General features: G+C 39.2%; 1 protein-coding gene across 1 annotated transcript; it reads right to left on the bottom strand.

Annotated features, from left to right (window-relative positions):
- Positions 1-5,774: 5,774 nt before the first annotated feature.
- Positions 5,775-35,755, bottom strand: LOC149022178 (calcium-dependent protein kinase 24-like). The gene is made up of 8 exons (XM_089147251.1): positions 35,118-35,755; positions 13,784-13,907; positions 13,531-13,674; positions 13,202-13,354; positions 7,035-7,150; positions 6,756-6,923; positions 6,226-6,459; positions 5,775-6,109 (listed from the first exon to the last, which is right to left on the bottom strand). Exons 1-8 carry the CDS (start codon positions 35,640-35,642, stop codon positions 5,966-5,968), a joined length of 1,608 nt encoding a protein of 535 aa, XP_089003377.1. The 5' UTR covers positions 35,643-35,755; the 3' UTR covers positions 5,775-5,965.
- Between the last annotated feature and the right edge of the window lie 25,193 nt (positions 35,756-60,948).

The raw sequence follows: 60,948 nt of genomic DNA, 5'->3' as shown, positions 1-60,948 counted from the left end.
TTAACATATTATAAGTCTATTCCAGAGATAGGATGAATTGTCCTTACCTGCATATAAGTAAGATTGTCCGTAAAATGAAATCCGATAATTATTATATGACTTTTCTTTCAAACAATGATTACCTATACACAGGGTTATAGTAACATATAAGTTAAATGAATCAATTTGAATCAGAACCAAAAACCATTTGGTCTTTGTTTACCAGCCGGTCGCTTGGGCCGGTCGCCACTAGTGACCGCCCCAAAAACAGTGAGTTTCAATCCGAAACTCAGGCCTCTGATCACTCGTTTTCAATCCGGATTTTGAGTAATCTTGACCTAAGTCTCGAATCTAATACTCCCTAAGCCAAAAGGGTGAGGGAAAACTAACCATTACCATCAATAGATTACCCAGAACTCTCCCCTTGACTGGATTAACCTTCTCACTAAAACAGGGTTTCGTTTGCGGTTAATTCATCTCAAGTAGATTAAAAAGAGAGTTAAAAGATCCAAGGGGGTAACCAAAAAGACGAGGGGATGGGTTAACACTAATTTAACGGACAAAGAGAGTAAAGAACAAAGGATTAATTCATTACCTCACGCCAGAGAGTCAGAGAAGGAAAGGACTGATCTCCAAGTCATTGCCAGCACTCCAAAGTCTCTTTCGGAACTTCCCCATAGCTGTCTAACCTCCAAATTTAGCAACTACAAATAAAATATTCGTTACTTAGACGAGGGTTGCCTTTTATAGAAGTCAGGGGGCAAAATAGGGTAAAATTCCTGAAAACATACCGGGCGGTCGCTTGGTTTAATCGACCGCCACTAGCAACCGCCCCCATGTAATTTGCCATACAAGGGTGCTTTTGCTAGGGATTGATACCCAAGGCCAACCTAGCCCTAAAGAAGAGATGGGGGAGATCTTACCTTCATTCCGGACGTCTCCGAACAACACTTGACTTCCAAAATTCCAAAATCCAACCAAGGCAGGTTCTTTAGATAAAGGATCCAGATCCATGGGTTCAGGGTATGGATCATGGACTTCAATCTAGACACTCCACAAATTCATCCGACTAGACCTTCGGGTTCTCGGACCTGAAATACGGATCTTGGGTTAGAAATATGGGGGTTGTTACAGGTTGGAGCCATAGGATACGATGAATCTAGGGGGAAAGGTACCAAAACGGATTGCGAGAGGCAAGGAAGGGAAGTATCCGACCCTAATTTTGATATGACTGAGTAGATGACGTGCATTGGGCTAGGTATAATCTTGACACGCGCCAATACTCATACCAATGGTGGAGTGAGAGAGTGGTGACCTAAACCCCAGCCATGGTGATAGTCTAAGATGGATGCCTTGATCCAACTACTACGGAGAACCCAAAAGACGTGCTTAAGAGCCGTGAGGGAGAGTGACTAAGACTGCCCAGAGGTGTATGGTGTTCTATCTTAATGCATATCCACCATTAAAGACTAGCATATGTTAGAGTTAGTTGCATACTTGCATATTGTCTCATATCAGATTGCATCATGCTTTGTTCTTGAATATTGATTGAAATTGTTATCTATATTTGGACTACTCGTTGAGTTCTTTTGAGCTCACCCTTCGGGGACAATGTTTGTTTAGATGACTATGCAGGTAAGGAAGAGATCTCGAGCTCTTGTTCAGAGGACCCTTCCCCTATATTATGAAGTTGAGGAAGCATTGGGAGATGATAGTGACATGTGGTACAACTCGAGTGCCGGTATGGAATACTATCATGTCACTAATCAACAATGATAGACATCGCTTTGCCCGCAGATGGGGGTATGACGAAGAACACAAGCCCATTGAGAAGAAGGCTAGAATTGAAGAAGAAGAAGAAGAAGACCATTAGAGGATATACATTAGTTTAATAGTCTTCTTAATCCTTTCAGATGTAATACTTTAGTTGACTATTCTTTCGCATTTGACTAATAGAGTTTTTTCAACATACTCTTTACTTTGATTATATTGGTATCATTTTTCGCACTCTAATATTGATTTGAGATCCACTTGAGATCCATTCATAATTTATTCTTTTAATTACATTAATCAATGATTATTTCTTGCTCATGATTATACTATGCGGGAGAATGATTGTTGAGATTTGATTTTCAGGGTTGTAGATCACACCTCCGGGTATTGCAATTAGGGTAACAAATGGGGGGATGTGACAATTGTAGCCCTGCTGGGAGTGGAGGTGAAGCATGAAGAAGTGGTGGAACATGCAAAAAGTCGGGACAATGCTTAGATCATGGCAAAAGCCAGCAAACCCTATGATGCTATGCCAACTATTCTAGCTAAGGTTGGCTGGGCAGATGGAAAAATGATTAAGAATGTCCACAAAAGGGGGTGGAGAGGGAGATGTAATCCCCCAATGAAAGCATCGAAATACAAGGTAAAAAACCCCTCGAAGGGACAATTGGCTCTCTCATCCTGGCTTGGGAGCCAAATCTCATACCGCTTGGGAGTATCAAAATAGGTAAGGAACTGACTCAAGTCTATTGAAGTAAGAGTTCACGGGTAGAAAGTCGAGCCCCAAGAACATTGTACATAATCTACATGCTAGGGCATGCGTGACTTGGCCAGAGCCAAACCAGTAGCACTTATTTTTTCCTATCAGGCTTCGGGGGGAAAGGGCCACGAGACCCCCTGGGGCGCTAGAATGGAGGATGAGGAATGGAAGGTTTGCTTTGGGATGAAGAGGAAGCATAGGAGGTAGAAGGAAGGGCAACTTCATCCTCAGGATCAAAGGTAGGTCGGTCAGAAAGATTAGTGTCTGCATCAGCCGGGGCGAATGAGGATCCCAGGTGACTCCTAGATTTAGTAAAGGATTGAACCAACCAGATCACCTCACTAAACTCCTCCAAGTCTTCGTCAGTAGGACTATACCTGGGGGAATGGTCGAATAGATCCTCAAAGGTTTGCTCATGCAAGTCCTTGAAGCGGTCATTTGCGAGGTAGACAACTCTCGTTTGATCACTGTCGCCTTCGCTTGGATAACCCTGCCAAGTAGGACGAGATTTGTTCCTTGGATTTTTGAGGAAGTCAAACTTAAAACTATGGTTGGGAGCTAGACCACACTTCTTAACCATATTGCAAAAGGGAAATAACTTACTAGTCAGGAATATGTGCTAGTAGGAAAAAGCAAAGAAGGATCAGGAGCTGAGTCGAGAGCAATGAAAGCGATGTGCAAGGTACCAACAACAGGGAAATGAGGGGTATTTATACCTTTGAAAGAAGTGGAAACGATCTTAATCTGACGGTTGTGAATTGATGGGATCGACAGTTGGGATTACAAGACGATTGAGTTACTCAAGAAAATCATTATGGCAAACTAGTTTGTCAAGTGACGTGTAATCACATGACTAGGGCTAATGCCTGGGGAACTTGACAGTCGCATAACCATTAAGTGACCTAGGAGATGCAAGTGACTAAGTGGACGAACATCGTCTCAATCTAGATCTCGAAGAAGACCATCCCGCCTAGTATTGATTACCATTGTATAGCTGGGGGTGCTAGTGTTACAGATGGGAATATATTCAGGTAAGAGGTCGGTTAGGCCCCTGGTTGGTGTGACAAAGTTACCCGGTTTACCAATCGGGAAATATCCAGGCTGGACAAGGCCCAAGAAGGAATGCAATGCCAGCGCCAAGGGAAAGGAGCCAACAAAAGGGGGAACTCCCAATCAGGGGTTCATCCTCGAGGACAGCTGAACAAGGGCACAGGATCCTGCTAGCGCTAAGAAACGTAACCTATGTAGTATTTTACAGGAACCTAACTCAAAGGTAAGACACGAAATTTTTCTCAATTTCCTTTGGGCAAGCTTCGCTTGGAACTCTCGTTTGATCTCTGACTGATTTAGCCATCGGAGGCCATTTCTCAGCATTCTAGCCAGCCCGTTGTTGACTATTCTTTTGTAGGGACAATTCTTTTCTAGGTTGAGACATGAGTCAAACGCAACACTAGGATATTTTGTCGAGAATATTAATTAAAATAATTCTTTCCCATGAATACATTCCAATGATCTTAACATGCAACATAAAAGATCGACTTGGATCCCTTTCCATTGATCTATTCAGAAAGGAAAACAATCACAAAGGGGAGATGAGTACCTGATGAGGCTCAAGTGTTGCTTCTCTCTAGATAATGGTCCTTCCTTACTAAATCCCACTTGAAGTTTCTTGTACGTTTCCAACTTCTTGAAGTGAGAAACCTAGATTCATTGAAGGGGATGACAAAGAGGGAAGCAAAATCCTAGGAAGGGGGTGCTTCCAATATCGTGTGTCCCCTCTTAGTCATACCTATGTGTAGGCAACTCCAAGTTGATAGCTGACTTACATGATTGGGTTCTCTCTCTCCAGGCTAGGTTTGATTTCGAAGTGGGAAGTCTTAGTTAATAGTGAAGAAGCAGATCTAAAAGGGGAAACTGACAATTACTAATTAATTTTTACATGTAATTAATTAGCTAATTACCTATATTCAATTTTGACTTAATATGATTATATAGTTATAGATAAGTCCCTTCAATTTTACATAATTACATACAAAATCCTCCACTTTTAATAGTTATGGAAAATATCCTAGGGCATATAATCAATTAGTATCAACCCTTTAAGGTTCATTTTAGGCCTATTAGGATGTCTGAGTGCACATAGCCAATTTTAGAAAGAAAACAACCAGATTAAAATTTAAATAAATCCACCCAAAAAATAATCTAAATAAAAATCAATCTCAATGGAATTACCTTAAATAAAAACCAAATCAAGAAAATACCCCACAACCACGGATCTCAAGTTGTATTAAGGTTAATAATTGATTTCAAGGGCAACCTAATTAATTTTGTTGCTTCTCTTCCATCTCTTTCTTCTTCTTTCTTTTCTATTTTTTTTTTCTTGATTTTCTCTGATTTCTCACTGTCTCAACAGTCTTGGAAATTCATAAAAAAATTAATTTTCTGTATTTGATTATTCAATACCTCCACTGATTTTTCTACCCCTTCTTGCAGTTTTGTGGATACAACAACCTCTAAGGCGCATCTAGGTTTTGGTTCTGGAAGTTCGTCTCTGTACGTATATGAATTCAAGACTACTAGTGAAGTCAAGTGGAGGAAGAACCACTATTTGTAAGAGAAAAAACACTCACAGCTCTTTAGGTATGCATATTTTTATGAAAATAATACGTGTTTGCTATTCTACTTGTTAACGGAAGAGGATTCAAATTGACCTGTTTCTGCTGCGCATTCAAATTATGGGATATGAGTAGGGTGTTTAACTATTATAATTATGATTAAAAACACACACACACACATTGAATATCCCATAGATCCTATGGATGGAGAAATACTATTTTTCTTCCCATGGAGTATGGAGTTAATGAAAATCTTGTTCATAGACCATGAGAATCAAAGCTATCAAATAACAGTTTGGCATTTGAGCTACAAAGCTAAAAGTTAGAAGAACTGTGTTTTGCTATAATTTTAGTTAAATTGATTGAACAAAAATGCAAAACTGATCGGTAGGTTGATCTGCATCTGCTGCCTCAGGTGGCACAGTCCATCCGTAGGCTCGAAACTCATGAACCAGAAATACGTCCACCAAATGAAGAAGATGATGCTCATGAAGCTATTGAGAAAACAGCCATGGGAAAATATATTGAAGCCATGAAAAACAGCCCAGTGTGGATCAAGATAGGGAGTGGCCGAGTGCTCAAATAAACCAGCATGTATGGATATTTGCCAAAATCACCATTTTGTGTAGGGAAGACAAGGTTAATGCTTTTTTTTTTTTTTTTTTCCGGGTGTGAATAATGAACAATGTAAAGTATATCATTTAGTGGCTACAATATTATTGTTTGATGATGAAGAGGGAGTTCTTTGCATAATAACACTCCCAAAACTTTCTCTTCTTTTTTTCTTTTTTCTTTTTTCCTTCCCTTTCTTGGGGGTAGAATTCCACAAAACCTTCCGCTATTTCACATGAAGTGATCCATCTTTGAACAACTTAAGGCTAAGTGTATTTAACATCGCTCTGGAGTACTGTCGAGAAGACATTTTCCAATCCATTCCGGTCTTCATCATTGCCCTGAACTCTTCATAGCTGATTTTCCCATCCTATGGACATAATTAAGATGAAAATAAAGAAAGTTGGAGATGTTTGGTCTGAAATTGACATCAAGGTTAAGAAACATTGTTGACAAGAAACCCAAAACAGTAAGCCAAAGGTTTACCTTGTTTGTGTCAACATCACAGAAGATTTCTCGGATATCCTGATCGTTATTGGGCCCAAGGTAATCCTCTGATAATGCTTCTTGCAATTCATCTAACTCGATAAACCCACTCTGGTTCTTGTCAAATAACTCAAAAGCTGCTTGAAGATGCTCATCACTTCCAATTCTTTTCAGGTGAACAGAGATCGTAACAAACTCATCACAACTCAGAGTGCCATTTCCATCGGTGTCCGCCTAGGGGGATAAGAGCAGAAAATTTGCTTGGTGTGAAAAAACAATGAATGATGAAAATCAGAAACAAGTAATAAAAAGAAAACAAAGGGGGGAGCTGTAAGCATTGAACGAAAAATTCTGCTTTAGGTGGTATCTTTCTCTCATCATTTCTTTTCATTTGGTTTGTGTATTTTATTTGTTCTTATTAGCATTTATCATCTGTGTCACAGAAGCTAGCAACCTTCTGCATCAGAAACATAAATAATGAAAGGATACAAGGAAACGGAAGCACAAGTGGAGTTTTAGTGTTAACTTACAGCCTCCATTAGCATCTGAACATCTGGATCTGGGACAGGATGTCCAATCATATGGAGGCCGTCTTTGAGTTCTTGAAAACTTAAGTTTCCATTCTTGTCAATATCCATCATGTGGAAAATCTTTTTGAGACAATTTAGTTGCTCCATTGGCAAGTTATGTGCTACTGCCTGAGGACATAGAAAAAGTGAAAAACCTTCAAATGGAATGAAAAAAAAAAACCATGATCAGACCATACAAGAAAACTAGGTTGTATGGATTCTCACAAGTTTAGAACCTACTCTTAGAACTCTCTTCTTGAATTTATTCATCAACGAGAACTGTTTAATCCTTGTTTTAACCACTTCTCCAAGAGAAACATTGGGGACCGTCTCAGCATTTTGCAGCCAATGATGTTCTATATATAACACGCAATAAATAACACGATTAGCTGGTATAGCAAAAATTGTACTTTTAACATGCGTAAGGTAATAAAGGATATAGGGATTAAAGTGAAATGAGCCAGTGAACCAGGGTTGTTCCAACAAGAGAAGTCAAGGAATGCAAACTATGAATACAAGGCATGTGAAAGCTTGGTTCACTCAACTTCAAGTAAAACTTAATTTCTACTGTCTTATATGCTTACATGGGTGCAATAATTTTGGTAATGGGTTGCTATGGGCTCACCAGAAGATAACCAACTCAAGTAACATTGTGGTAGTGGTAGTTTCGTACTTCATGGAACTGTTCAGCACCTTACATACAATAAAGAAGCAAAAAGATCTAAAAAGTAATTAGCGTTTGGAAAGAGGATTTTCTAGAAATTAAATTGACGGAATTTTTAGGGGACTACAGAGAACAAACATTATAAGTAGGAGTCTTTCTGTATTCTAATGAAATATGTACCAGGACATACAGCAATTTATGAAAAGAGAGCAGGGACTTGCTGGTTCTTAATTTGATCCAAGCAGCAGTTAAAGAAAAGTGAGATATTATGGGATATAGAAGAAAAACTGGTAGTCAAAGAAAGGAAGAAGATGGGGAAGAAAGGTTCAAATGGAATAGAGAAGAGAATTCCAATGTAGAGCTTGAGGATCTAAGTCAGAAGGATGCAGTAGCACGTCTTTATCACACTGATAGTAACTGGGCTTGTTTTCCTACTCAGGGATATAGATTAAGAGGGAATGCTTTTCTCGGTAGCCTCTTTATCTAGGGGTTCTACCAGAATGCCAAATCTGTAATGTTCTTTAATGGAATAAGTTGACTTATGAAGAAGAAGAAAAAGAAAACCAAAATAAATAAATAAATATTTCCAAACTAGCACAATATTCATGCCACCATACATAAGAGACCAAATCATCCTGATGCAGTATCAATAGTCTGGTTTTGTCGGTTTTGGTCCAACCAAGAAGAAACAGTCCAGTGGGGTTTGGTCCAAAAAGAGTTGGACTTAATTAAATAGATTAGGTCAGTTTTCACTTTGTCTTCTAATTGTTTTATTTATTCTACATAAGAGTGAGTGGGATTTTGGTTTGAACTTTGCCTTTGAGTTTCATATTTCAACTAGGATTTTTGTGTTTTCTCTTTAAATATGTGCTTGTAACATGCAGTGGAGATTAAAATGAATTGAACGATAAGTTATGTGTGAATTGAGAATCAGATTGTGAGATTTCTTCCCCCATCTCTACGCTCCCATTGTTGATGCAGTATCAATTGACTGGTCCAATCAGTCTCAATCCAACCCCAAAAAACTGGTTCAATGGGGACTGTTCCAGCAAGAGTTGGACTTAATTAAATAAATTAGTTCAATTATACTTTTTAGTTTTTAATTGTTTTAGTTTACCTATGCAAGAGTGAGTGACATTTTGGTTTCAAACATTGTTTTTGAGTTTCATATTTCAACTAGCATTTGTGTTTTTTTTCCCCCTTTAAATAAGTTCTCGTCAAGGTTCGACATGTCGGCCCGTGTCGCCGTGTCGGACCCTGGCGACATGGCGACTCGGATGACTTTTGGTTGGGGTTTGATGAAAAATCAAACCTCTGTTTCGAAGGGTATTTTAGGTCATTTTGATCTGAAATTTGACGTGTAGCCTAATTTGAGGCCAATATACACATTGGGAGTGTTATTTTGACTTAAAACATCACCTAAACTAATGTTCTTAATCAACCCATGTCCTACTATACGCGGACAAAAGCCCCGAAACTAAAAATCTAAAAACTCATAAAAACCAAATCATATAAAGTCTACAATTCATTGTACAAATATATAGAGTTATCCAACCATATAAAAATCTAGAACTCTCAGTACCAAGTACTGTGCCTAGGTGGATCGAACTCCTGTGACTTAGACTGTCTCCAGTGATGCCCCCTCCCCAACAAATTCACATACTCATCCCATCTCTTATGATATTGAAATTTGTCTAGATAATCATTAACTGCAGTTCTATAGCGATCATCTTCCGCCGCCATGAGAAATTCAACAAAAATCGAGTGGGAAATTCGAGCGAAATTCGCCCGACTTTCCCTATTTATCGCTAGAAGTTGGCGATATATCGCCGACTTAATATTAATTCGGTGTCGCTAGGGGTATGGTGTCGCCCCCCAGTGACACGTCGATTTTTATATCGCCGACACAAGGAACCATGGTTCTCGTAACACTAGTGGAGATTAAAATGAACTCAGAGATTAATTGAGTATGATTTGAGAATCAGATTGTGAGATTTCTTCCCCCATCTCTACTCTCCCCCCCCCCCCCTCTTCTTCTTCCTATCATCTAGATCTCTTTTTATCATCACACACCCTAGCAGTCCATTCTCGGTGTGCATTATCAAATTAAGATCCTCTACTTGTAACACTATCCCAATGCCCCCCTTCACCACACATTCAGTAAGGGGTCCACCTCTAAACAGTGACACAGTGGACGTCCCCCTGAATGGTGGTGGGGTGTGAGGGTGATGTAACCTCAGGCTTAGGGTTAACTTCCAAGATCTTCTAATAGGTTACAGCAGCTAATTAAGTTTCGGCTAGGGTTTAAGGGGGTCTATAGAGCTGCTAGATGCTGAAACAGGCCTGAAGTTGAGAGAAATTTAAAAGTTAGGTCAATCTAGGGTTTGGCTGGGGTGAGGAAAAGGGTTGGGTAGCTGGGTTTCTAAATCAGGAATGTTTCCTATCTTATTCCCTCAAATAGAATAGGTTCTAGACGAGAGAACTAAATAGACCTTTAATTTTCTGCAAATCTGGAATTTTCTGCAACTTCAATGAAGAGGATGGAGTGCAGGAATTTTAGATCTTAGGTTTAATGAACCATTTAGAAGAAACTAAAGGTAGGGATGGGTTCCTAAGGCCTAGGCAATCCTAATGAAGGTATAATGGGGGGTTTTGGGGCTGGGGTTGAGGGAATCCTTGTGGGGTTAGGACTGAAAACATGGGGAAGAAGAAGAAGAAGGCTTGCGGCTGCTTTGGGAGGGGCTAGGGTGGGGATGAAACTGAGGGGAAGGGCTGAGGATGTTGTGGAAGGGGTTGGGGATGGTTTGGACCTGCAGAAGATGATTGAAGAAGATGCCGAAATCTCAGAATTGAAGAAGACAAGAGCTTCTAACCCAGTCGCAGGTCACCCTTCCAGGGATCTCATGACTGTACCAGCCTATTCTCAAACTCAATTCATTCAAACAATCAAATCTGAAAATTACAATGCAGAAAGAGGCTATTTATAGCCTAAAATTAAAGACTCTGATTCAAACTACGATTTCTTTATAGATGAGATCCAATTATAGCCCAAACTGGACTCTATCAACACTTTAAAAAGAAATCAAATTACTACGAGATTCCAGTCCAGCCCTTAGGTTGGAATCTCTTACAAACACTTATTTGTGACTCAAAAAACACTTAATTAAAATAGAACTACTTAAAGATACGGTTTCCTAAAATTAAGGAACCATGTCCTAACAACTCAACACAAATTTTAATGGACTAACTCTTAACTGACTCATCATAAATAAAAATAAAAATAAAATCCTTGACCCTATAGACAATGGGGAGCAAAATCAGACCTACATTGAGGGTATTGGAAAATGACTAGAATACCCCTGGGGTATTCAGCCAGCCTTAGGTGCACTTCTTGGGTTTGGTTTTGGGCCCAATTTTAGGGAGGTCCAACCCATAATACATCATAGGGTAGTGTGAACCAGACTGCATTATCTGGTACTAGAGCTGACTCCTACTCATGGTGGGAGATCTTGCGAGATATCTCACTATTTTGAGATAGCGAGACGAGAGGAAAGACGAGATCTGAAAGATGGGAGATCTCGAACATCTCGCCATATTTCGCCGAGATCTCGCCGATCTCTCACTACAACCATCAAAACTTGTCAGAAACTTGATTTTTGGCCAGAATTTGTTGGGGATTCAACTTCTAAACATCTTTAAGACATCTAAAACATCAAATTATCATCATTCAAGCATATTTCAACTAGATCTACAACAAAGGTAAGATTTTCCCCCAAATTTGATTTTTTTTTTTAAATAGAATGTTCTACAATGGGTGTGTGAGTCTAGTGTAAATATATATTGATCCACAAGCTTTGATCTACACATTCATGGAAACCAATTTAATGTGAGATTTAAACTGATATGTGACATACTACAGCTGATGAATTGACTTGGGAGTCATATGTGGCCACCGTTCAGAATCAATTGATGCAGAATGCTGAGTGATATTCTTGCTGTCTTGTAGTCTTGTAATCTTATTACTCACATACTCTTGTGATTGTGAACTTATGGATTATGATTTATGATTTACTTGGAGTCTAAAACTTCTTATGGTTGTAAAATTTTGAAGACATTTAAATTCTTTGATAGTTTGATGTGTAATGTATTTGATACTTTATAGTTGATAACACAAATTACTTGATATCTTTACATTACATGTTGTTTAACCTTGCATTTCACAGCATTTCGGTTTACACATAGGGTCGACTTAGAAGACATACTTAGGGTTATTTTTTTTTACAAATCTAAGACCACCAATGTGTTCAAAATGCCTTAAATATGCTAAATACCAAATTTTAGCGCAACCGGGGCCCTAAAACCCACCGAGATTACACCAAAATTTTGGTAGATCTCGACCGAGATCTTGCCAGATCTTGCCATCTTGGTCAATATCTTGCTCGAGAGCGAGATCTCCCACCATGCTCCTACTTCCCTGCCTGCCAAGTTTCTCAGTCCTTTCTTCTTCTCTAACCTTTGCTTTTAGCAGCAATGAGACTAGAAAAAAAGGGTGTTAGCCCAATCTCACCCTTTTTCCATTCCCTAAGCAAAAACCCAACCCATTAGCAATTCAGCAGCCTTCATTCTTGGTTCCACCAGAACTGAAACTATTAGGAGAAAAAAAGAAGAAGGGAGAAACAGAGGCAACAGAAGCAGAGAAAAGAGGCGTAACAAAGTTCAGAAGAAGAGAAGGAAAGGAAAAACTGAGCAAAAGCATAAATTGAGAGTCCAGAACTAAGAGAAAAGGGCAAACCACAGTTACCTCCCCTCTTAGTTGGCTGAATGACACCTAAGACCCCCCCTCTTATTATGCTAATAACACTTACACCCTCTTCTTACCTGAAAAATGTGACCATAACCCCCCCCCCCCCCCTTACGTCAACTTTCCCTCTTAAATGGAACAAAACGTTGGTTTTACCCTTGACATTGTAAAAATGCTAAAATACCGATAAAGACTACCTAAAAGACAAAAGTACCCCTAGAATATGTTAATCTAAGGATCAATCCGTATAGAAGTGAAGGAATTCCCCCTTTACCATCGTCTTCCTTTTTCTAATACATGACTCCTCGGTCTTTATGTTTGGAAGTCAATGACTTCCTTTGATGTTGAAGCAGCTTCTCAAACAAAGAGAACAAGAAAATGGATGATGGGGTTGCAACAAAACAGCTTTTGCGCTCAGTGCTCTCTCCGTTGCTTGTTCTTAAATTGAGCTTTCGTACATTGTGCAAGTTGAACTGATCCATCCCCTTTTCTATAGTCAGTTTTAAGAATGTCTTGATCGAGACCAAACTTCAGTCCCACGGACAAAATTCTTTTAATTTAAACATATTCAGATCTGTAGAAAAAAAATATATAAAAAAGGATATGTTTTATATTATAAAAATTATTCTGTCTCAGACCACAGCTCAATAATGATATGATTGTTAATGTCAAATCGCTAACATAAAACACTATTTGGGAGGTTTAAATTTAAAATATCTACTAAGAACTGCAATACTTTCCGAGTAAAATATCAAATTTTCCTTTTTCAGATAAGCAAGGAGAGCTAGACCCTTTTTTCTTTTTTTCTTTTTCTTCAATTTTCTGGTAAAAGGGAGAGTGAAACGAACTACTTGAATGTGAAATGTTGGCCCTTGGCAACTGAGCTGCCAACCTTGAGGTAAGCAAATTATGCACTAGATATTACAAAATAAGAAGACATACCTAGAACTTCTTCAGCTGTCAATCGGCTGTAGGGGTTTGGATCAAGCATACTCCTTACAAGGTCCTTTGCATCCTCAGAAACCTTTGACCAAGGTTCTCTTTCAAAATCTATAACAGAATTTACAATGGCCTGTGCAATGCCCTCTTCAGTTTCTGTTCTAGTTGTAGGTGAAACCCAAACATTAGAAATCAAGATGGAAAATCACACAACTTTTTCAGAAAGTTGAATTTGTAACTAAACTGTTCATTGACATGAGATAAGATCACACCTTTTAAGTATCAAGCTACTGTTAAACAAGATCAATCAAGAGTGCCAGTAGAGAATTTACCTGCCCAGAAAGGGGGGACTCCACAGAGTAAAATGTAAAGGATAACCCCTGCACTCCATATATCCACCTCTGGTCCATAATTCCGTCTCAGGACCTCTGGGGCCATGTAAAAGGGGCTACCAACAATTTCAGAGAAACGTTGACCTACAGGAAAATTACAGATGGCAGTTGCTCAACTGAGTAAATACAACAGGTAAGCGTAGCAGAGGAAATGCATGAGAGAAAATAGTAGCCAACAGAATTTTTGACCAACCAGGCTCAAAGAATACAGAGAGGCCAAAATCAATTGCCTTAAGTGGTGAATTTTCATTTCTGTTTGCGAACAAGAAATTCTCAGGCTTGAGGTCTCGATGCATTACCCCATGCTTATGGCATACCTGCAACGAATGTGATATTTTAATTAGAAAAGGAAGGACCTTACTATGATGTAAACAGTAGACAATGCTGTTGATGTAATCAAACAGTTGGAATGTGCTGCCATGATACACCTGGAAAGTTGGACTTTTTACTCTGAAGGATAATGAACCATGCAGAGGATTTGCCATGTTGCGGCTATGGGATTCTCCTGTATGCATCTTATGCAATAGAGCATAAATTTTACATGCTGGAATGGTGGGGAGTACAGGTCTAATACAATTATACAAGATAGGAACATAGAACTGCTATCAAGTGCATCTCAAGTGTTAGAGATGAACCAAGAATCACTTCCTGGTCTATGAAACCTATAATCTGTCAGTCATTGGTTACACAAATTCAGATTTTGAAAGGCTTATTTTGATGCGTAAAGGTGAGTTATCCCTACAGTTACAGTTAGACATCTTATGTATGCCATCTTATGCATTTTGGTGGTTCTTGAAGCAGCGACACTAAGGCAAATTGTCTTTAGTGTCATAAGTTGTAGTTTAGGGTTTTTCCTTCTTTTATTTTGCTTTCACGTTTTACTGACAACTGCCTTATTGCAGGATCTTATTCTTCCACATCTTGTGATATTCTACTTCCTCTTTCTCGGGTGTTTTTTTCTTTGTTTCTTTTGCTGATTGCTAGTTATAGACTCCAGAATCGAAACATGGTATTAGAGCTCCTATAGCTAGCTGAATCATCCTCTTCTTCTTCCTTCTGAAACATTTCATTCTTTCTTTCCCTTCTTTGGTGTGCAGCCACCCTTCAGTGCTCTACTAATGACCTAGGTCCCTCTTCTAAAGACAATGAGGTGATCTATCCTTGTTCCAATTGAAGACCCTGAGGAGCTGATGGATTCTGTTAGAATTTCAGGATCCTGTAACTAGCCCAAGAATTAAGAGAGATGAAGAAAAATGACGAAGAGAGAAGAGAGAGCTCAAGACTGTGTTGAGCTCTCCCCTAGTACTTTATTTTTAATATAAAATCAAATTTCAGTTTAGGAGAACTTCCCTAAAATGAGTTTCAATAAAGAGGAAATTACATGTTGCATAGAAATCTCCTAAATATACTAAAAAGGAAAGAGGTTTACTGCTCAACCAAGCAATAAGAAAATTAGAAAGTAAAACAAATTGGAACCTAAGCTAAAAAAGAAAGTGAATTATCAACACTCCCCGTCAAGCTAGTGTACACATATTAGGCTCCAACTTGGAATGACAAGAACATATCTTAAAAGCTTCATTAATCTTGAGCACAAGTAGCAATAGAAAACACCAATAAACGCTGCAAGAACTTCACCCTGAAGATAATCAATAGCAATGTAAAAGAAAAATTAATTCTTCTTGTCAAATGAACCATTCAATACCATTCAATATGAGAACAATCGGCGAAGATGGACTAAATCCATAAGTATAATAGCATCAAAGGCATTTTTCAAGTATTACTAGCAGTAGGGAGGAATCTCCATACTAATGGATAAAAGTTGTAGCTCTAGTGTCCATATATAAACTCTTGGAAAAGGCAAGTAGTAGGTAAAAATATGGGTAGGAAAAAGGCAGTATTGTTTACTATGGACCAAGTAAGTAGGTACTAAGTAGTATAAGTAACTACAGACCAAGTATGTAGTATGTAAAAAGTAGTATAGATTAATGCAGACCAAATAGGTAGGTAAAGACAGTATGGATTAATGCAAACTAGTATGGATTGCTGCAGACCAAGGATGTAGATAAAAGGCAGTATAGGTTGTGTGGATCAAGTAGGTAGGTAAAGGACAATGTGGCTTATTGTGATCCAAGTAGGTGGATAAAAAGGTGATATGGGATTTGTGGACCAAGTAGGTAGGTAAAGGTGACTGTTATAATGTGAGGAATTGCTCCTATAAAAGTATATTATTCACAAGACCCCAATAGGGTATTTATAGTTACAACCTAGTTAAGTCCTATACTAAGTAGGAAAATGAAATATAGAAATAAAACTCTAGATTTATGAGGAAACATAATCCTATTCTAATTAGGAAACCTCAGTCCATGTTTTCAACACTCCCCCTCAAGTTTGAGCATAGATATTTATCATGCCTAACTTGCTCATAATGTCATTGAATATCTTCGTGCTCAAGCTCTTTGTGAGCACATCAGCCCAACCTCAAGCTTCTCTTTGATGAAATATTTGTCAATCTCCACATGCTTAGTCCTATCATGCTGTACTGAGTCTTTAATGCTGTACTGATGTCAGGTCTAGTGTGAGATAGAAATACAGGGGTTGTTACACATATACTGGCTAGCAAGACTAACTGCAAATGTGATGTCAAGTCTAGTGTGAGATAGATAGAACCCACTAATTTTTTATACCTTATCTTGTCAACTGGTTCTCCTTCCTTTCCCTTCAAGTGTAGGTTAGGCTCAATAAGAGTCTCAGCAGGCTTACATCCTAGCATTCTAGTTTCCTCAAGAAGATCTAATGTATACTTCCTCTGGGATAAAGATACACCACTAGTAGAATATGCCAACTCTAAACCTAAGAAATATCTTAGTTTTCCCATATTTTTGATCTCAAATTCAGTTCCCAAAAAAGTCTTTAATGCTGAAATCTCATCCCCACTTCACTACTATCTGTGATCACAATATCATCCACATATACTAAAAGTATAGTAGTGTGGCAACCATCTTTTTTAATAAACAAAGTGTGGTCTGCATTGCTCTGCTTATAGCCATTAGATATCATTGCCTTATGGAACCTTCCAAACCACGCTCTTGAAGATTGCTTCAGCCCATATAAAGCCCTCTTTAACTTGCACACTTTCCTATAAGCCTCTGTAGTAGAATACCCTGGTGGTATATCCATATATAACTCTTCTTGAAGTTCTCCATGCAAAAATGCATTCTTCACTTCTAATTGTTGTAAACTCCACCCTTTATTAATTGCACATGAAATAATAGTACAAACTATGTTCATCTTGGCAACAGGGGAAAATGTCTCCTGGTAGTCAACGCCATAAGTTTGAGTGAAACCTTTGGCCACCAATCTTGCCTTGTACCTTTCAACAGTCCCATCTACTGTGTACTTGATCACAAACACCCATTTGCACCCAACAGTCTACTTTCTTATGGGCAAAGTCACCAAGTCACATGTTTTGTTTTTTTCTTTCTAGAGCTTGCATTTCTTCATCCATAGCTTCTTTCTAGTTTGAGTGAGATAATGCCTCCTGCCAAGTGTTAGGAATAGAAGTAGAGGACAAAGAAGAAATAAAACTTTGAAATTCTGGAGATAGAGACTGATATGAAACATAATTGGAAATAGGATGTTTGGTGTAAGTTTGAGGTTGCTTTCTTAATGCAATTGGTATGTCTAAAGTAGGATTAGAAGAAGGGTCAAAGACAGACTCACCTGGAGGAACAGATTGTTCAGGGCCATGAACCAAAGCTTTTGACTGGCTTGGTTCAGAAGGGGTCACTTGTTGCTTTTTTTGATAGGTCTTTAGAGGTCTAGTCTCCCCCTGTATATCATCCACCAGCTGTTCCTGTCCGGTCATTCCATCTTCCAAAGGAGGATCATCTATAGGAATCTCAGGAGAAATATTGAAAGGAGGAATCAACATTGGAACCTCTTCATTAAAACTCTCCCCCTGAAGAGGTGTAGGGAAAAAAAAAGGAATTTGTTCCTAGAACACAACATCCATAGAGACGAAAAAACGACAAGAACTAGGATGATAACACTTATACCCCTTCTGTGTAGGAGGATAACCTAAGAAAATGCACTTTAACCCACGAGGATCTAACTTTCCATGAACATGGTGGTTCCGGACAAAGGCAACACATCCAAAACCCTTAGGTGAGACTGTAAAGACTGTTGTACCTAAAAGAACCTCAAGGGGACAGCGTTGGTCTAAGACTCGGGAAGGCATTCGGTTAAATAGATATGCCGTAGTAAGAACGACTTCACCCCAAAACCGAGGAGGCACATGCATAGAAAACATGAGGGAACGTGCTACCTCAAATAGATGTCTATTCTTGCGTTCGACAACCCCATTTTGAGGTGGAGTGTCAACGCAACTAGTTTGGTGTATGATGCCATGGTTTGCTAAGTAGGAAGGGAATGTGCCACCCAAGTACTCAGTTCAGTTATCCGTCCGGAGGATTTTGACTATCGCCCCAAACTGAGTCCTAATCATATTATGAAAATTTTGAAAGCATGAGAAAACGTCACTTTTTTGGTGAAGTAAGTAAACCCATGTGGTCCTAGTACAACAGTTGATAAAGTAACAAACCATCTATGACCAGATACAGACACGGTCCGAGAAGGACCTCAGACATCAAAGTGAATGACTGAAAAATGAATTTTACTACGATTATCTGAAATAGGGTAAACATGCCTGGTCTATTTGGCCAAAATACATGCCTCACAATAAAAATCATTTAAATTGCATCTTTTAATCAGATCAGGAAATAATTTGGACAAAATAGGTAAAGGAACGTGGCCAAGACGACTATGCCACTGTAATAAGGTAAAAAGTGCAGGGGAGGTGGAACTAGAGACCGTAGAAAGAGCTGATGGGGACCCATCCATTAAGTAGAGCCCCCCCTTTCTGTTTACCATTGCCAATCGTAAGCCCTGTTTCTAGGTCCTGAAACACACAATGAGAAGGAAAGAAAGTTATTTTGCAGTTTATATCATGAGTAAGGCTACTAATAGATAAAAGATTAGCCGAAAACTTAGGAACATGCATGACATTAGATAAGGTAAGAGAAGGCGAACATATAATAGATCATTTCCCAGAGATACGGGAGAGAGACCCATCATCCGTTCGAACATCCTGAGCAATAGGGACAAATGAATAAGTATGAAACAAAGTAGATGAGCCTGTCATATGGCCGATTGCCCAGAGTCGATTACCCAGGAAGGATAAGTCAAATTGACATTGTGACAACCAAAAATACCTGTGGGGATTTGTGGATCAACAGAGGGATTAATGACAGAGGCTATACTCGTACTAGAAGTCTGTATTGGAGAAGATGAGTCAAGTCTGGACATCAATTGGCGAAGGTGTTGGAGCTCATCTGAGGAAAGAGGTGTTGGAGTACTCAGGGTGTCAGAACTGGCTTGATTTGCAGATATTTGATTGTTGTCCTTGATTCCATTTCTACATTTTCCACGGGAATTTGTTGGACGTCCATGCAACTTCCAACACTTGTCCTTTGTATGATGCTCTTTTCCACAATACTTGCACTTTACTGGAGGGCGAAAATTACCAGATAAAAGGGATATGGGATTAGCCATAATTGCAAGGAGAAATTAAAAAGTCCCTGAACTTTTTAAAAAATTTACGAAAAAGTCCCCTAAAATTGTTGCAAATTGCAAAAAAAAATCCCTGAATTTTTTTAGAATTATGAAAAAGTCCTTGAAATATTTTCAAAATTACTCCCACTAATTCACGTGAAAAGTATCTCCTCAGGTTATCTCTAATTGGTATATTGTTGAATCAAAGTACACCAGAAAATTTCCAGGAAAGACTAGAGGGACACAACCTCCGCTTAAATACCAGATTTCTTAGACAAAATTTTCTTAAACATGCACTTAATCACCCATATACAGTTCCAGGATACTCGAAAAGAAAACAAACACATGAATAACGACTTCAAAAAATTTCTACAGCACCTCTGTAGGATGAAAACAAAACCTTGCTCTGATACCATGTTGTAATATGAGGAATTGCTCCTCTAAAAATAAATTATTCACAAGACCCCAATAGGGTATTTATAGTTACAACCTAGTTAAGTCCTATACTAAGTAGGAAAATGAAATATAGAAATAAAACTCTAGACTTATGAGGAAACATAATCCTATTCTAATTAGGAAACCTCAGTCGATGTTTTCAACAGTGACCAAGTAGGTAGGTCTTGTCATAGAAAACCATCTAAGTATAAGAGTCTCCACAAATAATGTTCTTCAAAAGTCTTAAATAGATATGGAAAAAATCTCCAATCTCTCCTTATGTGGACAAATAATGATAACTACATTGCCAACATCTCAACATACGAGCACAAAAGAAATCCAAGAAGGAAAAGTAGCACCCACGAGCCAGTGTATTATTCACCAATAAAGCTGACCAAACAGCAATAAATTGTCTCACAAGACGATCTTGTTCACCCTCAAAAAAAAGGGGGAAAAAATTTGAACCATTGATAACACTCAAATAGGGCAGCAGCAAATTATATCAGAAGAAATTAGTGAACCAGATTTGAATTTGATAAAATAGGGCAGTGCATAGTCATTCGCAGCAGTAGTCAACAGAAAATAGCGGCCACAATCAGTGGAATATCTTGATCATTGGAATAACAAAACAAGGATTGCGGTTCATTTCGACAATAAGAACAGCATTACCATACTTAAAAAGCATTCTCGAAAATAACATCCCTCAAAACATTCAATAGAAGCAATACTACAATACTAGCAGTCTCTCTTTCCCTCTCTCTCTCTCTCTCTCTCTCTCTCTCTCTCTCTCTCTCGTAAACAAAGTCACCGAAACAGACAGCAAGAGCAGTAGTAGAAAATAACAGATCCACAAAACATTAGATTAGAACCCAGTAATAGGGTACACTATACACTACAGTTCCAGCAACATTATTTTGGAAAAAAAGGGAGCCACCAAAACCATGAGATAGCAATTGGAACAGATCCAGAAAACATCATTTTAGAACCAATAACTATCTCATGCGACCAAGTAAGGGTCTAAATGACAACGGAAAATATCGAGACACTCCAGAAAAATTCTTTATGGCATATCAAATCTTAAAACCAACAACTTGGTACACCCAGAAGTCCATGGCAAATGTTGCAATCTGAAATAGAGGAACAGGAACTTATTTCATAATCCCTAGGTTGTTCATGGCTCCAATAGCATGTAACTACTCCTTTATATGTTGTGAAAGAAGGAGCAAGATTACATAGTTTAAGCAGCAATAGGTGGCTACACACTAGAGGCGAGAATATGCTGAAGTTGAGATCAAAAGAGGATGGTTTGGGATTTTCTTAGACTGGTTACAAAGGCATTAATACCATGTAAGAATTTCAAGATCTTGTAACTAGCCCAAGAATGGAAGAGAAGAGAGAGCTCAAGTGTGTTTTGAGGCTCTCCCCTAGTACTTTATTTATGATATAAAATCATCAAATCTTAGTTTGGGAAAACTTTCATAAACTGAGTTACAACAAAGTGGAAAATTTCATATTGCATAGAATCTCCCAAATCTACTAAAAAGGAAACTATCTTAGGGAGATTATTTGTGAACCAAGCAATCAGAAAATCAAAAAGTAACTAAATAGAAACCTAAGCTAAAATAGAAAGTGAAAATATCAGCAGGTTCAATTACTGTCGAAATATCTCAGAGATTTTATAGCAAAAATTTGATATGCAACAGGTACGCTGGATGATTTTATCTCTTGTTGCTGCCAAAGGACTTTGTCCTAGCATTGTTTCAAATCTATATTGGTATGATCTTAGATAGGATAAGTTTATCTTGGTTCTAAGATTGTTGAATAGGACCTGCTATTGTTCCTTCTTTTTCCTGGCTCTCTAGGTTGAGATCGCTGGATCATATGCTTGGAGACTTGTTTTTGGATGCCCTAACTTATTTGATCACAACTACTTTGTGGAAATTATTTTTGCTGCCCTATCTGGTTTGTATTCTATATACCAGAATCGACATCAGCCTTTTGTTCTTCTGGCAAATAGGAACTTGCCTTGGGTTTACTTTTTCCTGTTGTCTTGTTTTACCAGAATCGACCCAAAGTTATTATCTTTGGGTAAACCATATCTTTGATGTTATTGTGGTTTGGTAGCCTATGATTGCTGCCTTGCTGTTGTTGTTACTTCGTTCTGGTAGTTTATAATTGCTGCCTTACCGTTGCTGCTACTTTGTGATTGTTGCCTTTGTCTGCTAATTATATAATACTGCTGCCTTGTTCTAGAATCATTATATTACTGTTGCCTTTGTCATGATGACTACTGAAACTACTACTGTAGGCAATAATGCCTCACTTTTATCAGAACAATTGAACATTCAAATTACATACATCAGACTTAAAGGCAGTTCCAACTACTTACCGTGGGCCCAAGCTATACGGGTCTATATCTTGGCCAAGGGTAAACTATCATAAGTTGAGTCTTCACCTCCTACTAAAGACAAAACTTTGAAACCTGATCCAGAGAGAATTACCATAATAATGATCTGGTTGTGAAATAGTATGAAACCTAACATTGCCTCCAATGTTATATTTCACTCTACTGCAAAAAGAATATGATATGACATGAAAGAGAAATCCCCAAAAGAAAAACATGAGTCGCATCTCTGACATCTATGAAAAACTCATTCAATTTTAGTTGTCCGGTTAACCCATGCAGTACTACCACAATTCTTTCAAAGATATGATGGAAGAGTTGAACATTTTCCAGCCTATTACTGCTGATGTTGAGAAGCTAAAAATTCAGCATAACGAGTTCTTTGTCTCCAAGTTTCTTGCTGGCCTGCACTTGGAACATAAGCATATCAAGGGACACTTGTTAGCCAAAGAAAGTGTGCCCACCCTTAATGATCTTTTTATTGTTTTCTCTCCTCTCCAACATATAGTGTCATCAGGTAACTCCAACCACTAGCAGCATCCAAAGGCAATTATTCAGCTTTTTCTACCTACTATGGTCACGAGCATGGTTGTGGCTCAAGGGGAGGTTGTCTTTCCAGTAGCCATGGTGTGCAGCATCTAGATTGAGCCTCACAATAGTGTACCTTTTGAGGCAAGTTTAGTCATTTGGTGGACACTTGCTGGGCCAAACATGGTGGACTTGATTGGGCACATCAATTAACTAATCATGTGGTGACTAATAGTGGTTCTAACATAGTTCACCCTACTGATACTACACCTACTACTTCAAAAGATCAACCTAAGGCTCTGCACAATGATGTAAGCACACTCATGTGCCACTTACAAAACATTGACACATCTACTTCCACTTCACATGAGGCCTCTGTGTCCATTGCAACCTTGCCCCACATAGGTACCCCTGCCTTCTTATCTTCTACATCTCGTACATTCCCTCTTTGGATAATTGATTCCGGAGCTTTTGCTTACGTGACAAGTAAGGCATCATTATTAACCTCGCTTTATGCATCTAACCACCCTTCCTCTGTTATTATTGCTACTGTATCTTCAACCCCCATTTTGGGAACTGGTAATGTATCTCCCTCTCCACTTGCCTTGTCATTGGCTTAGCATGTTGAACAGTTTCCTTTCAACTTATTATCTGTTAGTTATCTAACTAGAACCTTAAACTGTTCAGTAACATTACCTCCTTTGTTTTGTTCTTTTGAAGACCTTCACACGAAGAGAGTGATTGGCGGAAGGATGGACTATATTATCTGGACTATACTCCCCAGGCCCCCCCCCCCACAGCATGCTCCACTACTGTTGTTTCTCCTGGAGGTGCTACCCCATTTCAGTGGCACTATAGACTAGGACATTTTTCTTTTATTCCTTTACAATTATTATTTCCCTCCTTTAAATATGTTTTTAAACAGAATTGTGAGATGTGTAAGTTAGTACACCACCATGTTTCCTATCTCATTTGCTCTGTTAATCGTAGTCCTTAATTTTTTGACTTATTTAATTCTGACATGTTGGATCCCTGTAGTGTCTTTAACAGGGATGGTTTTCACTACTTTGTTACTTTTTTCGACGATTGTTCTCATCTCAGTTGGTTATATTTGTTAAAAGATGGAACAAAATTCTTGTCTACCTTGAATAACTTTGTTAGTGAAAACTCAATTTTCTTTGCTAGTTAAATTTTTTTGTTCTAGCAATGCATTAGAATCTATTCACAATGATATTTATGATTTTTGTATTCATCAAATAGTTGTACCTACACTGCTTAGCAAAATGGTATTGTAGAATGGAAAAAAACCACCTTCTTGAGGTGACCCAGGGCTATAATGTTTCATATGCATGTTCCCAACAACATTGAAGCAATGGGGTTTTAATTGCCTGATATCTCATTAATCGGATGCCTTCTACGATACTTTTCAATAAAACATTTTTTTATTGCCTTTCCCACCTTACTCCCTTTTCCATTACCGTCTAGGGGTTTTGGGTGTGTTTATTTGTCAATAACCTACATCTTGTCCCTATTAAGCTTCCTCTAAGTCCACCAAGTGTGTGTTTTGAGAATACTCTTGCACTTAAAAAGGATACTAGTGCTATGATCCTATCACCTGGCAAACAGTTTGTCAATTCGACATAACCTTTTTTGAAGACACGCCCTACTTTTTCCAATCTAAGGAATCCAAAAATGACCCTTTTCAAACAACCACCCCTCCCATCCTTAATCCCTATCCCCGCCCCTTCCTCTATAGGTATATTAGTAGTGGCAAGTGAGAGGCACCACTACTCCTCCCACTATAGCCCCTCCTTTACTATCGTCTCCACCACTATCTTACTCGAATGAAGTTCCTACCGTCTTGCTTCCAGATGATTTACTTGTAGCTCTTCATAGAGGTAAACATTCTTGCATATTGCACTCTAAGTGGTTTTCCCTATTGACTGTTATGTTTCACTATCTCATCTTCACACTCATGTGCCCAATCTTTTAATGTCTCTTTCCACATTTACAAGCCCTCCTTGTCCCTCTACAACATTCAAAAACCCTAATTGGAAGGCTGCCATGGATGTGGAAATCAGTGCTTTAACGTCTAGACACACGCGGACTTTAGTTGATTTACCTCTTGGTCAGGGCATGGTTAAGTATTGTTAGATGTTACTATTAAGTTCCATTGTGATGGTTCCGTTGAGAAGCTCAAAACATTATTGGTTGCCAAAGGGTGCACCCAATTTTATAGAGTTGATTACTTTGAGACTTTCTCTCTTGTCTCCAAATTAAACTCAGTTTGCCTAATCATTTCTCTTGTAGATAACTTTGATTGGCCTTTAATTTAGCTCAGCATAAAAAATGCCTTCCTATATGGCGATCTTCAAGAAGAGGTTTTGTTAGGGCCTTAAGATGACAACAAATGGAAGAAAGAGAGTGGGGAGAGTTACCACAACTAACACATGGTGGGTCATAAGTAAAGGGGAATTGAGAGGAGAGGGTATCGGTTATTGTATGCAAGGTTTGGCCAGCCATTGGCTAAGGGCAGCATTGTGTGAATAATATAAGGGTTGACTAGCCCTGTCAAAACCAATGTTATCGTTCAGTTTCTTTGTCAAAATTCATATACTAGTAATTCAATATAGTCTAGATAGGAGGGTTCCTATCAAATTTGTATCAAAGCACGTTTCAATCTGAGGAGGGGAAGATGGAGACCATAATATCTATGTTTAACGGCAAAGAGAATGAATGCATGGCTTATGGAAAATACACTTTTTTGTTGGGCATATGCCATTGATTATGATTACCGATTGGGTGTGGCTCCCCAACACCTAAAAGGGGTGCATTGGCATGGTTCTATCAAAGAAATTGGCCGGTGTTCGACCAGACAAGCCTCAAGGAGGCCCTTCAACATGATTTCGATGATGGGAACACGACACAGGCAAGTATGGAAATGAAGCATTAGAGTGAGCTAGTGGTCATGGAAGAAGATCTCTTAGAATAAGAGGAGAAAAAGCAACACTTGTAGATTGGGGAGAAACACTAGCACGAGAGACTAGGGAAAATGAATTGGGAAAAGAATTTAGTAGCGGTGTTGAACAAATCCTAGTTCAATAGGAGGTAGAGCGGAAGCTTGCAAAGGAGGAGAAGGTTGATGCCAAAATGACAGAGCAAGAAAGTGAGAGAAAATGAGAAGAGAAAGAAGGGTTAAAGAGCATGACTGTCGGTTATTGGGCAAAGAAAAGGAAATTTTAGCACCATTGGTCTTGTGTGATTGGAGACATGGAAATGGTGAACTTGGAAATCGAAACTCAATTTGATTTCAATGGAAGATGCATTGTTGGTATAGGCCGGAGATCTGCTGGGGAGTGCAGCCACCAGCAAAACCCTTGTGGTGAAGGCAGCGAAGATCAAGGAAATTTTTTTGGCCGAAGCTAGGATTTCGACCCAAAAAAGGCCAAAATTTTTAGGTTTAGGAACTCGTATTTTGTTTGAAAATTTATCATTCAAGTATACTAATAAATGACCGGTTCCAACAAGTACAAATTGTATTGCATACATGCATAGAATTATCAACATACATGAATTGTTTGATAGAATGGTTACATATACAACAAGTCAACAAAATAAAATTACCAACTAGATCAAGTGATGGTGTCTCACATATATTAAGTTGAAGCCCATATATCATATATATAAAATAAAAATACATAATTTAGAAAATAATTATTAAAATCAGAAAATGAAAAATGGTAGCAAATAAAAAAAAATTAAGTTTAACAAAACTCAATCATAGATCATAGTCCTAGGCTAAACATATATTAATTTCAAGGCAATACAAGATCATTTAAGGCAAACAAAACAAATATAAAAAAAGGGGAAGTTTGAAATTGTTGGGTATGGCTCATGCTTCACATTCTATTGTTGCCGGAGTTTCCTTTGTAGCTATTGTAGCTTAGGAGGTGTTTGGAGGCAAAAGATGAGAAAAAAAGGTGTTTGAAGGCAAAGGAGTCGTAGAAATTAGGTGAAAATGGGATAGAAATCAACAAAAACTGAGGAAAAACAAGTTGGAATGTTGAAATGGTCGAAATTTTGGTCGAGATGGTCAAAATTTCAGTCGAAACCTCCGAAATGGTCTAAATCTTTGAAATTTCAGTTGAAACCTGTAACTTTTCTAAAATAATTGGAATTTCATTTGGGTTTTCAAAAATGCAAGCATTTCTATCGAAATTTCTTCTATGGCGAAGATAACAATGGGAAAGGTTGTAATATTGCTACACTAGAAGTGGAAAAAATATGTCGGGATATTTACGGAGGGACTCCAGGACTTGCTCTTTCCATGACACCCATCGCTGTCCTCCAAAGGGACGGTGACTACTATAGGCACATGGTGAGATTTGAGGGAGCCCCATTAGGGTTTTTCTTGCAACACTTATGCTCATAGGAGAAGTGAATGAGAAGAAGACGCAGTTGGACCACTCAACAGCTGATCTCTAGAAGATTTGCTTAGGGCTGTTCACTTGGTCGCCTGATATCTTGAAACCTCTTTGCTTGCGGGGGCAAGAGTGGAAACATCTGAGAGAGCACGTCACAAAAAAATCATTAACCCTTGACTTTGGTCCGCTTGATTGAATTGGCCCAGTATATTTAGACAAGTAATTGGGTCATAAGGAGCCCAAGCTACTCAAGACCCAATTATTCGTGTTAAGGGATGAAAAATCACATCACTAGTCATGGGCCCATAAAACAATATGATTTATCCCTAGCCTAGACAATGGGCCAGGAAAACATGCAGCTAGCCAAGAAGCCATGTAGCCCACATGTAATGCAAAATGAGCATGGGCATTTGGGGAAGGATGCTGCAACACTCTTACAATGGATGGGGCTCTTCACTTTTTGCAGCAAGAATGGGATTTAACAGGGTTGATTTCGATGTCGTTTAGATGACTTGATGAGACTATGTACGTTTCTTGGCTTGAATTGAAAAATCCGAAGGAGTTTCACACTCAAATGGTGGGTCCACTTTGCCTTTTCGAACCGGAGGAGAGAATCATCAACTTAAAGTTGCAAATATTCCTGATGCTGGTAGAGCATCCTTTGGGTCTTAGGACCTGCCTTTTGGTGATTTATATTTTATAAATATCAACGAGTACTTGGATGAAGATAAAATAGATTCAAAGATTTAATAGAGGTGGCTTCAATTATCATTCACAGAGGGATGCTGCAACTCTCTCAAAAGCAAGATCTTCTACCATGTTTGTAACCACTGCATCACTTAAGAGATACGAGATTATTCGTGCGTGAGATTTTTTTCAGAGAAAGGCGGCTCCATCTCTCTCCCTCTCTCCTAGAAACGCAGGAAAGGAGTTTCTTGCTTTAGATCTCCTTACCATCCTTCCACGACATTTGGGTTGTGGAATTTATTCCCTTTCCTAGTGATTGTGTAATCACACTGGTGGAGCTTTGGTGGAGGAACGAGGACGTGGAATCCAGATTACTTCCGCCACATATATTCTATATTTAAAAAGAGCGAATCCAAGTAAGGATCTTTCCCCATCAATTATAGAATTGAAAATTATATGGAATATTACCTACATTGGCATCAGAGCCTAAGGTTCCCGCGATTCTCGATTACTCCTCATTGTTTATTTTTCTTGAATGGATCCAATGGGAGGATCAAGGGTTTATAAAAACTCACGGAGAATCCAAGGTTTAATAGGAAACCCGTGGGAGAATTGAGAGGGTTTTTAGAAACCCTTATGTTTGGTTCGGATCCGAATGGGAGGATCCTTTGATTTCCCTTATGTAAAAATTGCATGCATTGATAATCCATGATGAATGTTTTTGTTCAATGTTTATTGCTAGATTTTTTTTTTCATGTATTTTTGGATGAATTTTTTAGAGAAAAAAACGTGATTTTCCGTTTTTTGAAAAAATTTCGTTCAAGGGAAAAATGACCCGTTTTGGTCCCTGTGGACCAGACGGATGTTGATCTAATGGTCTATCTGATCACACTGACCTAGACGAAAAATTCCGTCTGGGAGACGGCAGCCCATTTGGGAGATGGATTTTTTGGATATTGGTTTGTCCAGTTTAGAATGTGTTTCTAACTTACTGGACACCAATGGCCCGACAATTTGTGTGATGTTTTGAGGGCCTAATGAGGCCGGGTGGGAGCTAGTGAGGTAAAAGTGTTATGTGTGAACCACCTCATAGCATTAACATGATTGGAAGTTTTAATTTATTAAAATTGTTTTTAATTATGGGTCTATTAATCATGTTTCTTGCACATAATGAAACTAGGGTATAAGTCTACGTGGATTTGCATGAGAATTTGATTGAATGTTTGTTAACATCTCTTTTGGTTTAAATGCTTACCCCATAGGTTGACTATGCTAGTGTGATTTGTTGTTGTTTGTGTTGTGTTTAATGCTAGAATAGTTGAACTCATCCTTGTATATATTGTCTCTAGTATAATGGCTGCTACAAAAAGCATAGTTGCTGACCTCACTAAAGGAGATAAACTGAACGAGAGGAATTACAACCTCTGGCACCGAAAGGTGTAGTATCTCCTGGAAGAGTAGGATATGCTGGAAACCATAAACCATACCATGTCCCCACTTGAGGAAGGTACCACTACACAGCATCGCAGGGACCTTGAGTTATACAATGCCTGGAAGAGGAAAGACAGAGTACCAAGGATTACTATCCTAAGCTCCATGAGGGATGACCTGATGCTTCATTTTTTGAAGCATAGGACTACAAATTCTTTGTGGGGAGGCTGTGAAGTTCCAGTACGGAGGGACTTCCACCACAAGAGGCCGCGAGCTCGGACTCACTTTTGAAGGTTATAAAATGCCAGGTCACACCATGAGGCAGCATATAACCATCATGTCTAACATGATTAGTGAGCTGAGCGCATGTGGGAGCCAAAAGACTGATGAGGAGCAAGTCTCTGCAGTCATCAAGTCATTGTCGAAGACTTGGGAGCATATAAAGATCTTCTTGACTCATGCTGATGATGTCAAGACTTTTGATCAAGCTGCCTAGCACCTTGAGCTAGGGGAGGATTGGATGTTGGTCGATGCCCCTCAAATTGAAGTACTTGCTGCTAAAGCTAGCACTAGTAAGGGTGCAGGCTTCAAGTGCAAGAGAGAGAAAGCTCAACCTTAGCGGTCCAAGAAAAGTAACCAAGGTGGGAACATAAATAAGAATGGCCCCAAGCGTTCAAGGGGGACTAGAGCTGGCAAGAAGAAATCACCTTTGATTTGCATCATGTACTGAAAGCCTGGTCATTTTGCTCGTGATTGCACTGAGCAGGAGGTATGTATTGTGTGTTATACCTCATCTTGTTATGTAACAAGTTCTACTATGCTTGCTGAACTAAATCCTTTGTGGATTGTTGATTCAGGTGCAACAGAACACATAACAAGGGAACGCTCGAGCTTCATGGAATACCGTCTTATTCCAAGAGGAAGCAGGATAATAATGATGGGGAACAGCTCAAGTGTGGAGGTTCATGGCATAGGCACATGCAGATTAGTTTTGCGGGGTGGTCGGACGCTGTTACTCCATGATGTGCTATATGCTCCAGACATTCGGCAGAATCTTGTTTATGTTATTTTTCTTTTGAGAGATGGTTTTAGAGTTGTATTTGAAAACAATTCTTTGGCTTTGTATCTAGGTGATATGGTTATGGTTTTCTTTAGAATGGTTTTATTGTATTGGATACAATTGATGATTTATCTAATTCTAGTAATGCTTTTGTTTGCGAAAATACTGTGTATTGATTCTGATATGTGGCATGCTAGACTAGAACATATTGGCATAGATAGGATGAACAGGTTGGCAAGAGAAGATATCTTAGGCCAAGGTTCACTATCCGATTTGCCAACCTGTGAGTCATGTCTAGTAGGAAAAGCAACTAGAAAATCATTCAAAAAGGCTTTGAGAGCCTCTCTTCCTCTAGAATTTTATCCATTCAGATGTGTGTGGACCCATGAATGTGCATACTAGAAAAGGACAGACTTAGTTCATCACATTCATAGATGACTATACACGGTATGGTCAAATTTATCTAATTTCTCATAAGTCAGAAGCTCTAGAATGTTGTAAGAAATTCATGAGCTTAGTTGAGAATCAGTTAGATAAAATGATTAAAACTCTCAGAATGGATAGAGGTAGAGAGTATCTCTCCGATATGTTCAAAGGGTTGTGTGATGAAAATGGGATATCTAGGCAACTTACTATTTCAAGGACTCCACGGCAAACTTGGGTTGCTGAGAGGAGGAATAGTACCTTGCTAGACATGGTGAGATCCATGATGGCACAGGCAAACCTACCCATCTCTTATTGGGGAGATGCTTTGCTGACTGCGGCCTATATCCTCAATCGAGTTCCAACCAAATCGGTTCCTTCCACACCATATGAGTTGTGGACTAGAAGGAAGCCAGATTTGAGTTACTTGCGCGCATGGGGATGTGCAACATATATTCACTCTACATCTCACTAGTATGGGAAGCTTGGACCTAGAGGAAGAAAGTGTATCTTTGTAAGATATTCTGAACTCTCAAAAGGACATGTCTTCATTGGTTTAGATGAGAGTGAGAGGTGAACAGAACTTGAATCTAGGGATGCAATATTCTTGGAGAATGATTTTCCATCTCTTTCAGGAGTTAACAAAGAATCATCGGAATTCTTTGAGATACAAAATAGTGATCTTGTCACTTTAGGGATTTAGACTCTGAATAATGAACCTGGGGTTAATCCAGAAGATCCTAGTGGGAGGGGAGTGGGAGTGCAAATGTGATAGCTCCCTTAGAGGTTGAGCAATCTGACATGCACGTGCACCATAGTGAGCGCGGGCTAGTTCCTCGTCGACGTTTCGACATAGAGGATGAAGCCTACATGGTAACTTTTGAAGAGATAAACTGTGAGATGGCTCTAGTCGATGAGCATGAACCGAAGAACGTGCAGGAAACTCTTGTGGGGACAAGCTCAAAGGAATGGTTGAAAGTGATAGAGGAAAAGTTGGAGTCGATGAAAGTTAATCATATCTTGGACTTGGTTGACTTACCGCTGACCCGAAAAGCAATTGGGAACAAGTGGATTGTCAAGATCAAGAGAAAGGCGGATGGATCTATTGAGAGATTCTCGTTTAGTGGCTAAAGGTTACACCCAGCAAGAGGGGGTTGATTATAAGGAAACTTTTTCCCCTGTGGTTAGGTTTGCCTCCATCCGCCTCATACTAGCCATTGTTGCTCAGTTGGACTTGGAGTTTTATCAGATGGATGTAAAAACTGCTTTTCTCAATGGAGAACTTGAGGAAGAGATCTATATGGATCAACCTCAAGGCTTTGAAGCTAATGGACTTGAGCGCAAAGTGTGCAAGCTTAAGAAGTCCATATCTGGCTCAAAGCAAGCATCTAGACAGTGGAATGTGCGCTTCCACCAAGCTATGATGGAAAATGGGTTTTCCATGGTTGAGGAAGACCACTGTGTTTACACCAAGAGATTTGATAGTAATTATGTCATTCTGACACTGTACGTAGATGACATACTCATGACTAGCAATAGCAAGGAGCTATTGGAAACCATTAAGAAATGGTTGTCCTCCGTATTTGATATGAATGACATGGGTGAAGCAAGCTATGTGCTTGGTGTCAAGATTGTCAAAAATAGGCAAAAGAGATTACTGGGTTTATCTCAGAAACCTATATTGACAATGTCTTGACAAGATACCAGATGCACATTGCAAACCAATTGATACTCCAGTGGAGAAGGGTTTGCATTTGAGCCTTGATATGGGTCCTAAGACTCTAGGGGAGAAAACCAAGATGGAAAGAGTTTCATATTACAGTGCAATGGGTAGCCTTATGTATGCTATGATGTGTACTAGGTGAGATATTTGTTATGCAATGGGTTTGGTTAGTCGGTACTAATCAAACCTAGGCATAGAGCACTAGAAAGCAGTCAAGAGGATGTTGAGATATCTCAGAGGAACGAGTAACTACATGTTGTGTTACCAAGGATCGGATTTGCGGTTAGTTGGTTATAGCGATGCTGACTGGGCTAAAGATATTGATGAGTGCAAATCAACCTTGGGATATGCTTTCTTGCTGAATGGCGGGGCCATTTCATGGTGTAGCAAGAAGCAGACTTGTATATCCCTCTCGACCATAGAAGCAAAGTATGTGGCATGCTCAGCTGCAGTTCAAGAGGCTATTTGGTTGAGGAGATTCCTTCGACATACTGAATTTGTAATGACATCCAAAGAGGCTGCCCTTATCTATTGTGATAGTACGTCAACTCTTAGCTATGTCAAGGACCCCAAGTATCATGGGAAGACCAAACATATACAATTGAGATATCATTTTGTTAGAGTCATTATATCAAGGAAGAAAGTTGTACTTAAGTACATATCTGCTAGTCAGATGGTAGCTGACCCTCTTACCAAACCAATAGCCAATGATGTTTTTATTTCTCATGTAAACTCCTTAGGCTTGAGTAGATTGTGACTTAGTTTTGTACTGAAACTTTCTTATCATTGAGTAATATGAGTTCATTCCAGCATTTATTTTTCACTTTATGTGTGATTGTGTTCTTCTAGTATAAAACAAGATATATCAATAGGCAAGAGAATGGCTCACTCACACGAGCATTTACTTCTGGCACCTTGGAGGTGAGCAGAGATGAGATAGATTGTGAATGACTTTGTATAGGTCAATTCATAATCATGATGTCGCCTTGATTTGGAATCAAGATGAGTTTCTCTATTGTGAAGAGAATCGACATGAATGTTCCCACTATTCATGTTGCCTATAAGAGCAAGGTGTGAGTACTTTATTTGGCGCTAGGGTGGTGACAATAAAGAAACTCGGGTTAGGCGCAAGAGGTTGCGACTAGACTAAGACATGTATGGTGTTGAGAGGGACATACATTCTATTGAGTATAGAATGCTCCACCATAGCACGTATATCATACTATGTATGCTTAGCGATCATTGAAAATGAGAGGGTGGATCCTTGCTCCTTTCATTGTGTGAGTCCTGGACTTCATGGTCCGTTAGTGTTCTTAGTGACTTTTGACGACATCATGAAACGAATGGTTGATGTGGCTACTTTGGGGTATTACCTATGGTCATGATTGATTCGACCTAAAGGGGCATTACCGAGAAAGGAGTCAATCCTAAGTGTAGTGATGGTCTGGGGCGAAAGGAAATGTTTGATTCAACTGCACCCTAAAAGTGTTTGCTGGCGCCAACTGTATGTGTTATAGTAATGAACATTTTAAGGACAATAATGTGATCTCTCAGAGGGATCGAGATACCTTTAGTCTGGTGAGTTTGAATAAACCTAGGACATTATGGTATATTAATGCTTATTTGATGTGTTTCTTTGAGTGATGTGTTATTTTGGCCTTCTGGGAAGGTTTCTAGTTTGAGGCTCATGCGTGCAAGTATATCACCGGTTGTGATCCACATTTTGCCAGTAGGACTTGTGGATGTTAGTGTTTGGGACACGAGTGATCTGTGTATCTGGGATATATAGCAGAGAAATCAATATATGTATATCTGGGATATACATGTGTGTCTAGGACACATTGTGATAGAGAGATTGAATGTGTATATCTGGGATATACATGTGTGTCTGGGACACACTGTGCCAGAGAGATTAACACTTGCCCTTGTGCAAATGAGAGATGTTGAGATTTTATAATTACTAATTTAATTATATGCCCAAGGGCAGTATTGGAAACTCACTATTAGAGCGGTTACAAAATATAGGGTCATATATTTATAACCACCGCATCACTGAAGATATACAAGATTATTCCTGCGTGAGATTTTTTCCCGAGAAAGGCGGCTCCCATCTCTCTCTCCCTCTCTCCTAGAAACGTAGGAAATGAGTTCCTTGCTTTAGATCTCCTTACCATCCTTCCATGGCATTTGGGTTGTAGAATTTATTTCATTTCCTAGTGATTATGGGATCACACCGGTGGAACTTTGGTGGAGGAACGAGGACGTGAAATTCAGATTGATTCCGCTGCAGATATTCTGTATTTAGGAAAGTGAATCCAGCTAAGGATCTTTCCCCATCAATTATAGAATTGAAAATTATATGGAATATTACCTACAGGTGTGCTAAGATTCATAGGTTCCCAACAATTTAATGAAGAAGGATTCATATTTGATAAGACTGAAAGCCAGAACCTCTGTTGACCTCCTCATTGGCTAACCTAACAGCCTTGCCTTTTCTTCCTCCTACCTGTGAAGGAAAATAAAATCTGGCAAGCTAATGGTAGTAGTCCTATGAGGTGAACTTCCATATCTTCTTGGGACAATAAGTCTATTTCCTCCTTTAATGGAATCCTTCTCCTTTGATTCCTTTTGGGTTCATATACATGGCTCTTCTTCTCTGGTCAAAATGCTTTAGACCCTCAAGGCCTTCATTTAAAAAAAAAGAAAAGAAAAAAACACCCCAGTAACGAAACAAAATATTCAATTGAAAGAACATAAACCTTAATTTGAATACACAAGGACTTTGATGAAAGATGAACGCACCTGAACAACTTCAACTACGGTCTTGGTGATGGTGGCAGCAGCTCGTTCGGTAAAATGCCCACGGGCGACAATCCGGTCAAAGAGCTCCCCGCCCTCACAAAGCTCCATAACAAGATGGATAGCTTCTTTGTCCTCATAAGTCTCCTTTAGCCTCACAATATTTGGGTGTTCTGGCAAATGACGCATAATCTCCACCTCTCTTCTTACGTCCTGAACATCGATTTCCGTTCTAAGCTTGCTTTTCGAGATCGATTTACAAGCCAGGGTTTCCCCCGTCTTAAGATGTTCACATAGATGAGTGATGCCAAATTCTCCTCTCCCGAGTTCCTTTATGAATCGATACCGAGCCAAAATATCTTTCCCAGTCACTCTCTTAAGAATGTTGGCGTTTCGAGGTATCGGTGGCGGTGGTGGGATAATTTCAAAATCATCATTGCCATTGCAATCTTCATAGGATATGGGCTTAAGATCCCTCGTTTTCTTGGACTGAGGTGTATTTACAAGATTTGACATACAACTTCCCATGGGTAAAAAATAAAAATCAACGACAGCCCATGGGAAGTATGAACACAATAAGACAGAGAGAGAGGAGAGAGAGAGAGAGGGAGGGAGCAAGAGACAATCGCGTTAACCCACCATGAGAGTCCGGTCTCAGAGCTTCAGAGTTTGAAAAAAAGTTATAATTCGTTCAGTTGATTATCCCGCCTTTCTCTCGGAGCCGCTTGAGTGCCGTTAACTTTAACGGTGAAACTTTATTGGCCGTTGCAATTAAATTTCCGTTTGGGGAAATTATCCTAACGGAATAAACTATAAAGTGGGGTCATCTCAGCCGCTCAACGACTCTAGTCATCAGCTAACAACCCTCTCATTCGAGTCCTGTTTGTTGATGGATTGGTTTGTGCTGCTGACATTGATTTGGGTGGCACGGGTTCCTATGGATAACTCCTCATCAAAATTGAATCTTATGTTCATTGCAACGTGGTATCTACTCTGCAGCTCTCATAAGGCAACATGATAAACGATTTTGATCTCGTCGTTATAACTAACAGTTGGTGGATCTTGAAAAGCTACATGTCGCCTCCTAGGAGTTTGGATCACCTTTCTATTATAGGGGAGAACAATGTGCTCCCTAAAGAGTTCTGAACCACGCAATAGGGAGTGGGGCCACCTATAACTATTAAAAAATCAAAAGTAAATAACCTTTTAATGAGAGGGTGTGGGAATAAAAAATTATGAGGGGGGATTTTTTTCCCCGAATGAGGAGCTGATCCAAACCCCCTTCTAGTAGCCATGTCAGAGATACCCTATCACATCCCCCTTATATGGAATACTGGGATGTGTAATCTATAGCCCCGAAGAGCACGTTTAGGGTGATCATATATCTACATAGTACAATAATATAATCAAGAGTAAGAACAAATCATTATATTCAAGTAATTTAAGAAACAATCAAATATGGATCTCAGAAAGATCACAAAAGAATATCAAAGTGTAGAATAAAACAATATCAGAGGATGAAGACCGATGCGTATGAGAAGAATTTTCAAGAGTTGAAAGTTAGATTGACAAGTGCCCCAATTTTGACCATACTCGATAATTCCGGTGGTTTGACAGTCTACACTGATGCTTCAAAGATTGGGTTATCCCATCGACACGAAGACCATCGGGCTGATGCAGTTAGATGATGCTGTGAGATCACCGGGTCCAGAGGATGAGGATGAGTTAGAATACGAGGATGAGGATGTCCCAGTGGATGAGGGATATGCTGGTCCAGATACAGATGATCAAGCTGGGGATGATATGGAGATGCACGAGGCTGGTCCGGATGATCATGGGATTCCCGCATCATCACAATTTGAGGTCGGATGTCCATCACATGTAGCTCCTAAGACACCGGATTTGTATGCTCAGATGCTTTCCATGACTTCCATTTTGGAGAGGATGGAGGTTAGGCAGGAGCAAATGTTTGGCATGCATGAGAGGATGGAGTTGAGACAGGAGCAAATGAAGTCTTAGCTGACTCAGATTTCAAATGATGTTAGGACACTCAAAGATCAGAGACGGTCTCCTAGATAGATAGACTGTACTAGGATTTCATTTTATGCTTTTCAGATGTAACTTGTTGTAAAACTTTCTTAATCTTAATGAAGTTCACTTTTGTTTCACTTTATTATTGTGTGTTATACATTTTCTTTTTATTGTATTAAGTGATGTTTGTTAAGTCATAATTATTGTGTATTATCCAACAAACATATTATACTTCATTAATTTAGTTTTTAATCCAAGTGTTCTATTATTCACATCTAATAATACTTGAGTCACTTTTGGATATATGACTCATGAATGTTCCGTTATTGTTTTATGTGGTTAGGTTGAACTTGGGGCTCTGATACCACTCTGTCACATCCACCCAGACGGTACCCTATCTGGCATACCCGGGTGTGTGATCCACAGCCCCGAGGATCAAGTATTGAGGAACCAACCTCCCACATACACAATAACATAATCATGAACAAGATAAAATCAATATAATATCATGTAAACAATAAGGTCAAGATATGAATAAGAGAGACAATATAATCAGAGTGCGAAATTTAAATGATACAAGTTATGAAAATCACAAGTATAAAGTATATGGAGAAATCACTCCCCAAATCGTAGCGGAAAAGTTGTTCAAATATCATTAAGATTACAATCCAATTCTCAAAAGAGGGAAATAAAGGGATAAACATCTAAACTACTGTTTCTTCAGTCTTTTACAAAATATCCTTATAAACATAAACAAATGAAACGAGACATGGCCAACTCCGCTCCAAGGTGGGACTAATCCTGGTATGCAGCATAATCCATCGAGGGATCTTCAGAGTAATATTCGTGATCGCCAACACCTTGATGGTAGTATGCTTCATCAATGGGCGTCTCATAGTAGGGGCCATCAAGTTCTTATGTTCCTGCAGGATAGTCTAACAAGCATTTGCACAAAAGGAGTGAGTTCAAAATTACTCAGTAAGGCAGTTATTCCATAGTAACATAAATAACATGATACAAAACATAGCATGATCAATATGATATGAAACAACGATGCATGTATAAATCTAACTCTATGTATGCTAGTCTCTATAGGCAGACATGCTTTAAGTCATAGCACCATACTTCTTTGGAAAAAGTCCAATCACTCGGCTCCAGTTGATAATGGGTCCTGCATCCCTAGGACATTCCATGGCTGGGGTTTAGGTCACCGCTCTCTCACATCACCATTTGGTTTAAGTATTGGCGCATGTCAAAGTAAAGCCTAGCCCAATGCAAGTCATCTACTCACTCATATCAAGTTAGATCCAGATACTTCCCCTATGGCACCAACCAACTCGGTTCAGTATCCTTCACACTAGAGTCACGTATCCTATGGCTACAACCAACTCGGACTACGGACTCATCAACCCTATTGGTCATCCACAAATAATATACGGGAAGCTCTCATGGATATAACTCACCGGTCTTGAGCGCTCATGAGCCCAAGTCTATCTATTTGCAACTCTACCAATAAATGGCAACTCACGAGTATCCACAATGTGATCTATGACCTCTCACGGATATAACCCACTGGTCTCGAGCACCCACAAATCCACATTGCTACCACGAGTTGTTCGGTCTCAATACCCTTCTGAATTAGGTCTGATACAACAAGGACATCCTAGCCAAACACCACTAGACAAGCCCTATGCATGACATCCACTAATCTAGGAAAGCGCCCAAGGGCACCATCGGAAATATCCCATTCTATTCCCACTGATGTCCAAGGATAGAAATGTCAAAAGGACATTCCTCAATCCCAAATCATACTTAATCAATCACATTCCCGATTCAATCATATCATACACAAATGATATTTCATCATATAGAAAGATATATAATAATATGATCAATCACACATGTAATTAACATAATGAATATTCATGATCACAAAAGAATACAATAATGAAAGTAAGTCTAAGAAGTTCCCTAATTAGAAACAAGATTCAAATAGTCTATGTAATTGTGGTAACAACCCTCCTTACCTTAACTCGAATTGAAGATGGTCCGGTTATCAAGGAGAATGGTCCCAAGGTTAGTATTTGAACCCTAGACAATCATAGGTGCAATATCAGAAGAAGAATCAAGCAAATCGGAGGTCAAACGGATCAAAACGGCCGAATACACAATGCTGTATTCAGTTGGTTGACTGGCTTGGTCGACTGAGTCAGCCGACCAGATGAACAGTAACGGGGCTGAAATTGGATTTTTTTTATCCAAAACCTAGCTTTCGGGATTCGGATCACTTCGAAATTTGAAAGGAATGTTAGGAATTGTTGCGAACAAAATATTACTGAACCGGGTCCATCTTCGGTTCAGTCTTTGACCCCGGTCAAAGACGGCCTAACCCCACGGTTGGGTTAGGACATCATGATCGGGTTCAGCCATCACGGTCGGGTTCGGAAATCATGATCGGGTTTGGCCATCATGATTGGTTTCGGCCATCACGGTCGGGTTTGGAAATCATGATCGGGTTTGGCTATCATGAATCATGATTGGGTTCGGCCATCATGATCGGGTTCGGCCATCATGATTAGGTTCAACCATCACGGTCGAGTTCGGAAATCATGATCGAGTTCGGCCATCATGATCAGGTTTTGCCATCATGGTTGGGTTCAGAAATCATGATCAGGTTCGGCCATCACGGTCAAGTTCGGCCATCATGGTCGGGTTCGGACATCAGATTGGCTCATTATAGCGTGATGAGGAAGGAACCATGCGATTCCAAGGATAAGCACGAACCCATGAAATTCGGGATGGATAACTAATATGGGAGACGATTAACGGCACTTACGGGAGCAAACAATCGTGCTTACTTAGATAACTGCCACGCTATGATTGTGCAATTATTCTTATCCCACCAATGAACAGATCTATCCCCAACGGACCTAATCGTTATGATCGGATGGTCATCCGAAGAAGGCTCGAATAAATCCAACGAAGGAGATTAGAAGGTAAACACTATATAAGACATGACCTATGTACAAGAAAGGTAACTCAATCATTCCTCTTCCATTCTATCTCTCAATTAAGCTCTGCAACTCGCTAGAGCTCTATGGTGTTCTAACTATTGACTTAGCCTTCGGAGGTGGACTCCCGACCCCCAAAGTCGGGCCACATCTGACAATTGTTTTTACAGGTCATTCATCCATGATCTAAGGGCTGAGTAGATTTTTGACGCATCAGGAACAGTATACTAAGACTATCTAATGAATATTATACATATAACAATGAACAAATCAAGAATCCCCAATTTGAAACCCTAACTTCTAAATGCTAAAATCATGTTCTTCAATGAAATCAATTGCAAATGCAAAGGGAAATCAGGGATTCAATCAATAGAATGATAAGCAATAGATTAAAGACAATTATTAACATGCAATCAGACCTATCATACTAGAGAAATAAGTTTAGAAGATGAAATCATGTTGTTATGAAGGAAATCATAGGAATGCAAGGTTAAGAATCATGTAAAAGGAACATAGCATTGGTAGAATAGGAATGTGGGGGTTTATACTATTGCAAGGAAACAATAGAAGAGGTGGTTGCAAGGTTGCAACATCTTCTTCATAGTCCCAACAGCAAGAATAAGATGAGATAAGAGTAGATTAGAGAGAGAATGAGAGATTACATACCTTGGAGATGATCTTGGAATGATAAACAAGGAATATTGCAAGAGCACTTCACCACTACCAAGGAGAGGCCTAAGAGGAGTCTTCCCACGTTCTCAGGAGGTTCTAGCAATAGAATAGGGTCCTAACTACGAAGTCCACTTAAGTAGGGCATAAAATAACCTAAAAATCAGCATTTCCCGTATTCAATAATTAGCTAGCTGACTGGCTTGGTCGACTGGGTCAGTCGACCAAGGTAGTCGACCAAGCTAGGACATCGACTTAGAATAGGGAAATGGAGGGCCAGATCAAGTCAAATTTAAATGGGCTTCTTCCTACATCTCAAATGAATAGTCTAGGTCAGAGAATTACCTTCAAATCAAGTCTGGAAGTGCATTAGGTCCATCAACTAAACTCCCCTTCTTCAAAGTGCAGTTTCTTATCAAACACTGACAATGCCTCCAAGTATGGAGCACCATCATCAATCTCCATGGGTTCGGGGTCGAACACCATGTCTTCTACTGAGAGGGCCCACAGTTGGATTCTTCCTCCACTTTGGTCCTACAAACATCAGGGTTACCAGGTCAAGGTTAGGGTTAGGCTAGGGCAGATTTCACAGCTACAGTAAGAACAAATCATGGCCTCATGCTAGATTAGAACATTGAAATCATACCGTATTATCAATGAAAAGAGTATCGTGAATGGGAATTCACTCTAAGACTATGAGAATCAGATGTTAGGTCATTACAATAGTGTAGGACCTTCCTCACTATGAAATCCAGCCCAAACCCTAACTCCGAAACCCTGTTGTTTGTATGTCCGAAGACCAGAAGTGAAGGTAGAAGGCAGTTGTGGGCCATCTCAATGGAAGACATGGTGTTTGACTCGAAACCCATGGAGATTGATGATGGAGTTCCCTACTTGGAAACCTTGTCTGATTTGAAGAAAAAGCTGCACCTTGGTGTTGAAGAGCTTGGTTGATGGACTTGAGGCCTAGTTGGACATGTTTTAGAAGGTCCCTCATGCTAGGTAAGTCACTTGTTGAGTCCATTGAAAATTTTGAGGTTTGGAGCTTGAATTCCCTGTTTTGGGTTTCTTGTCAGCTTGGGTCGATCAGGCTGAGCGACCTATAGTGACAGGGGCTTAAGTGTAAAACCTATGATTTTTAGGTTTTTGATGCTCTATTTAATAGGATTTCGTGGTAATTAGCCCCACTTTATTCTAAAGCCTCTGGAGAACGTGGGAAGCCTCTCTTAAGACTTCACATTGGAGTTGTGGAAGATCCTCTTCGAATCCTCAAGCTTTTCGGCGAATCTTTTTCATTAAGGTTAGTGATCACTCATACTCTTTCATTCTAATCTCTTATTGATTTCTTTTTATCTTTGAGATTATGAAGAAGGTTTTGTATCATTGCAAAGACCTCTTCCTCAATCTCTGTAGTTGTGAGTGAATCTCCATTAACTCTAATGCTTCTATGATCTACACAACTTAATTTTAGGATGAGATCTTGTGAGATCTTCATGAATGTGTGATCATTCTAGGTTTTTTATTTCTAAAGCATGCTAGATTCATTCCTATGATTATTTCTATCTAAGATCTACTGTTATTTTCTTTCTAGAGTGAATTCTCATTCTCTATAGCCTCTCCGTAGCACACAGATTGATTTCGGTAAAAACCTAGCTTTTGATTAATTTAGAATTCTACTCTATTGATCATTGTTGATGCCTAATCTATGCTAGATAGTCTTAGTATACTATTCTAGAGTTTCCCTTAAAATATTGGAGTGTTCGAATCCCAGAAGTTGAGTTTTGGATAAAAAAATGAAGTTTCTGTCCGTACAGGACACTGGGGTCAATCACCTGGGTCGATCAGCCCGAGCGACCCAGATGAGTTGCCCACAGTGTCAGTAGCTTCATGTTTGGTGTGTTTTGATCCATTTCACTTCCGATCTTTGAGGGTTTGCTAATACTTAAACTATGTTTGTTTGGGGTTTATTTGCTAACTTTGGACATGTCCTCATTCTTTTTCCTGAAATCCTTTGAAGTTAATTAAGGTAAGGACGGTCGTTCCCTAATAACCTAGAATACATGTTTTGATTCGGATTACATGATCATACTATTGTTCTTATAATTATATTGCTATTGTAAGTACTGTAACTACAGTAGGACTTGCTCATGTAATTCAATTATTATTTTGATCATGTATGATGGTTATTTCCCTATGAATTGATTCGTCAGTTGTGCTTATGAATGACTGATTCGGAATGTGATTGCTTAAGTATAATTGGGGAATAAGGAATGTCCTTTTGACATTTCTGTCTTTGGACATTAGTGGAAGTGGTATGGGACATTTCCAATGATGCCTCTTGACTCTTTCCCTAATTATTGGTTGACATACCTAGGGCTTGTCTAGCAGTGTTTGGTTAGGATTACCCTATTATATCAAACCTGATTCGGAAAGGTATTGAGACCGAGTAACCCATGGCAACAATGTGGATTTGTGGGCGCTCAAGACCGGTAACCAATTTGTGAGAGGACATGAATTACATTGTGTGGACCATTCATTCGTAGGGTTGCAGTAGTAGACTTGGGTTCATGGGCGCTCAAGATCGGTAACCAACCCATGAGAGGACATGAGAGCTTCATGTTTACTATTTGTGGATGACCAATAGGGTTGATGAGTTTGTAGTCTGAGTTGGTTGTAGCCATAGGATACATTGCCTCTAGTGAGAAGGATACCAGAAAGGATCACGAGAGACGACGAATGGAAGTATCTAACTCTGACTTGATATAACTAATTAGAAGACTTGCATTGGGATAAGTTTAACCTTGACATGCACCAATATGCAGACCAATGATGATGTGAGAGAGCGGTGACCTAAACCCCAGCCATGGAATGTCCGAGAGGGATGCAGGACCCAAGTACCACCAGAGAACCCAAGATACCAAGATGGTTGAGGGAGAGTGATTTGAGACCTACCCTGTGAAACTCAACCCTAACCTAACTCTAACCCTGACCCGGAAACCCGGTTGTTTTTAGTTCCGAAGACCCGGAGTAAAGGAAGAAGCCAACTATGGGCCTCTTAGTAGGAAATATGAAGTTTGACTTTGAACCTATGGATGTTGATGTTGGTGTTCCAATCTTGGAAGTTTGTGCAGATTTAGAAAGGAAGATGCACCTGTCTGAAGATGAGAATAGTTGAAGGACTTGGAGTATTATCTGACTTGGTTTGAAGGCATTTCTACACACTAGGTATGTCACTTGATGTGTGTGCAAAAGCCCTTGAGGTTTAGTGTCCATTTGATCCTTTATTTCCCTGTATTTGAACTTTGCTGACCTGATTGGTTGACTGATTGCTCGACTGGGCCAGTAGACCAATCAATCGACCAATGGTGTGTTAAATCTGAGAAACTCCAATTTTAGGGTTTTTCACTCTCTATTTAAACCTACTTCGTGTTTCTTAGTATCCTCTGCCTCCAAAACACTTTGAGAACGTGGGAAGACTTTTCCAAAACTCTCTTCGGTGATTCCGAAGATTCCTCTGTAGATCTGAAGCCTCTCATCTCTGCCTGCCAATTCAAGGTTTATATTTCTTCTATATTATAGATTATTCTTTCTCCAATCTTGTTCTTGATTGAGCTCAGGAAGAAGATGTTGCATTCTTGCAACCATCTATTCCATGATCTCATTCTATTCTTTGAGATCCATGATCATCGTCATGATCTTAACCCTAACCCTGAATATTTTCTTGAAACCTTAATCCTCTTACGATCTTTTTGGAACCCTTGGGTTACCTCCCATGTGAGGGTAACCACATGGGTTATATTTATGTTAATCTAAAATTTTTCAATGACTTTCTTGTTATCTAATTGCTAAGCAATTATTCCCTTTCATCTTGTGACTCTAGCCTTTTCATGAGAGCCATAAGACTAAAAACCTAACTTCTTGGTTCAAATCAAGAACCCATATTTTGACCTTGACTTGATGATTTGACCTTCCTATATAGTTCTAATATGTTCTAGGAAGTTCCCCTTCGAATTTCGGATCAATCGGACTTCAAACGAAGAAGTTATGACCAATCTAGTTTTCGCCTCACTCTACTTCTTTTTGATGTGCTTACATCTGGTATCATTTCCGCACTCTGATTATATTACTATTTAATTCCTGATTTCATCTTTTATCTATAATATTATACTTGATTTTATCTGTTCATAATTATGTTATTGCATATGTGGGAGGATGATTTCCTCGATAATTGATATTCGGGGCTGTGGATCACACACCCGGGTATGCCAGTTAGGGTACCGGCTGAGGGGATGTGACAGAGTTGTATCAGAGCCCAAAGTTCAAGGAAATCCTAACCACAGAAAACAATAACAGAACATTCCTGAGTCATAGATCCAGAAGTGACTCATCTACTCTTAGAAGTGAATAATAGAACACTTGGATTAGAAACTGTTTAATGAAGCATAATTGGTTATCTGAATAATGCACAATAACTATATTTTAACAAATGTCATATAATGCAATAAAGGAAAGTGCATAATACACAATAATAAAGAGAAACAAAAAGAATTTCATTAATTTTAAGAAAAGTTTACAACGACTACATCTAAGGAAATCCTGAGTACAATCTATCTAGGTGATCTCCTCTGATCTCTAAATGCTCTGAAGTCCTCGGCCATCTGTGCAATATGTGACTCTATCCGATCCTACCGTGACTCCATAGCATTGTTCGTCTGCTCCTGTCTGACCTCCATCCTCTCTAACATGGAAGTCATCGATCTCATCTGAGCACCTAAATCTGAAGTCTCTGGGACTGAATGTGAAGGGCCTCCTGTCTCGAAGTGTGGTGATCTGGGAATCTCAGGATACTTAGGATCAGCCTCATGCATCTCTGTGTCCTCTGCCGCCTGATCATCAGAATCTGGACCAGCATCACCCTCATCTACTGGAACCTGAGCCTCATTCTCATCCTCATCTGTCTCCTCCTCACCCTTTGGACCTAGAGATCTCATAGTCTTGGTAAGTCTCATCTGCCTGATAGTCCTCGTCCCAATAGTGTACCCCAATGCTCTAGTGACTGAATCTGCTCCCTCTAGATCCACCCCAAAGTGCTAGAAGACTAATGTTAATAATCTCCCGAAGCAAAGGTTCCTCATACTCGAACGTGCCACCAGGTCTATCATGACGTTTTGGATGATGTAGGACAAGTTGATCTGGAAGCCCATGTAGATCCGGTAGATGACTACGGCCGCCATCATTGTAACTCTGTGGTGATGTCCAGCCTTCGACATGATGTTTCGGCCCACAATGCAACCGATAATCCGAGCCGAGTTCGTCATCTGTCCGCTGTTCCGCGGGAAGTAGCACTCTGAGCTGTCCCAAAGCATGGCACAGATCTCATGAAGCTCGTAGGGTAGTAAATAGCGGTCTACCTCTGCCCCTGAAGGTATCCATAGACACTGATATGAGAGTAGTATAGCACTTGAAGGATCTGTGCCAGAGTCCTGGTGGAGAAGCGGATATCTGTGTCCATGACCTTGCTCTCGAGAATGAGTCTAAAAGGACAACCATGTCCTCTGGCCTCCTCCACAGACGTGTGGTTAGTGAAGAACAACCTCACTAGATCCGGGTAGACGGGCAAGTCCGCCGTGAAGAGATGAGTCCACCCTAGGGTATCTAACCTCTGTCGAATTCTGAATACCCTTAGCTCTCACAAGTGAAGAAGCCGCCCGTTCTCTATGTGGCAGTACTCAAAGAACGCCTCGTATAGGAACTCTGCCTGCGGTGTATCAAATCTGTCAAGCCGTAGTACCTCTGCTCTAGGTTGAGCTGGAACTCGACCTCTACCTCGTCTAGCTCCCACTATCCTGCCTCGACCTCGTCCACCTCTCTGCATGGTGTGATGTTTGTGGAAAAGACAAAAGACATTGAATGTTAGTGTTGTTTTGAAAATTCAGCCAGAAGGGCATTTTCATAATTATATCAAAATTGAAAATTTGGGGAAAATGCGAATTAAACAAACTAGTATGTGCACAGTACTTGGAATTGCACGATTATGGAGTTTATTTGAAGAAAATCGATCGAAATCTCAGTCTAAAGTTGAAAATTCAGCAAGAAGGAATTTGGGGATTTTGCATTCTAGGTCAAAATTGGATTTTTGAAAATTTTGAAATTGGTAAAATCAAATTACATGAACACATTCACAATATCATTTTGAGCATGTAGCAATTGATTTCGTGCGAAAACTCCAAGCGGTTTGTGAGAAATCGAAATTTTTCTAAAGTTCATGATTTCGGTTACGAAAGCGATGTGAAAGTGCAAGATTGTGTTAGAACTTGTTGTTTAAGCATAGCATTGTGCTAGAAACCTAGGGAACATGTTTCTAAGTGTTCCTAAGCATGATTTCTAGCAATAGACACGAGTAAAACATGAATTTTGATGAAATGCAAGCATGGGAAGATGAAAATGAGAATGGGAATGAAGATTTACCTTGTGTGAAGATGAATGAGTGTTGTAGTGTTGTTGTTGAAGCACCAAACTACTTGGAAAACACTTAGGAATGCCTTAGCACTTCTTCCCCAGAGCTCCCTCTCAAGTTGGCAAAGTTTGGAATGAGTTTGAATGGGATTTTGGCACTTAAAACCCTGAAATTTGCGTGTTGTCTTGATTGCTCAACTGATTGGCCGACTGGGTCAATCGACCAACCAATCAACCAATGGACCCAGTAGCTCCATTTGCTGTTGAATTTTGGAAAAATGTGATTTTTGTCCCATGATTGATTGTTTGATGACTAAATGGATGTATTTAAGCATTGTTGGTGTTAATTCTGCCGATCGCCTTGAACCGTTACCTTCGCACCGAACTCCTCAGATCTGGATCGATCTAGTTCGCTCTTCGATCAATCAACCTTTCACTCCTGAAAAAGATAAAACACTAGTAAGAAACGGAGCCGATCGTCTTGATCGGCGTCTCGTCTCCGACGATCTAGTAAGTATTGTGAAGACGATGCTTCAGAGTTCACTAGAGCTTCTAAACTGTTCTAATGGAGTCCAATCAGAGTGCATTTAGAGTTTGGTTGATTTCAGAGACTTACCTTCCTCGAGTCTTCCTTTCCCATTTATATAAACTTTCCCGCTTATAAAACTTTTTCAATCATGACCGTCGAATCATCGCTCCTCTTTGGACGTCGCTGATCATCCCTCCTTTATTCTCTTAATCGAACCCAGCTAAGTCTGGTTAGACCGGTATAAACCGGAAATGGATATTTTAGTCACAACAAGCATGAATTAAGATTTTTAATCATTTGGACTTGTGGATTATGTCGAAACTTTGAAATCCGGTGTTTTTGACATTTCGGTTTTTGTAGAATGGTTACGTTAAGAAGTGGGCATGGTGAATCCAATGGTCATGGAAGTGGCGAGATACCAATCGGTGGTCTTGATCAGCAGACCAACATTGGTGACCAAGGAACACTTGATATACCCAGTGCCCCAAACGTCGGAAGCTTTTCTGATATTGCCAACATTATGGGCAATATGATGCAGCAGCAAGCAGCCTAGTTCAATCAGATGCTGACGGGTTTCATGACTCTGCACAATGAGACTTGTGCTAGTGTTAATGGAAATCCTCATGCCGCAGTTCTGAATGCAGGAGGATTAGCCGAAACTCCTCATACTCTATTGATGGAGAGTTTTCTGAAGCTTCAAGTTCCCAACTTCACAGGAGTATCCAAGGATATCTTGTTTCCTAACAAGTGGCTACGTTAGTTGGAAAAAGCTTTTCGACACCTGCAATGTATTGAAGCCCAGAAAATTTTGTTTGCTGAGCAGAAGCTACAACATGAAGCTGACGCTTGGTGGACTTCCACCTGGCCTATTTTGGAAGGTTTGCATGTTGGCGTTGTGTCGTGGGATTTGTTCAAGGAAGCTTTTCGCAAGAACTATTTCCCGGAAGCAGTGAAGGATGCGAAGGAAGCTGAATTCATGGCTCTAACGCAAGGATCTCTGTCTGTGTTGGAGTACCAACAGAAGTTTGAAGAGCTTCACTTCTTTGCTCCTGACTCTTTGAAGATTGACATTGCCAAAGCGAAGAAATTCTTCAAGGGATTGCGACCTGCAATCAAGGCATATCTCACTATTCAGCCTATTGAAAGTTATTCCCAGGTGGTGCAGAATGCCAAGAAGCTGGAAGAGACTGAGATGGAGAATGCTAGAGTGCAAAGACCCTGGCAGTCAAGGAATCTTGGATTTGTGGATCATACTGATCGACGCTTTGTGAGACCTATGCCATACCCTACTCCTGCTTTTCAGCCTAGGAGTGTAGGCAGAGTTCTAGATTTCAGCAGCCAAGCCAGTTTAGTCAGTATGGTGGGAATCGGCCGCCGATGAATGCGAATGCTAGGCCTGTGAATTCCTAGGCCTTTGGATCAGAAGCCTCCAGTTGCACCTGTTCCTGTTGGACTTAGTAACCCTGTTTGCTTTTACTATAAGCAGACTGGTCACTTTGCTCGTGCCTGTCCTAAGAAGCCAGTTCAACAGCCGGCTTCTACAGTGAAGAGTACTCCTGTCCCTCCTTCTGAAAGAATATTCAGTATTTCCGGTACTGAACAAGATGCGAATCATGAAGTGGTTATAGGTACTTTAATTTTTGCTTCTATTCCTGCATTTGTCTTATTTGATACGGGTGCTTCCCATTCATTCATATCATCTGCATTTATCAAGAAGATTGACTTAGCACCCGAGAATTTATCTAGTTGTTTATTGATTTGTACACCTACTAGACTTGTTGTGAAACTAGATAAAGGATTAGTTAAGTGTCCTATTTTGATTGGTGGGAAGAATTTGGAAGCCAATCTAGTACTTTTGGATATGAAGGATTTTGATATCATTTTGGGTATATATTGGTTGACTACCCATAATGCTGTAATTCTTTGCTCTTCAAAGAGAATTCGATTTCGAATTAGTGGAAGTTCAATTTTTGAATTCCAAGGTGAGAAAGGAAGATTTTGTAAGAAGACATTGTCTGCACTGATGCAAGTCTATGCATTAGTGGAAGGGATGCCATCTGAAGGAAATGTTAAGGAAGGAAAGAAAGCAGAGGAAGTTAGCGTTGTATGTGACTTCGTTGATGTCTTTCCGGAGGATCTGTTAAGTGTGCCACCTGATAGAGAAGTGGAATTTTCAATTGATCTAATCCTTGGAGCTGCCCCGGTATTTAAGGCTCCGTATAGAATGGCTCCTACCGAGTTGGAAGAGTTGCAAAAGTAGTTGAAAGAACTCTTAGATCGAAGTTTCATTCAATCTAGTGTATCACCTTGGGGACCCCCGGTCTTGTTTGTTAAGAAGAAGGATGGTAGAATGCATCTGTGCATTGATTACCGTGAGTTGAACAAGCTGACCATCAAGAATAGATACCCACTTCCTAGAATTGATGATCTCTTTGATCAGTTGAAGGGTGCAGCAGTGTTCTCGAAGATTGATTTAAGGTCTGGATATCACCAATTGAAAGTGAAGTCAAGTGATATTTTCAAGACGGCCTTTAGAACAAGGTATGGTCATTATGAATTTCGAGTCATGCCTTTTGGTTTGACTAATGCTCCTACTGTGTTCATGGACCTCATGAACCGAGTCTTTCATGATGTGCTCAATAAGTTTGTGATAGTTGATAACTCTATGAAATAGAGTTAAGATTGATAACTTTTATACTTGAGATGGCTTGATTTAGGAGTATTTTGTCTTTGTTTTAGTGATAGTATTCATTAGGTGTTGTCTTATTTAGTTTTAACATGTTGCATTTTGTTTAGTTCATTATTATCACCATTACATGAATTTCCCTTCTTTTTATGGATGTATTTGATTGTTTCTCTTTCTCTTGATTTTTTAGGTGAAGATTCATAATAGAAGAACCTGTCCTCTAACTTTGTTGAAGAGTTGTTGCTGCATTGCTACAACAACGGAGCAGAATATTCTCAGATCCAATTCAAATGGAATTGACCAAAAAGGGTTAACTTAAGTGGACAAAATTCTTGCAAATACATGATGGTTTTCAACCCTTGATCTCAGGAGGAAAGTTCTAATCCTATGGCCAGAATCTAACCTAATGATTGAAGACATTTACGAAAGAAAGAGAAGGGAGGCAAAGAGAAAAGAGGAGACACATTCGGCTAAGGTGGGGAATAGAGACTCGACTGAGAGGAGGGAAGATAGAACAAAAGCTGGAGCTCTTGTGGAAGCAAGGAGCTGCTGGAGTTGCTGATTTGCTGGAGAAGAAAACTGAAGCTCATGTGGAAGCATTGAAGCCTTAGTTTCTTCTTGTTTTTATAACTCTATCTTCTTACTTTCTAGTCTCATGTCAACTATACTTGGTTTTATGCATTTGAATTCTGTTATGGGCTAAATCTTAGCTGTGTTGGGATGATAGTAGTACCTAAACCTGAATTTTGATATGTAACTAATCATGTGTTCTTTAGTTTTATTGCAATCCACTTTATTGTTAATGAATTCAGCATGTTATATTGACTAATTTCAGTTCTTGAATGATTTTTCTTGAATGAATGTTATGATTTCATTAATTGGAAAATTAATGGAGTCTAGGTGTTTGTTGAATTGTGTGAGTTAGCATCATCTTTAATTAGGTTGTGTTAATTAGTAGGTTGGGTAGGAATACCCAATGACCTCACATTACCATTGATTGGATTGGGTTTAAATTGCATTCTTAATTCAATTCTTCATAGGAATATGCAGATGTTAATTTAGGATGCTAGCTTATGTGTATTGGAAAATACCATATTGCCATTCATTCCAAGTTCTTGATTTATCTTGGGGTTGTAGTATTGCTTTAGTATTTGTGCTATAAAATTCAGGGGAAGGGAAACTTGATTCCTAACACACTTGTCACTCATTTAAGTTTCTTCCATTGCTTAATCTACATTTTAGTTCCTTAGTTTTCTTTACCTGTCATTTGGTTATTTAGTTAGTCAATCACCAATCAACCTTGTTAATTTCATTTAAATCAATTTTACTTTTACATTGAAAGTTAAGGATATAATTCTCCGTGGGATCGATACATTACTTATCATTTATTACTTGATTGCGATACGTATACTTGCGTAATATCTTGAGATACAAGCAACAATAGTCTTCATTGACGATATCCTGATTTATTCGAAGAATGAAGAAGAGCATGCAAGGCATCTAGATTTCACCTTGCAAAGACTGAGAGAAAAGAAGCTTTACGCTTTTAGCAAGTGTGATTTCTGGCTCAAGAGAGTTGTATTCCTCGGCCATGTGGTTTCTGCTGAAGGTATTTGTGTTGATCCCGAAAAAGTACAAGCAGTTGCTGATTGGGAAAGACCAAAGACAGTAACGGAAATAAGAAGTTTCCTTGGTTTGGCAGGCTGCTACAGAAGGTTTATCGAGAATTTTTCTAGGTTGGCTGCTCCCAAGACTAAGCTGACTAGAAAGGAAGAGAAGTTTGTTTGGTCTGACGCATGTGAGAAGAATTTCCATGAGTTAAAAGATAGATTGACAAGTGCCCCAGTTTTAACTATACCTGATAATTTCGGCGGTTTGACAGTCTACACCGATGCGTCGAAGATTGGTTTAGGTTGAGTGTTGATGCAACATGGTAAGGTCGTAGCCTATGCTTCTCGGCAATTGAAAGATTATGAGCGGAATTACCCCACTCATGATTTAGAGCTTGCCGCTGTTGTCTTTGCTTTGAAGATTTGGAGACATTACCTCTATGGTGAGAAAATTTCTATTTTCACGGATCATAAAAGTTTGAAGTACTTCTTTACCCAAAGGAGTTAAATATGAGGAAAAGAAGATGGTTGGAATTGGTCTCTGATTATGACTGTGACATTCAGTATCACCCTGTTAAGGCGAATGTGGTTGCTGATGCTCTTAGCAGGAAAAGTCAGAAGAAAGTACTGGCCTTGAATGCTCTAAGTCAACCTCTATTGTCTTCGATTTCGGATTTTGGTTTGGAAGTTGTTCCAGAAGGTTCGGAAGTTGTTTTGTCTGCTATAACGGCAAGATCCACCCTTAGAGACAGAATTGTTGCTCTGCAAGGTTCTGATCAGGAATTTAAGGGAAAGATTGAGAAGATTTCTTTGAATCCTGATTTGGACCCTGACTTTGGTACATTTATGGATGGTGCCCTATTGTTTAGAGGTAGACTTTGTGTGCCAGCTGATGAAGGAATCAAGAAAGAGATATTGGAGGAAGCACACCAGTTGATCTTTACAATACACCCTGGAAGCACCAAGATGTATAAAGACTTAATGAACATTTTTGGTGGATTGGTTTGAAGGCCGATGTTGAAGATTTTGTTGCCAAGTGTGAGACTTTCCAGCGTGTGAAAGCCGTTCATCGACCCCCATCTAGATTACTTCAGCCTCTTCCTATTCTTGGTTGGAAGTGGGAAGATATCTCTATGGACTTCGTGACTAGCTTGCCTCGGACAAGTAAAGGTAATGACACTGTATGGGTAATTGTTGATAGGTTGACCAAATCAGCCCATTTCATTCCTACGAAGATCACTCATACTTTGGATAAGCTAGCTCGGCTATATGTGGATAATGTAGTTCGTTTGCATGGAGTGCTAGTGAGTATTGTTTCTGATCGTGATCCTAGGTTCACCTCAAGGTTTTGGAATAGTTTGCAAAAGGCCTTAGGAACCCAATTAAACTTGAGTATAGCTCATCATCCACAGTCTGATGGACAATCTAAGCAGACAATTCAAACTTTGGAAGATATGCTTAGATCTTGTGTAGTGGATATGGGTGGGAATTTGGATGAACACTTAGCTTTGGTAGAGTTTGCCTATAACAACAGTTATCAAGCAACGATAGGCATGGCTCCATTCAAGGCTTTGTATGGTAATACTTGTAGGACACCCTTGTATTGGACTGAGATTGGTGAAAGGAAAGTCTTATGCCCGGAGATGATTGAAGCTACTAGCACAATGGTCGACATGATTAGAGAAAGGATTAAGGCTGCTCAGTCAAGACAAAAATCCAATGCTGATAAAAGAAGGACCAATTTGGAATTTCAAATTGGGGAGAAAGTTTTCTTGAAGGTTTCACCTGTGAAGGGTGTGATGAGATTCAATGTCAAAGGAAAGCTTAGCCCTCGGTACATTGGACCTTTCGAGATTCTGGAGAAGGTTGAACCTGTTGCCTATCGTTTGGCTTTGCCTCCATCTCTTGCTGCAGTGCATAATTTGTTTCATGTTTCGATGCTTCGAAAATACATTGAGAATCCGGAACACATATTACAGCAAGCGCTCGAAGGACTTAGTGTTGATCTTACCTATGATGAAGAGCCAGCTGAAATTTTGGATAAGAAGGACAAGCAGCTACGGAATCGCACCATCCCTTTGGTGAAGATTCGGTGGAAGAACCATACCCCCGAAGAAGCTTCTTGGGAGAATGAAGAAGATATGAAGGAGAAGTTTCCTCACCTTTTTGGAAGTTCAGGTACGCTTTCAATTTCGAGGACCAAATTTCTTTTAGGGGGGGAGAATGTGAAACCCAGCTCAAACCTAACCCTAACCCTGACCTGGAAACCCGGTTTATTTTTAGGTCCGAAGACCCGAAGTAAAGGAAGTAGCCAACTATGGGCCATCTCAGTAGGAAATATGAAGTTTGACTCTGAACCCATGGATGTTGATGTTGGTGTTCCAATCTTGGAAGTTTGTGCAGATTTAGAAAGGAAGATGCACCTGTCTAAAGATGAGATTAGTTGAAGGACTTGAGTATTATCTGACTTGGTTTGAAGGCATTTCTACACACTAGGTATGTCACTTGATGTGTGTGCAAAAGCCCTTGAGGTTTAGTGTCCATTTAATCCTTCATTTCCTTGTTTGAACTTTGCTGACCTGATTGGTCGACTGGGCCAGTAGACCAATCAATCTACCAATGGTGTGTTAAATCTAAGAAACTCCAATTTTAGGATTTTTCACTCTCTATTTAAACCTACTTCGTGTTTCTTAGTATCCTCTGCCTCCAAAACACTTTGAGAACGTGGGAAGACTTTTCCAAAAATCTCTTCGGTGATTTCGAAGATTCCTCTGCAGATTTGAAGCCTCTCATCTCTGATCTGCCAATTCAAGGTTTGTATTTCTTCTGTATTATAGATTATTCTTTCTCCAATCTTGTTCTTGATTAACCCTAACCCTGAATATTTTCTTGAAACCTTAATCCTCGTAAGATCTTTTTGGAACCCTAGGGTAACCTCCCATGTGAGGGTAACCACATGGGTTATATTCATGTTAATCTAAAATTTTTCAATGACTTTCTTCTTACCTAATTGCTAAGCAATTATTCCCTATCATCTTGTGACCCTAGCCTTTTCATGAGAGCCATAAGACTAAAAACCTAACTTCTTGGTTCAAATCAAGAACCCATCTTTTGACCTTGACTTGATGATTTGACCTTCCTATATAGTTCTAATATGTTCTAGGAAGTTTCCCTTCGAATTTCGGATGAATCGGACTTCAAACGAAGAAGTTATGACCAATCTAGTTTCCGCCTCACTTTACTTCTTTTTGATGTGCTTACATCTGGTATCATTTCCGCACTCTGATTATACTACTATTTAATTCCTGATTTGATCTTTTATCTATAATATTATACTTGATTTTATCTGTTCATAATTATGTTATTGCATATGTGGGATGATGATTTCCTCGATACTTGATCTTCGGGGCTGTGGATCACACACCCGAGTATCCCAGTTAGGGTACCGGCTGAGGGAATGTGACATACTTAAAGGAATATGGTGCTATGACTTAAAGCATGTTTGCCAATAGAGACTAGCATACATAGAGTTAGAATCATACTTGCATGATTGTTTCATATCATGTTGCATCCTTTATGTTTTTGCTATCATGCTATATTGTGGAATAAACTGCATTGCTGGGTTCTTTTGAACTCACTCCTTTTTTTGCAACAACTTTGTTAGATCTATCTACAAGTGTTGATGACTATGATGGACAAGCATATGAGACTGACTCGGATGATTGTTTTTTTTTTGTTGAAACCTTGGATGACTCATACTACACCCAAGGTGCTAGCTACTATGACTACAACTGTGAACACTACCAAGGTGACAGAGGAGAGTTTCAGGATTAGTCGTACTCATGTGCTAGTACAACGATACTTCAATATAGAGACCATCACTTTTAGAAGTATTCATTTTAAGTTTGAAGAGACGTTAGTTTAGATTTGGTTTACTTCATTTCTTTCTATTTTTGGGAATCGGCTGTAATCTTCTTTTTAGTATTGATCTACTTTCCCGTTGTTATTGGAGGGTGATTTTCCGCTATACTCTACCTTTGATTTATTTTATTGATATCATTTTCTGCACTATGATTATATTGTAAATTCTTTTTGAATCTTATCTTGTTTATTCTTTTATAATAGTTAAACATTGATTTTGTCTTGTTCTTGATTTTATTATTGTAAATGTGGGAGGTTGATTTCCTCGAACTAATCTTTGGGGCTGTGGATCATACACTTGGGTATGCTAGATAGGGTATCGGCTGAGTGGATGTGATAGAGTGGTATCAGAGTCCACAGTTCAAGGACAATCCTAACCACAAGAAACAATAGTTGAACATTCTTGAGTCATAGATCCAGAAGGACTCAAATTTTCTTAGAAGTGAATAATAGAGAACTTTGGACTAGAAGCATCAACAATGAAGCATAATATGTTTGTTGAATAATGCAAAATAATTATGATTAAACTAACATAACTTAATGCAATAAAAGAAAGGCATAATACACAATAAAAAAAGTGAGACGAAATGAACTTCATTAATTTCTAGGAAGTTTTTACAAAAGAGTTATATCAATAAAAGCATAAAAGAAAATCCTAGTACAATCTATCTAGGAGAATGTCTCTAATCTCTGAGAAACCTAACATCCTCCACAACTTGTGTGAGCTGAGTCTCCATTCTCTCCTGTCTGCTATACATCTACTCCTGTCTGACCTCCATCCTCTCTAAAATGGAAGCATAGCTAGCATATGAGCATACATATCTGGTGTCTCAAGAGCTTTATGAAAAGGACCCCCAATTTCGAAGTGTGGTGGTGCAGGAATCTCATCATGACCTCGATATAAAATTTTAGTGTCTCAACATTGAAGCATTAATTTAATTCACATTTTTTGCAAGTATATTTGTAGAGTGGCTTTAAATACTCTCAAATTGTATGTAAAATGACAAAATAAAAAAATAAAAAAATAAAAAAATTTGGTAACCATATGTAAAATTACAATCAAAAGAAAAAGAAAAGAAAGGAATATAATAACAATAAGTTCTAGCAAGCAGTTCTGTTTGAAATTCTACGAAGGTGGGAGAGTATATGGTTGTAGAATAATATGAATGGGGAATCCTTAGTGTTTCCGTGAGTAAGTTGAAGGAATCTCTTCATAATTACTTGGGTGGTAGGAGTTTCAGTTGCAGTTGTGTCGTGGAGATGATAAACAAACATGCAACCATTGATCTCAAGAAACAAAGTGCTGGGATTATGAGGATGAAAGCCCAGCAGGGTTCGTGGTGTATACAAATGCGGTAGTGGTGGCATGCGATATCTTAATGACCATTCTTCGCAACCATTAATGGATCGAAAAGTCCTACGTCAATGTACACAAGAGGAACGGTATTCAGCTGAACCAGCTGGAGTAGACCATCAGTGGATTCTCCCAGGCAGACATGCTTACAGAAGGATAAATTAGTTGGAAGTGGAATCGTGTTCAGTCCATGTCCAACACTACTGCTATTGCTATATGGATCATACGTGATAATCCAATGGAAAGAATCCCGACGCATCCAATGAATTACTCCTTTGATCACGGTGGGCTCATGACGCTTTTCTTGAAGTTTAAACAAGCTGTTATGAATCTGTATAGAAACAGACGCAGTGGATGAAAACTCCCATTCTCCCGTGTCCGAGGAGAAAGTCTCAATCTCGACCCTCCCGTATCGGGTCCCGTCTCCACACGCACCACTTTGTATGCTCAGACTTATCGGAAGCTACTAAACCTATGGATGGTTTACAATAGGGATAATTACTATTGGCCCCCTGTACTTTGATTTTATTACTATTGTATCCTCTGTACTTTTCAAAATTACTAATCTAACCTTTAACTTTGTCTACAATTACTATTGCCCTCTACCGTTAAGTTCAGTTAGTTTACTAATGATGTGGCATCTTTATATTTTCTCAAAACCCCAAAATACCCTTATGCTTATCTCTTTACTTATTTACCCTTTTGTCAAGTTACAGTAGTACCCTTAATTAACTGTGGAGAAAGAAATTAAATATAATCCGTTTTATTCTAAAAAAAATACCAAATAAAGAAAGATTGATTGGATAAAACTTAAATAGAAATTGAAGAAGAAGGAAAATCGAATTCAACTCAAATTGGAAACTGAATATCACTTAAAATATTTTCAAAATAAATGAAGTTTAGTGAATGTGGGAAACCAAATCGAATTTGGATTTTGTCTATTTCTCTAATTTAAAATAAATGAAGCTTAGTGAAGGCGGGAAACCAAATCGGAATAAATGAAGTTTAGTGAAGGTGGGAAACCAAATCGGAATAAATGAAGTTTAGTGAAGGTGGGAAACCAAATCGGAATAAATGAAGTTTAGTGAAGGTGGGAAACCAAATCGGATTTGGATTTTGCCCATATCATTAATTCAAAATAAATGAAGTTTAGGGTAAAATTAAAAAAAAAAATATTTTATAAAAAATATAAAATTTTTTTTTTTTTTATTTTATTTAATTAAAAAAAAAATTAAAAAAAAAAAAAAAAAAAAAAAAAAAAACAAAAAAAAAAAAAAAAAAAAAAAAAAAAAAAAAAAAAAAAAAAAAAAAAGGAGTTTAAAAAAAAAAAAAAAAAAAAAAAAAGAAAAAAGAAAAAATAAATTAAAAAAAATATCATCCCACAACAAAACACAACAAGACCAATGGATTGAATGGTTTTTTTTGGGTGGGGGGGGTGTTTTTTGGGGGGGGGGGGGGGGGGGGAGAAAGAACCACGAGAGGGGGGGGGAATATATTAAAAAAGGGGGGGTTAGCTACATAGAATAAGGGGGTATTAAAAAGAGGAAAAAAAAACATTTGATGAGGAGCGGGGGGAGGGGCCCCCTCTCTTTTTTTTGGGTTTTATCAAAAAAAGGGTTTTTTCCCGTTGGTAATACATCAAAAGTAATTCAATTCAATTAATTGATGGGGAAAAGATTCCTTACCTGGATTCGCTTTCCCTTACTTGAAGTATTCGCAGCGGAAGTCTAGATCCACGTTCTCGTTCCACCACCAAAGATTTACCGGCGAGATTCCACAATCACTTGGAAAGGGAATAATATCCACAACCCAAATGCCGTGGATTAATGGAATGAAGATCAAAAACTAGGAAAGAAAAATTTCTAAGCTGCGATTCTAAGAGAGAGGGGAGAGAGAGTGGAGCCGCCGTTTCTCGAGAGATTCACTCGTGCGAATGAATCACTCGATTTACTTACTACTAATGCGGTGGTTACCAAAATATATAACCCTATTTTGTAACCGCCCTAATAGTGAGTTTCCAATATTGCCCTTGGGCATTTAATTTATTAATCATATTAATAAATTCCAACAGCTCCCACTTGCACAAGGGCAAGTGTTAATCTTTCAATGTGTCCCAGACACACTTGTATATCCCAGATATACACATTCAATCTCTCTGCTATGTATCCCAGATACATAGACCTCTTGTGTCCCAGACACACATGTATATCCTAGATATACATATTCAATCTCTCTGTTATGTATCCCAGATACATAGACCTCTTGTGTCCCAGGACACACATGTGTATCCCAGATATACATATATATTGATCTCTTCACTATGTATCCCAGATACATAGACCACCTGTGTCCCAGACACTAATATCCACAAGTCATACTAGCAAAATGGGTTGTGCGACCGGTGATATACATGCACGCGTGAGCCCCAAACTAGAAACCTTCCCAGAAGGCCAGAATGGCACATCACTCATAGAAACAAATCAAATAAGCATTAGTATAACACGGTGTCCTAGGTTTATTCAAACTCACCGAGCTAAAGGTATCTCGATCCCTCGAGAGATCACCTTCTTGTCCTTAAAATGTTCACTCTTTGTAACACATACAGTTGGCGCCAGCAAACACTTTTTAGGGTGCAGTTGAATCAAACCTTTCCTTTCACCCCAGACCATCACTACACTTAGGATTGACTCCTTTCCCGGTAGTGCCCCTTTAGGTCGAATCTATCATGACCATAGGTAACACCCCAAAGTAGCCACATCAACCCTTCGTTTCATGATGTCGTCGAAAGTCACAAAGAACACTAATGGACCATAAGGTCCAGGACTCACACAATGAGAGGAGCAGGGATCCATCCTCTTATTTCCAATGATCGCTAAGCACACATAGTATGATATATGTGCTATGGTGGAGCATTCTATATACAATAGAATATATGTCCATCTCAACACCATACAGGTCTTAGTCTAGTCGCAACCTCTTGCGCCTAACTCGAGGTTTCTTTATTGTCGCCACCCTAGCGCCACATAAAGTACTCACACTGGCTCTTATAGGCAACATGAATAGTGGGAACATTCATGTCGATTCTCTTCACAATAGAGAAACTCATCTTGATTCCAAATCAAGGCGACATCATGATTATGAATTGACCTACACAAAGTCATTCACAATCCGTCTCATCTCTGCTCGCCTCCAAGGCGCCAGAGGCGAATGCTCATGTGAGTGAGCCATTCTCTTGCCTATTGACATATCTTGTTTTATGCTAGAAGAAACACAATCACACAGAAAGTGAATAAAAAAAATGCTGGAATGAACTCATATTACTCATTAATAAGAAAGTCTCGGTACAAAAATAAGTCACAATCTCATAAGCCCAAGGATTTTACATGAGAAATAAAAACATCTCTTGGCTATAGGTTTGGTAAGAGGGTCAGCTACCATCAAACTAGTAGATATGTGCTTATGTACAACTTTCTTCCTTGATGTAATGTCTCTAACAAAGTGATATCTCAACTGTATATGTTTGGTCTTCCCATGATACTTGGGGTCCTTGACATAGCTAAGAGCTGC

The sequence above is a fragment of the Hakea prostrata genome, chromosome 3, assembly GCF_041222555.1.
Source record: "Hakea prostrata isolate BN-2017 chromosome 3, UWA_Hpros_2, whole genome shotgun sequence".
NCBI classification, from domain to species: Eukaryota; Viridiplantae; Streptophyta; class Magnoliopsida; order Proteales; family Proteaceae; genus Hakea; species Hakea prostrata.
The sequence above is the reverse complement of the archived record's forward strand: the minus strand, read 5'-3'. Positions and strand labels throughout refer to the sequence as shown.

Coding starts and splice junctions, on each gene's coding strand:
- LOC149022178 (XM_089147251.1), bottom strand. CDS start 35,642: ATGGGAAGTTGTATGTCAAATCTTGTAAATACACCTCAGTCCAAGAAA. Junction 6,924..7,034: donor TCAAGAAGAGAGTTCTAAGA/GTAGGTTCTAAA, acceptor CTATGTCCTCAG/GCAGTAGCACATAACTTGCC. Junction 6,460..6,755: donor TTCAGATGCTAATGGAGGCT/GTAAGTTAACAC, acceptor TTATCCCCCTAG/GCGGACACCGATGGAAATGG.